At 33.0% G+C, this 72,089-nt stretch overlaps 4 protein-coding genes across 15 annotated transcripts in view; 3 read left to right on the forward strand and 1 right to left on the reverse strand.

The window, feature by feature from the left end:
* Positions 1 to 24,231: 24,231 nt before the first annotated feature.
* On the forward strand, positions 24,232 to 33,900 carry LOC18595483 (uncharacterized). 10 transcript variants are annotated; one of them, XM_088807686.1, is made up of 9 exons: positions 24,232 to 24,266; positions 25,077 to 26,556; positions 28,779 to 28,859; positions 30,134 to 30,199; positions 30,347 to 30,418; positions 30,916 to 30,999; positions 31,668 to 32,087; positions 32,574 to 32,780; positions 33,399 to 33,900. In XM_088807686.1, exons 2-9 carry the CDS (start codon positions 25,086 to 25,088, stop codon positions 33,416 to 33,418), a joined length of 2,421 nt encoding a protein of 806 aa, XP_088663812.1. In that variant the 5' UTR covers positions 24,232 to 24,266; positions 25,077 to 25,085; the 3' UTR covers positions 33,419 to 33,900. The 10 variants fall into 10 exon arrangements, with proteins under 10 accessions (XP_088663812.1, XP_017978006.2, XP_017977996.2 ...); XM_018122511.2 differs by lacking the exon at positions 24,232 to 24,266 and having other exon boundaries at positions 24,289 to 26,556; positions 31,668 to 31,883; positions 31,965 to 32,087; XM_018122517.2 differs by lacking the exons at positions 24,232 to 24,266; positions 33,399 to 33,900 and having other exon boundaries at positions 24,284 to 26,556; positions 31,668 to 31,883; positions 32,000 to 32,087; positions 32,574 to 32,713.
* A 1,342-nt stretch (positions 33,901 to 35,242) lies between these two features.
* Positions 35,243 to 38,416, forward strand: LOC18595484 (Snf1 kinase interactor-like protein). Of its 2 annotated transcripts, none has more exons than XM_088807624.1 (3): positions 35,243 to 35,658; positions 37,463 to 37,729; positions 37,984 to 38,416. In XM_088807624.1, exons 1-3 carry the CDS (start codon positions 35,587 to 35,589, stop codon positions 38,185 to 38,187), a joined length of 543 nt encoding a protein of 180 aa, XP_088663750.1. In that variant the 5' UTR covers positions 35,243 to 35,586; the 3' UTR covers positions 38,188 to 38,416. The 2 variants fall into 2 exon arrangements, with proteins under 2 accessions (XP_088663750.1, XP_017979354.2); XM_018123865.2 differs by having other exon boundaries at positions 35,246 to 35,658; positions 37,401 to 37,729.
* A 4,531-nt stretch (positions 38,417 to 42,947) lies between these two features.
* Positions 42,948 to 47,836, reverse strand: LOC18595485 (uncharacterized). The gene is made up of 6 exons (XM_007023454.3): positions 47,622 to 47,836; positions 47,075 to 47,335; positions 46,798 to 46,971; positions 46,580 to 46,686; positions 46,060 to 46,385; positions 42,948 to 43,798 (listed from the first exon to the last, which is right to left on the reverse strand). Exons 1-6 carry the CDS (start codon positions 47,736 to 47,738, stop codon positions 43,203 to 43,205), a joined length of 1,581 nt encoding a protein of 526 aa, XP_007023516.3. The 5' UTR covers positions 47,739 to 47,836; the 3' UTR covers positions 42,948 to 43,202.
* Positions 47,837 to 69,562: 21,726 nt separating this feature from the next.
* LOC18595489 (putative protein phosphatase 2C 6) overlaps positions 69,563 to 72,089 on the forward strand; it is a 7,637-nt gene continuing 5,110 nt past the window's right edge. The window contains exons 1-2 of one of the 2 annotated variants that reach the window (XM_018123710.2): positions 69,563 to 69,955; positions 70,079 to 70,139. The gene's annotated coding sequence lies outside the window, so the exon portion shown is untranslated. The remainder of the gene's footprint in view (positions 69,956 to 70,078; positions 70,140 to 72,089) is intronic. The other variant, XM_018123709.2, reaches the window with a different exon arrangement.

Here is a 72,089-nt window from a genome sequence, read left to right on the forward strand (position 1 = left end):
TGACATGAAGTAAAGAGAATTTCAAACAATTAAGACTAAACAAAGGAGGAGATTTAACTTTTGGTGACAATTCAAAAGGTCTTATTGAAGGAGTCGGTACTATTATGAAAACAAAGAAGATTAAGATCAAGTTCAAGAGTTAAACAAACAACCTGATGACATTACAGACGAAAAAGAATCTACATATCTAAGAGAAATAAGATATATAGATCAAAGTAAAATTATTGGAGATCCTCAACAAAGGGTAAGGACTCGAAGCTCAAATAAAAATGTATGTGATTATGTTGCTTTTATTTCTCACATTGAACCAAAAACTATAGATAAGGCAAGAAAATGATTATTAGATTCTGGCTATGCAAGAAAAATTAAACCAATTTGAAAGAATCCAAGTATGGGAATTAGTTCCTAGATCTAGTAATTATTCTATTGTGGGAACAAAATGGGTGTTTAGAAATAAAATGGATGAAAATGGGAACATAATTAGAAATAAAACTAGATTAATGGCCAAAGGATATAGCCAAGAAGAAGGTATAGATTTTGATGAAACTTATGCACCAGTTGCTAGACTAGAGGCTATCAAGATGTTATTATCTTTTCTATGTTACATGGATTTTAAACTATTTCTAATGGATATTAAAAGTGCATAATTAAATGAACTAACAAATGAATAGGTATATGTAAAACAATCCCCTGGTTTTGAAAGTTTGGACTGAATAACTTAAGATCATATGAAACTCCAATGAGCACAAAAACTAAGCTTGATCAAAATGAGCAAGGTAAGACCACTAACCAGAAACTTTATAGATCAATGATTGGCTTATTGCTATATTTGACTATTAACAGACCATACATTAGTTTTAATGCAGGACTGTGTGCTAGATTTTAGTCATTGCCTAAAAGTCACATGTAAAAGTTGTCTAGAGAATATTTAGATATTTGAGTGATACACCAAATTTAGATATATGGTACCCCAAAAGCTCAAGCTTTGATCTTCATGCCTATTCATATGTTGATTTTGGTGTCTGTAAGATAGATAGAAAAAGCACTTTAAGAACTTGTCAATTTTTAAAAAGAATTATGGTTTCATGGTTTTCTAAGAACCAAAACAGTGTAGCACAATCAACAACAAAAGCTAAATATGTAGCTGCTGCTAGTTGTGCACAGATTCTTTGAATAAAGCAACAATTAGAAGACTAAAGAATAAGTTTTAACTAGATACCTATAAAATGTGATGGCACTAGTGCAATAAATTTGACTAGAAATCCTATTCATCATTCTAAAACCAAAAACATAGAATTAAGATATCATTTATTAGGGATCATGAGCAAAAAGAAGATATAGTTTTAGAATATGTAGGAACACAAGATCAATTAGTAGATATTTTTACTAAGCCTCTAGATACAGAATAATTTTGTAGGATTAGAGTTGAACTAGGACTAATGAACATGCCCTGATATTTATTTCTTTATCACACACTTAATGGTATATTGATTTTCTTGTTATTTTCATTTGATCTTTATATTGAACTTATGCTAATATGATTGTTGATAACTCTATGATATAAAGTTTATTTAGGCTTAATTTTGATAGTAATTTAGCTTAGTTCTTGTAGTAATGCATAGAAATTAGTAAGTTTTATTTAATTATTTTAAATTAGTTATTTTAGGTGAGTCAATCTAATCTTAGTTAATTTTATGCTTAATTTGATGTTAATGTAGTTTAGATAGGATGTTATTGATTTATTTATGCTTTTGTAGGTGTTTGATGAAACAAGAATTTTAGTGAAAGAAGGAGAGCAATTTTAAGATGCAAACTTCCACTGCATATACTTCGGGTTTTTACTCATAACTTTCTTTAAATAGCTCCAAATGAAGCTATTCTTAGACCATTGGAAAGATAAGAGAAAAAGATACAACTTTTATGTTTACCACTTTTCGCAGTTCGACATGGAATATGGTCAAAAATCTTGTTGAAGTTGACGCACTGTAGTAGTCCTAGAGCAATTATGATTTTTGTTAATTAATTGGGCAAGGCTATGACCCACATAGTCTGATGAGGAAATCCTAGATGGAATTGACTTCTTTCTTTACCCAACTTCACCTAACTTCAAAGTCTATAAAAACAACCTTTAAGAGGACAGAAAGGAGATAACAAAACACCAGATTGACAGTTGAGAGTTAATTCACAAAGTTATTGAAGCTGAGAAGAATTTGAAGGATTCAATCAGATTTGGAGATCAAGAATACAATTCTTAGGTTTTTCTATCTTTTTGTTATTTTCTTATTTTTCTTAGTTTGATTTGAATGTTTAAATTTTATTTGATAATGATGTGTGACTTGATGGGGAACTAAGTTTTTAATCTAAGATTATGATTGAACTCAATATGTAGTCAGAATTATTTCTCTCTTTTACTTATGTTTCATAGATTTAAGTTGTTTATTTTATTCTGCTCTTAATGCTTCTAGTTGACTGGCCACCAATTAGATTGAATTGGAAACCTAGGTTAAACCTTGATGAAAGAGATTTAGGCAGACCTTGAATAGAATAGTGTATGATCGAATATACTTAGTTGATTAGGTGATTTGATTTGTATATAAAGTAAACATACATATAGGGTAGCCATACCTGGCCAAAATTAAAGCACAAACTTAATGAATCTTTCTTCAATATAATTTGCATAAACATATAGTAAATTAATTGGGAGAGGTATATTTATGATAAACTCAACAAAGACTTGTAAATAATTTAGGACTCTAGGTTAACAACTTAGTCCATTAAACTGAGTTGAGAGAGAGAGAGAGAGAGACAATATTTAGATGAAGTATTGAGGGATATCATAATCTTAGGTCTGGTAGTTACTCGAATTTAATAAAGTAAATTTGCTAATAGATTTTAGATTAGTTTTATTTTTAGCTTATTAGTTTATTAGTTTTAATTATATTTTTAATTGTTTGGATAAGATTAGGGTGTTTCAATTTTAATACTTAATAAAAAGAGTTAAAATAATTCTCTGCGGAAACGATACTTTACTCATCATTATATTATCTTTGCGATACGTATACTTGCGTGGGTAGAAAATTGAACAACAAATGTATTGCACATGATCTTGTGTATATGATTTTACTTAATAAAATATCTTTTTTGATGATATTCCTCTATGTTCGTTGATGATTGATTGAACTTACTTGCTATGACTAGTTTTTGTGATTTTTCCTTAAATGTTATTTAATCATTATACTTAACTTGTACTATTAATGCTCTATTTTTCTATAAGTTTTTCCTCCCATTTTTCTTATACTCTATTTTCTATTCCTTTTTTATATAACAAAAAGAGGAGAAATATTGTAAGTAAATTTGCATATCTTAACTTTTCATTTATCATGGCTGGATTTTTAAAATTGATTTCTAAAGTGCTATCAAACTTAAATGTAGATCTTTTTGAAAAGCACAAATTCAATGAGAGCTTTACTTGAGAAAAATGTTTTGAAATCTTGAGCATATTTTTAGGAGTTTTCTTAATAAGCAAATTTAACTCTCCAAGAAACTTGGTGGCCAAGAAAGAAAACGTACAACAAGACAAAAGTGAAGCGGCAAAAATCAAGCTTAAATTCAAATTTTGGTGCTAAACCATTGTGGAAAACCAACACATTGAGGCAAAAGAATCAATTTTCCAAGATTGAAAAGATGTCACCATTGAACCTAGTTGTAAAACAAATGACACCTAAAAATAAAAAAAGAATCGATTCTCCAAAGATAGAAAGCTACAAACTTTACGAAGAATCGACATCTTAACAGTAAAGAATTAATTATACAAATGCAATGGAATTTTGCAAGCTTGCTGGAACGGACAAGAAATTATTCAAATTTCACTCCAATGTGCAGAAAATCACAAAGGCTATCTTTGAGCAAGGATTTTGGAGAGATTTTGAATGAGTTTGAATCATCTTTGAAGAAGAAAAGAGCAAAAAAACAAAAGAAAAAGCTGTGAGCAGAAAGTTTCTATCTTTGAGCAAGAGTAGAGCCTAAAGATCACATTTTTTATTCTTCGACTGATCCTTTTTAGGCTAAAACTTTCTTTGATCATCCATATCTTTGAGAAAGCTTTCACCTTTCTGATCCTAAACTTCTTTATTAACCTTTCTCAAGGTTTTGAGTTGGTAATTTATTAGAATCCGCTATTATATTGGTTATACCTCCAAGTAAAAGATAGAGAGGTTTTGCTTGATCCTTTAAAAGGCTACTTCTTGTGCAAAGGTTATGCTTGAACTTGAAAAAGATAATGTCTTGACAGAGGTTATGCCTGGTCTTGCAAAAGGCACATTGTAGAGGTTACGCCTGATCCTGCAAAATGCATGTTGTAAAAGTTACGCTTGACCTTATTGAAAAGGCAAACTGATAGTGGATTCAAACTCTTAGTGCTGTCAAGGGAGAGGATGTAGGCATTGGAAGGCCAAACCTTTATAAAAATCCTGTAGAATAATCCTACAAAATACTTTTTATTTTTCTATTCTTTACTCACTCATTTTATACTCTGTTTTAGTGTTTCATTTTTTTATATTTTTACTTCATCTTCAAAGATTTTCGAAAAAGAGAGAATTTTTATTTAGTAACCAATTCACCTCCCTTTTGGTAGTTTTTACTTTAAGCTTATATTTCTAACAAACAAGTATCGATACCTTATTCAAAAACTATATATTTTCTACATTTTCAGCAACCAAAACCATTTAAAATAATTTCAGCTCAAAATCGAAACTTACTTACACATATTTCAATACAAAATACTCGTGCTTCCAAATCTAGAAATCCAATTTCAATTTAAAAATCATCACATCAATTGAAAACATAATAAAATTATAGACTTTCATTTCAAAACACAACATCATTTAGTGGAGCATGCTTAAGAAGTGCTAGCATTAGCCCGAGGGATTTCCAACCCAAAGTATGGTGCCATCCCCCCTACCTAGGGCCATATTGTTAAATAAAGAAGCTTGTAACACAATAACCAAGAAGGGGGATCAATTAGTTTTCAACTAAAAATTTCACCATTCTTTCAAAACCAGTTAAAGATCAAAGCTTTAAGCACTAAACTAGATGAACATTCAATATGAGCGCAAAGAAAGATAAATGAAGCAAGTAAAGTTGAAAAGGAAAAGAGAAAAGAACTTAGACATGATTTTTATAATGGTTTGGCCTTGCAATGCCTACATCTTCTCCCTTGATATTACAAAAAGTTTGAATCCACTAAAACGTTACCTTTCTCAACTAGGTTCAGGCATAACCTTTATAGCTAAATGCCTTTAAGGATCAAGAATAACCTATCAACAAGTCACTACCTTTTTAAGGTTAAGGCACAACTTATCTACCTTTTCCAATGGAGGTATAATCAATCGTACATTTTCAAGGCTTAAGTATAACTTATGTACCTTTTCAAAAAGGTATAACCTATCGACAGTGGATTACAAGAATGTGTGCCTCTAAATAGGCTCATCAACAAATTTAGAGTACAAGAGAGTGAAGTAAAGATCAGGGATTATAAGTTTGAAACCGATGCTCTATTTTGAAAGGATTTTGTAGAGTGAGAAAGGTATAAACTTGAGAATGGAAGCTTTTCTCTCCTCTTTGAAGTGAAGATCTTCTCTCTTTTCTTTCTTGGTTCTCTCCTTTTTTTTGGAATGATGTTTTTAGAGGTATTTATAGGCTTTTGCAAAATCTGCCTATTAGAGAGAAAAGGAATTCAAAAATTTGAATGTTAGGGCCAGTTGAGTCAAATCTATCTGTCTTCAGAAATCGATCATTGCCTATTTGAAAAGTCGATTCTTTTGGACCTTGGGACATTCTGTTTCCAAGGAATCAACCTTTCCATTCTTCACAAGTCGATTCTTGCTGCTTTAATTTTGAACTTGATGCTTTATATTTTCCAAGAATCGATCATTGCTCCATTGAGTAGTTGATTCTTCTTTTCCTATTTCAGGTATGGAACATTCTATTTTGCAAGAATCAATCATTCCCATTCTCATAAGTCGATTCTTCTTGTCTTTTGAGCACCATTTTGATATTTCAAAATCAGACTTTCCCATTCAAAATTTATCCTTTTCCCTCCTTTTAGCTTCTTCAACTAGTTTCCCATCTTTCTTCATTTTGGCTTAAGGAATCAATCATTGTAAGCTTGAGAAGTTGATTCTTTCTATTCAGCACCTCTTCCTTGTGCTTCTTTTTCCAAAGAATCGGTGGTTCCTTTTTGACAAGTCAATTCCTTCTTGTTACAAAGAAAAGATTATTTGCTTTTCATTTTATGAGAATTGAGACTTCACTTTTCAAAAATCGATTCTTTTCTACTGGAACTTGTTTTTAAAGCACTTAAATGACTTTATCTTTCACAAATAGCTTTAAAACATTTAGGGAAATGTTCTTTCATTTCAAAGACATTTCTTTTAGGTTTCAAAGCACATTTAGATCATTGAATTTTATCATTTCAAAACTAGAGTTAATTTCAAAGCTAACATATATACATGGTCTAATGCATATAGCCACTGACCTCAATATGAGTCATGCGCTATCCTCCACCACACATGGCTAGCACCATTTCCCTTTTTGCTAGCTAGGACAACTATATTGACCATTTTACATTTACATAAAGCCATGTCCCAAATCATGTACTCATTTCACATTGTCACCAATGGACATTTCACTTGAGCCATGATGCTCAATCCCATAACAACGGTTTACATAGCATTTTGAAATATGTAATCATCCATACTTAATAAATTCCATTCACAACAATTGGACATCAATGTCAAAAGCTTGTTCTCATGCATATTTGACATGTTCAATAATAAACATACTGAAAAACATTATATTGAAACACTCCATATATTTTCATCAAAATTATTTAAATGCAAGTCCACTCACCACACAATTGTCACCTTTTCAAGTCTAAGTGCCAAATTACCAAGGGACAAATCAAGGGGATCTTGGTGTTTCAAAGAGACCTAAAACAATCAAATAAATATAATCAATTTCTCAAAATTCCACAAACCTAATTTCCACCCGCAATTGCTCTCAACATAGCATACCCATCCTCTCACACCTAAGTTTAGGTCATAATCTTTCTCCAAACCATAATTCATAGCAGAATTTACTCAATCTTCAACTTGAACTTACCTTGGTGATCTTACCTCTAGAAAATCAATTGAAAAAGCCTAACACCTAAAAGAAAAATGAAATTCTTTTAGAGAGAGAAATTAATTTGAAAAACCCATTGATAGAAGGGTTCAAAAAGTTGAAAACTCACCTTAAACAGATTAAAAGATTGGGTTAAAGTGAAATTAGGCAATTTGTGAGGAGAATCAGTAAAGGGGAAGAAGATAGTTGAGATTGGGTGAGAGAGAAAGAAATGGGGCTACCAACCCAAGGGCCACCTTTTTATACTCTACACCATTAGTATCAATACCTATAAGTCAGATATCGATACTTTGAACACAAAATGTTTTCCCAAGTGTCACAGCCCAAATCTCGGGCCATGACTGGCGTAAGGGTCCAATAGGCATAGCCCACTAGGCCCAAGCAAGCCTTTCTATATGAATCTGTACATTAGTCCATCAATCATCCATATTTCGTTAAGATCTATAATTCATAATGTTCAAATGATAAATTCTTCAAAAACAATTCATAAAACCCAAGTATATACTCATAATGGCCTCATTAATCAAAACATACATAGATAGTTTGCCAAATAAATCTTAGTAATTCACATCAAGCATACATGTACACATACAAAGACCCTTGACTGCCAGCGGAGTGACTCTGGGCGTGGGTACTATCATTGAGTGTCATGGTAAACCTACCAAAAGATGAATATGAGGAAGCACCCCAACTTAGGATCAAACTACCTTCGAACCTAAAAACTAAAACTTGAAGTTGAAATGAATGAGTATAAACCCAGTGAGTGAACATAGGAAGGGAACAAGCAAACGATACGAAAGGGTTTTTGGAAACACAATGCACTTGTGTTAAAACAATGCAATTTGTATATCATAAGCAAACTCGATGCCATGTTGTCTTTTAACTCATTTTAAAACATTTAGGAATTTCAACTTTCAACATTCAGTGCAATCACATCTCATTTTCCAAACATCTCTACCCTACAGGACAGGTGCACATGAGTATAAGAATTCATGTATGTATATTATGTATATATATATATGGACATTTTCAATCATACATCAAATACATCGAGGCCATTCCCAAACTAGTCAACATGGCTCAATACATACAACCACCATCCTCAACTCAGCTCATGTGCACTCCCACACCGCACATAGCTAATATCCTCATGTGCACTCCCACACCGCACATGGCAAATATCATGTGCACTCCCACACCGCACATGGCATATATCATCATGTGCACTCCCACACCACACATGACATATATCATCAGCTTGTGCACTCCCACATTGAACACCACCATCATCGTCATGTGCATTCCCACACCGCACACGCACAGTTATAGTTATTATTCAATATTACCTTTCAAGCATAGCACACATAACAACATATGACAATAATCTTTGCATAATAATACATTCCACAAAGTTCATTATTTTATTGGTCATACACATGGTTGCAAGTCCAACATTCAAAAAAAATAATATCAATTGCTATGCCATTAGTTTAAAACATCACAAAATTTCCAATGCATCACGCGCCACAATTCAATTGATAATTCAACATAATATTTCAAACATTTGATTCGTCACATTTCACGTTTAACAACATAGAAATATCACTCGTGAAAGACTTGTTCCCGTTCAAGATTTTTAAAAGAGTCAACCAAGAATATTTAAATATTTTATTCAAACACATGCACATTTGTTCAAAACGTTTTAAATGCAAGTTCACTCACCCATTTTTTTTATCAACTTCAAACCTCGACTAGTGCTCCAAGTGGAAACGTGGGGTCTCGTTGGAACCTATCACACACAATTAGCATCACAACCAACCTAATTCACATGAATATTGTAACGACCCTTTCCCGGTTGCTACCGGTGTTTGAGACCTCAGGGGAAGACCCGCCAAGTCCCGAACAAACCTTACTTGAAATGTCTATTAGATCACTACATATAATCACCATCCCATACTAATAATTAAGATAGTATCCTTTCATAACATGAATGGGAAACATAAACATGCTAATCAATTCAAGCTTTAATCCATTTAGTCATAAATTTATACATTAAAATCCGCAATCTCTAATTATTTACTTATACCGTTATCAATAGTTGTTTACAACTCAATGAACAAAGAGCTACAACTTGACCTTTAACAGCGGAGCGACTCGATAGGAAATGTTAAGAGATGCTTTTACCTATCTGTAGTGGACTGAACACGTCGATGATTACACGTTAAGCCAATCCTGATCGGCAAAAGGGGAAATAAGGGGGTGTGAGTCTCACAGACTCAATGATCATCGGCTCCGTGAGTAGGGCGTAGATGAGAAACAAGCAAATAGCAGATCAGTTGAATATAAAAATGCAGGATTATAAAAACAATTTATTTCAAACGGGGGTTTATGCCTTATATGAAATATTGAGAATTTCCAATACATTATAATCGTTCAAGTAATAATTCAACCAAGGTAGATGAAAATTTCCACTCCAAGACAGATCCATCACCTTATTCAAGTTAATCATTTGAAATATTAATTTAAAACAATTTTACATAAAAGAATTCCATCGTCGAAATCAATTGACATTTTACTCCAATCTTACTCCAATCAAATCAATAAATTCAGGCAAGCTCCCATGAAATCGAATGTTAATCAAATTTATATGTAAATCACAAATCGCCTCGTACTTGAGGAATTAAAATTCATTTCACCATAAGAATAGAGGAGTTGCGAAAAATCATTTAATTCCGTTTTCACCATGCAAAGAGATATGAGTTTGAAAACCCAAGGAAATTTTAGTCTTGAGTTAGAAATCAAATAAAATCCGTGGTCCCGCTACCACGTAATAACATCCAGGAGCCTCGCTCCACCGAATCCCACATGCCATGGCAGTCTCAACGATGTTGGCCGACATCGAAGAATCAAGCAGTCGCAACCGCGTAATCATCGGTGGCCTAGCCACGCATACATATATCACAAGCCGTGGTCCCCGCCATGCTTAACTGCCCGTCGGTGACCCAAAGGTTCTCTAGCTAAAGCTCACTTGTGTACGAGGGTCACACTTAACCGATGTGACATCCGACCTACTCTCGACGCTCTCGGTTTATCAAAAATATTTTAGAAATCACATTACGTCCTTGAAAATTCATGTCAAAATTATTTCCAAAGCATCCAACATTGGGTATTATAAAATATATCATTTTCTCAAAATAAAATTTATGCATGAATTTCAAAACAATAATTTGCATGGTGAATAAGCAATATAGTCATGAATGCACACTGCACAAATATAAGGCACAGATTTTGATGTAAAATAGTGTGAAGGGCTTGTTTCTCGATTTTCAAAACACTTCACATATAATTTATACATATATATTCAAAACAATTTCTGAAAATAATTTGCTTTCACAATTCTTTAAAATTTCTACCAGCACATACTATCCACAATTTTTGCACTTAACGTAAAATATACTTACATGTATATATATATATATACGAAAATTTTAAAATTGACACCCCCTACTCACCTCACAATAGCGGGATATTACATCGCAATTTCTACTTGTCGGTCACTCGTCACTTGCTCTGGCATGCTACTATAGTGCACTATCTTTACTTTGGACTTCCTATCAATAATCAAAACTTAATATATTTAGTGCATCAATTTCACTTCTATTTCTCATCCTATCATGAAGCCATATTCCACTAACTCACATCTTAATACATTTTTTACTAAAATTACTTATATCCTTTGCTCACGTATTTCTTTAGATTATAAACTCCAACAACTTATTTATGATATTAAGCGCCCACTTTAACCTTGCTCAGTAACTTTCGCCCAAATTCGTCTTAATATTTTTATAATATTAACCATATTCACGGTAACCACAATCATTTCAAATCTACTCGATTATTTTCCAATTTCCATCCACATTATTCCCCTTATTTCTTCCAATTAATATACCATGCAATTTAACACTTTCAGCTAATTTATATAAATAAATTCCTCCGTCAACAATAATTCTTCACAACGAATTATTTCAAAATTTCTTAACTACACTTAAGCACTATTCATCAATATTATATTTTTTTCTTTACTTTAGTTCTATGAGACATCATAAAAGAATTTTTAAATATTGTACTAAAGCAATTTAAATTTAATTCATATCACTAATAACCAAAGTTTAACTAAACAAGTGGGCTAGCCCTAAATAATCCAACTTTATAACAAGCCCAATAAAGAGCAAGGAAATTTTTACCTATTTGGGCTAGGTTGGCCCAAGCCCAAGTCTCCACCTTTCTTCTTTTTTGGGCCTACCCTTCCTTCTTGCCATTGGGCCTCCTTTCTTGTTGCTATTGGGCCCTTCTCATGGGCTCTTTCCATTTTTTTTCCTTATTGAGCTATGCCCACTATTTTTTTTCATTATTTTTGGTCGGCAGCACCTTTTTTTTTCTTCTTTTTATTTCTTCCTCCTCCCTTCCTGCATCGCACCTTTCTTTCTCTCTTTTTCCTCTCCTTCAACCGACCTTCTTTCTCCCTCTTTCTTCTCCTCCAATCGACCTTCTTTCTCTCTTTTTCTTTCCTTTCTTCTTTTTTTTTCTCTCCTTCTCCTTCCTTTCCTTTTCTCCTTTATTCTTTCTCTCATTCTCCTTCCTTTCCTTTCTCCTTTATTCTTTCTCTTCTTCTCCTTCCTTTCCTTTCTCCTTTCTTCTTTCTTTTTCTTTCTTTCTCCTCAGCTTGGCAGATTTTCTTTCCCTCTTTTCCAACCAGCAACACCAATTCTTTCTTCTTTCTCTTTCTTTCAACTCTTTTTTTCTTCTCTCTCTCTTTCACTTTTTCCTTTATTTTCCTTCTTGTTTTTTTTTTGGCAGACTTTTTTTGTCTCTCTCAAGGTCTTAACTTTTCCAGACCACTTTCTTCCTCCTTCTTCTTTATCTTTCTTCTTTGACTGGCCCTTTACCATTTTTTTTTCTTCCTTCCCTTTGTTCCACATGGCCAGCCCCCACTTCATTCTTCTCCTTCTTTTATTTTTGCATTCAACCGGCCCCTACCTTTCCTTCCATCATACGGGGCATTACAAATATAAATCCAAATGCTATTTCCATAATTAAACTTTACCAATTCTTCCTAACTAGTTTTCAATTACCATTTGACTACTCAACCTAATACTAACTCCACCATTTTCATTACACTCCATTTATTACTTCCATTTTCTAGCACTATATCATCCTTATAATTCATAACTCCACACTTAATTAATTCCCTTAGTGACATCTTACACCAACACAATGCACTTTACTAATTTAGTCATCCACACCACTAGTTAAACCATGAATTACCATAATTATTAATCATTTCTCCCTCCAACAATCACAACCCATCAAAACAACCTCTAATTCCAGTTTCAAATATCAATTTACTTGTAAATTAACAAAGCCTACATTCTACTCATTAGCTAGTCATTTATTTTCACTACTTTAGTCACACTAGTAATAAATACTCACCTTTTCACCACAATATAATCCATCAACAATAAAACAACCCACAAATCTAATTATTAACCATCATTAACAAACTTAGAAATTAACCCTAACCCATTACTCACCTTGGTGGACTTGTAGTTAATTTTTCTTAGTGAGGATTAAAATGGAAAATATTCCTTCAAGAGTTTTCAAGCTAGTTGAAGAGTTTCTCTCTCTAAAAATGTTCAGCTAGTGAGAGAAAGTGTAGAGGAAAAACTTTTTGAGGGTTTTTGAGGTGAAAAAGTGAAAGAGCATGAAAAATCCAATGAAAAAGTCTACAAAAACACTATATTTGGAGTTAATATGAGAAAGTTATGGAGGTTTCAAGGATGGCCTCCATGGAAGATGGAAAGTTTAAAATGGGGAAGAGAAATGGGAGGAAGAAGGAGAAAGTGCTGGAAGGTGCTGGAAATTGAGATATTTATACCTAGGATTGACAAATGTTTCAATTATTTATGAAAATGCCATTAACAAGTTTTCTTTGTCTTTTTTTTCTTTTATTTTTTTTTTGTGTAATCTTTTTACTCTTTTAACATTGAGAAAAGGTTCACAATAGATTAGAGGTACTCGAGTTTGTGAAAACTTAAAAATTTAGACTCGAGATGTAAAATTACCATTTTAACTCTAAGGTGAAAATCTCTCTTATCTTTTTTTTTATTTATATAAAAATAATTTATTGAATCCCGAATATAAAATATTTGCTAAGACTCATCAAGAAGAAGATGAAAATTACCCTCGGTCCACATCACCACTATTATGCTACTTTACGTGTATATTAAAATTTGGAGTATCACACCAAGGCATTCTAATACCAACCCAAGGGCCACCTTTTTACACTCTACACCGTAAGTATCAATACCTATAAGTCAAATATCAATACTTTGAACACAAAATGTTTTCGCAAGGCATTCTAAAAACTAAGTATGATACCTATAAGTAAGATATCGATACTTTGAACACAAAATGTTTTCCCAAGGCATTCTAAACACTAAGTATTAATACTTCCTTTTGAGGTACCAATACTTTTCACACAGAATTGTTCCCAAGACATTCTGGTCACTAAGTATCGATACCTTTCTCTTGGGTATCAATACTTTTGCAACAGAACACATTTTCCTTGCCAAAATTCATCCTTTTTGGTTCTAGCTTTCTTCCTTTATTCCAATCAACTTAAGATCGTTTAAAATACAAGTTTTCCAACAAAACTTCACTAATTATTTCAAAACAAAGATTCTTCTAAACTCACCAAGGAAGTTTACAATTCTACCTCTATATAAGAATCAAAGAGTAATGCAGGTATCATTCTAGTTTAATTGAAAGCAAAGGAAAATTAGAATCTTCACAAATATTTTACACCTTTGAAGCCATATATGATACTAGGAATGAGTTAACATGCAATTGCACTTAAACCGTATTATTATTTTAATTATTTTACTAAAAATAATGTTATTTAAAAGTTATTCAATTGTAATTAAAATTATATTTATATTATTAATTCTAATAATTATTTTTTATAGAGGTGACTTTTTTAAGTTTTAAAATTTATCATTTTTTTTGAAGATTTTTTTTTGCCTGACATGATAATGATTCTATTAATTAAATAAATTTATTTTTAAATAATAATAAAATGATATAATTGAAATTCAATCAAAAATAAAAAGCAAAATGTAATAGTGTCTTTACAAAAGTTTCATAGCTTTTAAACCACATCTACATCTATGATCTATATTTGTGTCTATAATATATATATATATATATATATATATATATATATATATATATATTTGATGGAAAATTCGTTGATTGAAAAAATCGAATCCTTTTACTGGTTATATTTTTCAATTATCATTGTAAATATTTTTTTATCAAATTCTGAATTTAATCTCTAAACTTTTTCAAATTGCTAGATTTAATCATTCTACTATAATCCATACAAATCAGGTTCCTACATTTTTAAAATTTATTACTAATGCAAGCTCAATAGTTAACCACGTTAAATTTCCTCTATTCAAATTGTTAACATGGCGTTGACCAATCTTACTTAATGTTGACCATATTTACTTGATGTTGACTGAGGTCAATGTGAAATTTTTAAAGATTTTAAAAATTAGGTCAAATTTTGAATTTAGCTCCTTTACTTTATCACAATATTGAATTTAGTCCTTTTACTATAATTCGTATAAATAGAGTTCAGGTACTTTCAAATTTTATTATTGTCAATCTAATCATTAATTAATAGTATCAAGTTTTTTTTATTAAAGGTTTTGATGTGGTACTAACATGATACTGGTTAGTACTAATGTAGAATTTTTGTGGATTTTAAAAATTAAAAAGATATGATGCAACTTTTAAGGCACGTGACATTTGATTATTACACACATGATTAACAATCCAAAATACACACTAAACCCTAAACTAATTAAAATTAATCAACCAACAAAGAAAGAAATAAGAGTTTAAAAAAAGGGTTACTAGTTAACCAAACTATTTAGGATTAAAGAGTAGCAAATTAAAAGAGAGAAACTCCAAATAAATGTTAGAATTGATACATATTCAACTAGGCGAGTGATTTTAACTAAGTGATGTTAGCATGGTCAACACCATCAACTTGGTAAATGGCAGGTTAGTAATTTTAACGATTGGACTACCAGCAAAAGATTTACAGCCAAAGATTAGAGGGTCTAGCGCCTACCAGCCGCAATTCCGTGAGGTTAAGGGAGAGGGGGAAAGTGTTGAAAGTTGAAAGCGTTTTCCAGTTTTTTTTTTTTTGGAGTAGTTTAACTTCTGTCCCTTTACTTTACTCAAAATATTGGATTTAGCATGCTAGGAAGGGATTAAAGGGTCTGATGCTTTTTTGATGCCACAGTAGCCAAAGATTTGCAGCCAATAGACAATGACGGCCTGAAAAAAATGGATTCTCAAAACCAACTCCTAATTTCCCCCCGCGCACTAAAAATGTCATTTTTGAGTGTAACTGCTAGAGATAAGCCACCAATAATCCCAGCAAATTGAGAACCATTCTGGAATAAAGATCGGCTAGTTGTCTCCTTTTTTATGATGAAATAGTTGTCCTTGCACAACCCTTCACGTATTCCATGGTAGGCAAGTTCACGCAGATCCCAAAGATGCAAGAGATTCGGGATACCTTCATAGGCATCGGGCCTGTTGGTGCGTACGAGATAGGGTGGCTTGACTATAAGCACATTTTGATATGGCTCTCCAATGAGCATGATCTCAATCGAATCTGGTTAAAACAAGTTTGGTTTATCTCAAACCAAAAGATACGAGTTTTTAAATGGACTATGGACTTTTAATCGGAGAAGGAATCTTCTTTGGATATCATTCCCAAACCTCCGAGCGCATCTATATGAGAAGTCAGCACTCCTTGTGATTGCCAAAATAGTGGGGCGACCCTTGATGGTGGATGAAGCCACGGCAAATAGAACGCGTCCCAACATGGCGAAGGTATGCGTAGATTAGCACTGCCAAAAACCTCCGTTAGATCAGGTGTGGATCGTGACTCATGACAGACAAACCGAAAAAGTCACGGGTGGCTTCATGCAAAAAGTTGAGTTTGCAAGATTGCCTTAGTATTGCACCTGCCATGTGGGGCATAGCGAATCAACATGCCTTGTAATGGGACACCATCCGAAAAAGAAACTACAGTCTACGAGAATTAAAAAGCAGTGGAAAGGGAATGAGAATGGATGTGAGAAGCGGAAAGAAGGAGATCTGATGCCTAAAGAGGGAAACGAGATAGATCAGACTCTGGTCATATCACCGAAACAGAGCACAATGTGGCAAGTGATAAGCAGGCGGGGTACGAGGGGAACAAAGGATCCTCGAGGTGTGGAAATTAGCCCAAATAATCATGGGGAAGCATAGGTACAATTATCTAACCATTTTGAAGCTGTTGGTTGATGGAGGAAGAAGATCATGTACAATAAAGGCGAACAGAAAGGGTGAATAATACCACTCTCACCTTAAAAAATGTTTCTAGCACACCAGCAAAGATTCGGCCAAGGCAAACGGTTTTAGGGTTTGCAATAGGTGAGAAAGGCGATCTTGGGAGTACAGATCCATTAGTTGTGAAGGACACAAGTGTTGCAGTTAATTTGCCAGCTTCTGGTAAGTCGTGGGATTCAAGAACAACCCACACACAAGACCGGGGGGGTCAGGAGATTACTGGGCAGCAGGATGGAAAGATTAAGGATGGGTTTGCTACGTTAAAAGCGGTTGAAAATGACTCAGCTCCATTGCTTTCCGTGCCTGTTTCTAACCATGCATGGATCATAGACAGCGATGAGATAGGCCGGACTGCCTCTGCTAGTGTGGAAAATGTAGGTGATCACAATTATATCCAATGGGCGGTTGAAAATGCATGTAATGTTACGGATAGAAAAGACAAAAAGAAAAAAAAATTGACAGTCTGAATAGTTGAAGGGTCTCGATGATAAGCCTCCCATGCCAATAAAAAGTACTCTATCGGTAGTGCCTAAGGTAGTAACCTCCCATGCTACAAGCCCAAGCGAGGATATAGTTGAAAGAAGTGATGAGAATATCCCAATAATGCATGGGCAAGAAACATACGGTTTTACTCCCTACCATGCAGCCCATGCAGGGAGTGAAGGCTAATCGACGTGGCTACCACAACAAGAGGATCTCGGGCATCAAACACATAATGGCCTAGACAGGGCAGAACGAGTTCAAGTAGGAGACAATAGTAAGGATTTTCATCATGAGGACCTAGCTTTAGGTTCAGATAACCAATCTTTTGAGTACCACCCCAAGACGGCCAGAAAAAGAAATTTAGATAATGAAGTGTCTTATAACCCAACAGATGATGTTTCCTTGGAAAAAGACAATAACTCTTTAACAGACGGATGTGAAAAATCTGTCTTCAGGCACTTTAGTACAAAAACATACCCATGATCAGTACATTAATTTGGAATGTTAGGGGGGTTGCTAGTAAGCTAATCCAAAGAAGAATAAAAAAAGTTAAAGTTGATGCATCAAATTAAAATCCTGGCTATTTTAGAACTAATGGTCCAAGGTTCTAAACTTGAGTTTTTTAGAAGAAAGCTTGGCTTTGAAGCTGCGGCTAGTAACTCCTCACAGAAGATTTAGCTTTTCTGGACACATGATGTTTTCTGCACAATAAGGTTTGATCATCCTCAATGTCTTCATGCTCAGTTTTCTTTGTTGTGGCTTTCTTTTTCTTTTCAAACTTCTTTAATCTATGCTAAGTGCATTAGACTAGAAAGGCAAGACTTATGAGCTTTTTTGAGAAATATAACTGTTGGAATACATGAACTGTGGCTGGCATGAGGGGACTTCAACGTTATTCTTAATAGAGAAGAAAGATTTTTGGGCGTAGAACCGCATGCTGGCTCAATGGAGGATTTTGCACTAACTCTTCTTGACTGTGGTTTGTTAGATATAGGATTTGAAGGGAATAGATTCACTTGGACTAATTCTCGCATGTTCTAGAGGTTTGACAAAGTAGTTTGCAACATGCAATGGGGTGCGCACTTTGCTAATACGAGAGTCCAACACTTAAATCGAGATGGCTTCGATCACTGCCCATTATTAATTTTCAGCACAGAGTCTTCGATTAAATGGCCCCTCCTCTTTTCGTTTTCTCCATGCTTGGTTAAAGCATCATGATTTTATGAGCTTTGTTGACAGGAATTGGAATAAGCTAATACAAGGCACCAGGTTGATGATCTTTTGGCTCAAGCAGCAATGTTTAAAAAAGGCTTTGAAAGTCTAGAACAAACTATTTTTGGTGATATTTTTAGCAATGTCAAGGCAGTTGAACAACATGCTATGGAGTGTGAAGAATTATTCCAACAAGAACAATCTCCTTCTAATTGAGAGCAACTTAATTTGTCATATGCAAAGCTCAACCATTTGCTTAGTATAGAAGAATCATATTAGCAACAAAAATCTGGTGTTCATTGGTTAGTAGAGGAAGAACGCAACACAAAGTTCTTTCATATGCGGATGCAGAAAAAAAGGATGAAAAACTCCATTTTCAGGACCAAAACTAGTGATGGTACTATACTAGACAATCAAGAGCATATCAAGTTGTCCGTTGTAGAATATTTCACCAACTTGCTGAAGGCTGAAGCTACGAATTTTACTAGGTTCAATGCTGATTTAATTCCTCAATTGATATTTGATAATGATAACCAAGCATTTTGTGCAAATCTTACGATGGCAAAGTGAGAGAAGCGATTTTTGCCATTTGAAAATGACAACGCGATAGGCCCCGATGGCTTTTCCTTATTGTTCTATTAGCAATGCTAGAATATAATAGCAAAGGATCTATTGACAGCCATGCATGAATTTTTCACAGGAACTACACTTTCGATGGGGGTAACTTCCACAACTTTAGTTCTTTTAGCAAAAGAACCAGATGCAGATTCTTGGAGTGATTTTCGTCCCATTAGTTTATGTACTGTTTTGAACAAAATAATTACTAAATTATTGGTGAACCAGTTAGCTAAAGTATTACCCTCATTAATATCGGATAACCAAAGTGGCTTTGTGAGTGGCAGATTAATCAATGATAACATTCTCTTAGCCCAAGAATTAGCTGGTAAAATTGATAACAAAGCTAGAGGTGGCAACGTAATTTTGAAGTTGGATATGATGAAGGCATATGACAAATTAAATTGGGATTTTTTGTATTTAATCTTAGAGAAATTTGGTTTCTACTCTCAGTGGATTGACATGATTAAAAAGTGTATTTCCAACTGTTGGTTTTCACTCTTAATTAATGGTCATTTGGTTGGCTACTTCAAATTAGAGAGAAGACTACGACAAAGTGATTCTATTTTGCCTTTATTATTTATACTGGCTGCGAATACTTATCTAGAGGAATTAATTCAATATTTGCCCAATATATTTCTCTGCGTTATTATTTGGGCTGTTCTTTGAATATTAGTCACCTAGCTTTTGCAGATGATATTATGATTTTTACTAATGAAAGCAAATCAGCTTTGGAGAAAGTTCTTGGCTTTTTACAGGAATATGAGTAGGTTTCTGGACAAAAAATAAACCATTAGAAAAGTTGCTTCATAACTGCTTCTGTAATGGCCAGTTCCAAAAAACAAATTATTTCTCAAACCACAAGCTTCCATCATAAGACATTGCTAGTTACATATTTGGGAGCCCCTATTTACAAAGTTTTTTACTCTCTCATCTTTAAAATTCGAGAGCAGATTACTAGTTGGGAAAATAAAGTTCTTTTGCCTAGTGGCCGCATCACACTGATACGAAGTATTCTCACCTCTATGCCAATATACCTACTACAAGTCTTTAAGCCTCCGGTGAGCGTTACTAAAAAAATAAACAAACTTTTTAACAGTTTTTTATGGGGAGATTCCTTGGACAGAAAACGCATACATTGGGCATCATGGAATAAAATTAACTTCCCATGCTCAGAAGGTGGACTAGACATCCGCAGTTGGCAAAAGACTTTCGACGCTTTTATTGGAAAACTCTGATGGCGACTTCAGACATATAGCAGCTTGTGGATACAATACATGAAAGCCAAGTATTGCACTGGGAAAATTCCTTAGACAATCTCTCCTAAACTTCATGATTGTGCAACCTGGAAATGGATGCTAATTGGTATAAACATATTTGGATAGCAAATACGATGGAGGATCGGTAAGGGCGAACTTCTTCTATTGGTACACTCTTTTCCTTCATATTTGCTTTCCATGACAAAAGTTAATTACTTTTTCAATCTTAATATGTGGGATGTGGATAAATTGAAAGTTGTATTACCTGATTCTATTATTGATGAGATTTTGAAGATTCCTATCAGTAGCAATAAGGTGGACATGGCTTATTGGGCCCTTTCTCCGAATGGTGATTTTAATACTAAAAGTGCTTGGGAACTATCTCGCCAAAGATAGCCTACTTGTGTACTAGGCAAGCTAATCTGGCACAAGAGCATACCACTTACGGTTTCATTCTTTTTATGGTGATTAATGCATAATTCGATTCCTGTGGAGTTACGAATGAAATCAAAAGGTTTTCAATTAACTTCTTAGTGCCTTTATTGTCAGTCAGAGGAGTCTATCATACATGTTATTTGGGGAGGTACAATTGCACAACAGGTTTGGAATTATTTTACAAAACTCTTTCAAATCTATGTTCATAATCCTCAAAATATGTTACAAATCCTTCTCTCTTGGTATTATTTTGGAGATTTCATTAAACCAAGTCATATTCGGATTTTATTAACTTTACTAATCATGTGGTTTCTTTGGGTTGAGCAAAATGATGCTAAACATAGGGAACTTAAAATGTATCTAGATAAAGTGATTTGGCAAATTATGAGGATGCTAAGGCAACTTTTTCAGGGTAACTTATTAAGTAAATGGCAATGGAAAGGAGACATTGACACTACAGCACACCGGGGATTTCGGTTTTGACAGAAAAGATGTGGCCCACCAAAAATTATCTATTGGAATCGACCATTGATAAGTGAATTTAAGCTAAATGTTGATGGTAGCTCCAAGGATTCATTTCAAAATGCTGCAGGGGGAGGGGTTCTTAAAGACAATTCAGGAACTATAATTTTTGGTTTTTTGGAAAATTTTGGTCCATAGAATTCATTACAGGCGGAATTAATGACACTTTTTAGAGGCCTACAATTATGCATCGAATATAATGTGTCACGAGTTTGGATAGAGATGCGTAGATTGTAGTACAAATAATACAAAATAAGCATAAAAGCTCTTACAAAATTCGTTATTTGTTAGAGTCTATTAGAAAATGTTTGTAGGTCATGTCTTTTTGCATATCACATATTCATAGGGAAGGAAATCAAGCTACTGACTTTTGTCGAATTGCGATCATACTCATCAAAATCTCCAAGTCTTCTCACAAGCACATGGTGAGCTCCGAGGCATCTTGCGATTAGACAAAACAAATTTACCTTATGTTAGATTTAAATAAATGTAAAGGAGTAGTACTCCTAATTTATTTTTGCTATCTCTATTTTGTTAATTATTTAGAATCTTGTAACATAGAAGCGTTTCAATTTTATGGTTGCATCCATAAATATGCACGTAAAATGAAACATTCCACTTTAGATTCTTATTTAAATTCTTCTCAAACTCATGTAATTATGACGATCCGGTATATGTCCCCCTCCTTATTGTATCTTTATTTTTAATTAATAAAACTCAAACAGGGTAGTCAGGCCCTGCGGGAATTTTCAGCATTAAAAAAATATATATATCCAATTTGTAAATTAAACTCTAATTGCGTCAAATGACTTTTATTAAAAATATATTTATATTATAAATATCAATAAAATTTGTCCAATTTAAAAGTAAGATTTCTAATTGCAATAAATGACTTTCACTAAATATATTTTTCTTAATTCTAATAATATTGAATAATTTATAGATTACTATTATAAAATTTCAATTATTTATACTTCAAACTTTACACTTTAAAAACACTTATATTTATCCATAATTTATATTTTTTAAAGCAAAGTATTCACATGCAATGCATGTGGCAACAAATACTAGGATAGTATATAAACAGACATAAAAATAAATAGGTATTGTGGAAATTACTTTATAGTTACAAATTAACAGAATTAAATTTGATTTTTTTAAGTAAAAGGGCAATTCAATTTTCACACACACGTATGTGTATAACTAAGTTATAAGTTACTTAGTTGTCAAAATTAGAATTTATTATAAAGGATCTTAAAAGTTACTGTGACTTAATAATTTTTCACTATATTTTTGGTGAGAAATTTTCAAGTTAGTAATAATGACACCTTATTTAAGTTGGTGATGTGGGGTTTTGAGTCCTGGAAATGTTACTTTTACTACAATAAATTTTTTTATTATTTACTTGTTTCTTTTTTTTTTTCTTTGTTAAAATGAATAGAAAGCGAAAAGGGAATATAAAATGAATAATTAACAATAAAACGGGACTTAAAATTAAAAAGCTATATAATTTAAAAATAAAAAAAAATTAGTAGAAGAAAACTGACTAATTACTTGCCTAACTAAAACCCATATTAAGATATATTTATGTTTTTTTTTTATTTGTGTCAACAATTATTGGTCATTCCAATAGCTTTTCTTACAAAAAATTGAACAAACATAATGGATTACATTTTCAAAGTTCAAAGTTGTTAAAATATATTTTACTTCAAAAGCAGGAACTTTAGTCCATGAAAATTAACTCACGTAATTCTAAATTAATAGGTATAATACTTTTAAAATCTTTAAACTATTGAAAAAAATTTATGTAAATTTTTATTCTTCCATTATATTCGGTCGAGTGTATGTATTTATATTTTATGTCATATAGGCCTTTATAATTGACAATTGACTAATTGTCATTAGTGAAAAAAGTCACTTGTTATTTTATCTCTACATAGCATTGACATATACTACGAAAATACTGTGTGATCATGTCATAATACCACATCAACATACAATACCACCATTCACAATAACATATTAACATGTCACATTAGCATCGTATGATATAAAATGACATGTAGTATTTTAACTAACAGTAGTTAATCAATTATAAATTATAAGAGTTTATTTAGTTCAAAATAAAAATACTATGACTTGATTAAACACAATAAAAATATAACTTATTTCAATTTTTCTAAATAATTTAAGAATTTTTTTAAATATTGTGCCTAACTAATATTATAATACATCTCATGAATTTTTAATCTATATTCACATCATAATATTGATCGTCACAAAATATTCTTTTTTTAAAAAGAAAAAAAAAAGGAAAGACTCTATTCTTATACTAAAAGTTATGGAGAATGAGAACAAAAATGAAAAGTAAACAAAAAATTAATAGAGTTGTATCTCCAAGTCTCCATCTTATAAGCAATGGTGTCATCCACCATTGCCAAAAGGCTACCCCCAATATCATATTCCCATTCAACATGAAAAAATAAACAAAGCTCAAAGATGCTTTTTCTTGTTCCCTTTCTCTCTCCAACAAGGGAAAATCTAAAATTAAACTTGCTTTTTCCCCATTTTTCTTTTAATATTTAACTCATCCAAATTCCCACCGTCAATTGGAGAGTGGAGACCTAGTCTGCCACTCCAAATTAGAATAACGGGCACCAAGCTAAGGCGAGCACAGCCGAGCCGGTTTCACACCATTCTGAGGAATTTTAAAGGCGGGAAAATCTACCTGAGGCGCAAGCGAGTTCAGCTACATCTACGCCTAGTACTGTTTCGCGTTCTTACGACGTCTGATCATGCCACGTATTCATATTCACTAATTTCTAATGGAAAAGCTCATGATTTTCGGATACAATAACGAAAATGCCACAAGTCTCGCACCACCTGTCGTTTGTCGATTGGATGTTGGAGTCGGTGCTCAACACTAACAGAGTGATGGGAAAGCGGGCCCCAGAAAAGGGAACGTGGCAAGTAGAGATAATACACGTGGGGCCCACACCGAACCCTTTAAAAACCTGTAAAAGAGCCTAAAGCGCCAAAACCACCCACAACCACTCTCTCTGTATTTCTCTCTCAGCTTTACCGGTAAGAGTCCTTCGAGTTTAAGGCTGCCAATTCTCTCGCATCAATTTCCTCTCTATTTTCATAAATTTATTATTTTCCTATTTATAATTCATTCTTATTTTATCTTAATTTTTTTCTTTAATTTTGTGTTTATTGATCGAATACAAAATTATGTCATTTTTTTTACGATTTTAATTTTCTTTTTAAAAGTTTACTCTCACTATATAAATCTTTAATAAATTTCATGCTGGAATCAACTTATTTTCTTTCAAATTTTCTGTGTGTTTTTAGTCGTTTTTCTCTCTGAATTGTGCATACTGAATTTTAATTGTGCGTGTGTGTGTATTTTTGTTTTTTTTTTCTTTCTAATTTGAGATTGGGTTTTGTGGTGTTTGGGTTGCTGATACCAAAATTTTGAATAAAAGAATTGTTCAAATTTATCATAATTTGTTAAATCCCTTAGTATCAAGATTTATGGCTGAGTGTTTGTGTTTATAGAAATTAGACTTTCCTTAAATGATTTTTAAGGTTTTTATAGGTTCAGATTTTCGAAAATTTAATCAATAGTTATACTTAATTGGTTTTCTAATTACATTTTCAAGGCTTATGTTAGGGACTTTTTTTCTATTATTATTTTGTTTTGTGGTTGTTTCTGCCTAGTTTGTTTTACCATTTGATTTTTTTGTTGAAGAGATAAAAATTCTGCTATATCAGATTATCAGTTAGCTTTTATGTTTGTCTTAGATGAATTTAGAAATAAGAGTAGCAAATTTAGTTAACAAGAAAGGACACTTGTAGTAGCCACTTATGTCTTACCTAAATTCGAAACAGACTACAAATATGGGACATGGAAAGTCGAACAATGTAGATAAGATACCCACCTTCAGTCCCCAATTACAAAACACTGAAGAAATTGGATTCCAAAGTTTGAGTAATGAAGCGGTCTGCTTTGATGGGCTAACTGGTGTTGAAACTGTTGATGCACCCTTAAATGAGTTATCACACTTTCCTTCTTCTCATTTGGGAGACATGTCATTAAAGGGTATTGATTGGATGATTCATGGCTCCCAACTTGACAGCTATCAAAATTTCATGGTTCACCCTCATGTTATGAACGGGACTGGATATGTGCCTTCCCAATATTCAACTCTTGAAAATATAGCCTCTAATACTGGAGGTTTACAAATGGGCATGCAAGGTGCCAAAGTGTACAATAGTAAGCCCCAATCAATTGGAAACTTCATGAGTTGTGGAAGCAGGGCACCTTTGTTATGTGGTGCTCAAGATGGTAGGGAAATGGGGAGTAATAACAATTTGGTGGACTGTGTGGTTCAATCTGATTACCCAGAAACACTAGATGGGAGTTTTCTGACTCTAGGAGTTGGAGTTAATACAGAGTCCAGGTCAAAAGCTAATGCTTTGAGCAGAGATTTCATTGGTAAAATAGATGGGGCTATAAAAATGCAGTTAAATCCATCCCATGTGCAAAGTGGTTATGAAAGTTCATTCTCTCCTGATTTTAGAATGGCAGTTGCTCTATCTGATAATCAAACCTATGCTGGTGGATTTTCTAGCATAGAAGAGAACGCAGTTGGATTATCCTCTCTAAAGCATAATTTAGATGGACTTCACAGCATAGTGCAGAATGCAGGTGAATCATCCAATGTGAGTGCATTTGCTGGTACAGTGCAGAATGCAGGTGAATCATCTAATGTGAGTGCATTTGCTGGTCCAGTGCAGAATGTAGACAGTTGCTCCCTTTCTGAATATCATCTTGGAGTTTCTGATAGTACTAGCTCCAACTTTAGTTTAAGTCCATCGCAAATGTTACCAATGCCCCAAAGCCACGTTTCACATCCTCTTCTTACACCAGATGATCAGAAATTTTGTACTGGATTTGCAAATATTGATCCATTTCATGGTCTTTCTGGTGTATCTCCAAACATAGTGCATATTAGCAGCCAATCTGGACTGCCTCCTAATCAAAGCTTTCTTGGTCTTCCTGGTGTATCTCCAATAGTGCATGGTAGTAGCCAATTTGGACTGCCTCCTAATGAAGGGTTTCATAGTCTTTGTTGTGAATCACAAATAGTGCATAGTAGCAGGCAATCTGGACTGCCTGTTCAAGCACAGCACAGAATGGCTCCCTGGCCTTCATTGTCTTCTTACATGACAAGCAAATATGCTACATTGGCCTCTGATCAGCTACAAAAATGCAATATGGGAAGTATACCTTGCTTCCAGTGGGGTACATCTGTGGCTTCTCCTGTTCTTGGAAACATTGAAAGCACCAGCAACCAGTATCAGTCAGGTGAGTTATAAATATTTCAACAGCCCATTTCGTGTATAAAAACTGAGCACAATACTTCACTAGATCCACTAATATTTGAATTTAACTTAACTTTTCACTAAAAAATAAAAAAGAAAATCATATCATAACTACAGAGAACTTAGTACATCAATACTTTAAGTAGCTGGAATCTTTACTGTTAGTTTTTGTTTACTTTATAATTATAATCTTTTATCATATTCTCAAACTACTTGTTATATTTTCCACATTTCCTAATTATTTTATCCAGTGATGCACAAATTCAAGGCTAAATTTTGTATCTTTGCCGTTAGCAGCATCTATTTTTTGTTTAGATGAAATTGCTTTAGGATCTCTGTCAAATCCAATTTGATTTCTCTGATGCTACCTTTCTATTTTATAATTTGCTAAAACTGTTTTCATAGTTCTACTTTATTAAATTCAAAGATAAATACCATATACCAGGTGAACTTGCATAATTGAGAGTGGTGAGAGTCTTTTTCTATGTAAGATCAAAATATGATTTTCCATAATGAAGATATAGCAACTTACTATTCTTTACATGGGAAATTATAGAAATAAGAGTGAGAAGTCCATTTGTATCAGATTTCTCAGTCAACTTATCTTTTATAGCTGGAAATATACCTGTTTTTGTCAATCTATGCTGTGAGCTAATTTAAGGAGCAATAAATCCTGATTGCTGATGTGAACAATAAGGTGTTTGTATAAAAGGAACACCTCCGAATTCTAATAATACTGTGGGTTTTTTCATGTACAATAGCAGGGGCACCTTTTATGTAACATTATGTTGACCGTATGGAAGCCATTGAGTCACAGATGAGCTTATAATGACATGACAAAAGCTAGAGTGTATGTAGTCTTATGACCATCATTTTAAGGCATGACTACTTGGTTGAAGTAAAATAGTAATATTAAGAGCTCTTCTACATGCTATTCGTAATTCAGGGAAGCACACATATAACATGAATGTAGAGCTGTTAAATTGTAGTTTTCTGAAGGAAGAAGGAACAACAAACTGTGATTATTTTGACATGGGAATAGGAAACTGCTGAAAGCATGATGGGGATATTAGCTCCTGTAGTTGTGCTTGGGAAAGAACATTTTTAATAGGACAGCTGAAGATTAATACAAGTGTAACAAATTCAAAATTAAATGAATAAAATGTAAAGTCATAGAATTGTGAAAAATGTTCCATCAAAATTACATAGGTTTTTTTTTATAAATTAACTTTCAAGCACTAAAAGTGATAAATTGACTTAATGGTCTTGAGGAAACAGGCTTAATTGGAGTAGTAAAACAAGAGTAAGGTCTAGTTGGTAGTATGATTCTCTAATGCACATGAGGACAAAAATCTAACAGCGCGTTTGAAGATTTGAAGGTTAAAGAGAGTAAAGTAGACCAGTGGAAGAGAATTACTCTCCTTTACCTTGCTTTGGAATGGAGAGGAGTAAAAGCAGAGAGCATACATGCCATTACCACTAAACCTGCATTTTGGAAATCATTATGAAATTAAATGTGAAAGGTAGAGGGATCACGCTGACATCATTAAATTGGAATACCCTACCATCAAATACCTTGGATTTGAGAGAATCTAAAGAGCGCATTTTCTCTGAGAATCTTTGGTTATTTTCTCTGCTCCAAATCCTGTGCCTTCCCTATTGACTTGGATTCTTAAAGTAGGGTAGAATAAAACATTTACTTCCTTTTAATCTATCCTCCTGTACTCCCAAGTAGGATGGAACCTAATGCTGGATGCTGTATAATCAAATTTTACCAACAGGGGCAAGAAAGGTGTTGTTAGGCTGATAATTATGGGTTGGACCAACAATAGTCAGCACAACATTTTCTTTGAACAATGTGAATCTTTTACAAATTGACAGAATTCAGAAGATGTTCAATGATATGATTCAATGCTTTCTTGAGATCCTAGACTTTAAAAGGTTAACTTAGAACATGCCCTTCATTCTAGGAGTACCCCATTTAGTTCATGTTCATATGCAGCATTATAAGAAATACTAATTGTTAAAAAGGTAGTTGCAGGTGCTTTTGGGAAAAATGAAAATTAGCTGATAGTTCATTCTCAGTTGTTAGTCCTTGGCAATGAATATCTGTCTGCATTGGTTACAGAAATTTGTGGAATTAAATATTTTTCCTCACAGCTTCCTTTAGTATTTAACCTTTTTGAATTTTGATTGAATTTGAAGCTGTATGGCAACATTATCCAGCTCACCACGGTGGTGCTAATCAAACTGTGGAAAATGCCCCATTTTCAAAGAGGATAGAAGGTGTTTCCATTTAGTTCTTGCTTACAGTACCTCACTAAGTTATTTCTGTCAAAATTTAAATGACATCGCCTTGCTGTTTCTGCTTGTGTGCTTTGACAGATGCTAATCTAGTCATATTTGTGAGTGGATTTTTTTGTGGCCACCCGCTCAATGATATGGTTTAGTTATTTTCATGTTAGGAAGACTTATTACCTTGGAAAAGCAAAACCTGCTCTATCAATGATTAGCTGTTTAACCTTATGGAGTTTCACATTGGCTTTCATTGTTGTTTAAATATAAGGCTACATATTTCTGTTATTTCTATTTTTTAAAAACCAAAAGAACAGCTCTAAGAGGACTGCATAGCTGATACTTTTTTATGAGTACTTTTCATTCTTGCACCTGAGGGGTTACTGCAGGTTCTGGCAAGATCTGATTAGTTAAGTTCTATTCAGTTATTAGCAACTAGTCCTAATGGTTATACTGCTCTAATTTCCAAAGATGAAAAACTTTGTCACCAGGGTTTCAATGGTTCTTTTGTCTTTATAAACTCCTTATCTAGTTCCTTTTTCTAAAAAATAAATAAATAAATAAATAAACAAGAACTACTTGTACCTTTTACATCATGTTTTAGGTTGTTCAAGATTGCTTTTGAAGATCAAAAACTAACATCATGTTGGGTATTTGGTCCTTATTGCTTTTCTACTTTCTTTGTGCATTGTTGTTTTGGCTTCAATGTTAATTAACTAGGATCAGCAATTCGTAGTCTGGCAATTTTTGGAATTCTCTAGACTTACTGATTGTTAAGAGTTTTCTGAACTAAGTGAGGACAGCTGAATTGAGGTAACTCTTGTATGCTTGTGGATTTGAAAAATATTGGTAACCTTTGGAAAATGACATTGGCTTGCAACTAATTTAGGAAATTAAACTCCATATACTAGTATCAATATTATCTTTGGCAATTTGTTTCTCAATTGAACTTAGAGATTGTCTATAGTTTGCTGAGAGGATGGTGGTGGAAAATCAGAAATTATGATTGAAGAGAATGTTCTTAAATTTTTCTTTTCTTTCAATTTCTGAAAATGTGAAATCCTTAAATTGGATGCAAAGATAACGTACAGAGGGGAGAGGACAGATACTATAATTGTGAACAGCTACAAATAACAGAGATCACATTTTTTTTTTTCGTATTTGTATGTACAATGTTTCTAGCTATTAAATCTGTTGGTCCTTTCTTGTTTTGTTACACCAGGATATTCTCTAACTACATATTCTCCTTTTTTTACATCCTTTAGATTGTCTGACTCAAATAAACTTTTTCCCTTTTGGGACTGCTGCTTTCACGAGGTCAAATCATGTTGGTAATTTTGACCTGAGTCTCAAATGCCTTAGTTTGGAATTTTGGCTATTGGACAGTGTTTTTAGTTGTTTGATTACAAAAAAAAAAAAAAACATCTTTTGTTCCAGTTCTATAGTTTCTATGCTGAACACTTGCACTTCCCCTGCAGATCAGCTTTTTGCCTGTGATGGAGGTGCTTCTCAAGTTTCCACCACCATTCCATTTTCCAAGAATTCTGGTAGTGGTACTCTTGATGCTTCTACATTAGCGTTACAATTTGAATTTGCATAGATTCTCCTTTACCAATGGACCAAGGCCTTGTTCACAGAGTACAATAATTTTAATAACTAAACTTTTGTATTTCTTCTTTACCTTTTTCCCAAGAGACATTTTCTGGCAACTAAAGCTGCTTTTTATTTGTTTTTTGTTATTTTCTCTAACTAGATATTCTTCACCCCTTCTCATGGCCTTAAGATCTATTTTGACTTCATCAATTCTTTCTGCCTTGTTACTGTTGCTTTTTCATAAGTTCAGGTCATGTCGCTTACTTGTTTTATAAACTTCTTAGTCCATTACACCCTCAAAAAGGAATTTCATGCTATTTGGAAGTCTTTCTAGTTGTATGATTATTGTTTTGTTTTTCTGGCCAAATATGATTAGTGTTTATTATTGTAATAAGTCTATGTATTTTTGCTCTAGAGCATCCTTGCTGAAACTGTGACTGTACATCCTTTGCAGATAAGCTTTCTGCTAGTGATGGAACTGCTGCTGAAGTTGTTAGCATTACTCCATCTTTTAAGAATATTGGGGTTCAACCATCAAGTACGGGCACTCATCATGCTGCTCCATTAGCATTCATATTTAAAATGAATGATTCATCAGCCTTGTCATGAGAATGAAGTTGATGAGGCTAAAGATACTGATTTGGTTGCATGGTCGATTTGGACTAGATCTCGTAATACTTATTTGACTGGATAAAATCCTCAACTGTTTTAGGACTTAGATAGCATAAGACTGAAATGGTTAAATGCATTGATCACTTTGGAAGTTTCACAAGATTAAAATGTCATGATCAAGATCCTGTTATTAAAAAAAAAAAAAAAAGGAGGAATGGTTTTCTTGTCTTTTTTTTCCTGGCAACACATTAATTATTGTCTAAAACTGTGATGATAATATTTGGGTATATTTGAACTGATTTACACAGAAATTCACAATTTGATGATGTAATATTGGTTAAATGTGAATGGGGAACTTGTCCAAGAAAACTTAGGCTGGTTCAGGCCATCGACCAAGTCATTTTTTTTATTGATCAGGATGTGCTTGTAATAGCTCTTCATGACTGCTTGCATCTTGGTCAATCTCAAAATAGTACTCCTCAGGCTTCCAATAATCTGCATGTTTCGGCTTATACATCTGGTAATTAATAAAATGTTTGGAAGAATGACTGAATATAAACTTTATTTGACTGCTAACACATTTACTTTTACCAGGTACAGGTCAAGTAATTTCATTTTCAAGGGAAAGTGGACCTGCTAACCTTCTTGCTGGACCATCTCGCAAGAGGAAAGCAGCCCAATCCCCTCCAGCTACTCCTCAGGTTCAAATAAAGAAGACTAGATCAGCAAAGCCTTCCATTCGTTCATCTACCTTATACAGGGCCCGAGATGCTCCTTTTGTTTCTCCTCTCCCACCAGTAGTATCCCAAGGTGCACCTGTTCCATCACTAACTCAATCCACATCTACTGTTCCACCTGTAAAACTGACTGCTCGTCCTCTCCCACCTTTAGCTTATAAAGGTCCTTCTCTCCCATCATTGTCCCAGGTCACTCCTGCTTATGCGCCACTGACATGGACTGCTCCTGTCCCTCCCTCAGCTAGGATGTCTCATCCTCCCCGTATAAAATGGCAAGGTATTTCATGGCTCTTGTTTTTATTTGATTTCATGTGCTAGCATCTTAGTTCATTTCCAAAAGGTTCCTTCCCAGTCATGTTTAATGTACAAAACTTTCACTATATATTGACTTACTAAACCACGTTTTCCTTATATAAATATTGTTTCTTCAATTTACTCTACTTAATGTAACTTCATGCTTTTGTTCATCTTTGTTTAATGTTGTAATATCAAGAACCTGCTTGGTCTCAACACAACGATTTGCCTCATCCTGTGCTCTATTTCATCCGCATACCATGCTAATTTAAACATCTGATAGGCTGACCACACCGGACAAACATCTGGCATATTTTGGCTCACCACTGGTTGATTTTGCTTGCAAACATGATTTAATGGCACCATGTGTTCACTATGGTTTCTGCTATGGATAATGATGTTAACAACGATACGATATGATGAAAACTTGTACAGTACAAGAAGTAATAATTAGGAGCTTTCTTTGCAGATCCAGAACTTCTTCAACTAAGTGGACATAATTGTTTGTTGTGCAAGAGGGATCTTTCATACGCACCAGAAGGCCCTGTTTTCCAGCCAGCTCTTCCACCTCCTGTTGCTGTTTTGTCATGTGGTCACTGCTTTCACGATCTCTGCTTGGAGCGAATCACCCCTAAAGATGAAGCTGATAACCCACCTTGCATTCCTTGTGTGATCAGTGAGAGCTAACTTATGCTCAATCATTTACTTAGTGCATTAACCTCTCTTAATCTCTAAGTTTTGGCAATATCTGTTAGAATTGTAGGAAAATGAAATAGCATTTGTCAAGAAAGGGCCAGTACTTAAAAATTTTCATGGAAATTGTACATAGCAGGTTACAACAATTGATTCAATAGACTGCATAGCTCCTGGTCATTTTGAAGTGTATATAAAAGGTGTCATCTCGTCATTAACAAAGCATTTCCATTTCGCATTGGTTGAGAAATTAACCATTTCAATGGCTGAAATTGCCTCCATTGTGTCTCTCATGTATCCTTTTCTCTCTTTTCGTTAAATCAGTGGCTTTTTAAGCTTCTCTGCTATGATTCTTTTCAGTGAAATAAAGATGCATTCATCATGTAACTTGCTCCATTAATGGAAGCGGCAGGTTAAGTCATAGGTTGTTGTCTGTCCCTGTAACCATAACTCACTGCATTATGTATATATATATATATATATATATATAGGAACACCTCGGGAAATGCCTAAATTTTGCTCTTGTTCTTGCTATCCAGCTTACTGTGAACCTAACGTAAGTCCAAACTACAGCTGAAGCTCTTTCTGCTATTTTTTACAGTGGCTTTTCTTCAGCTCTAGGCCTGACCTGTATAACTTCTCCTCGGAGGCATGCTCTGATCCCTTTCTTGGGATACAGGCAGCAAAGTTACTTTGTCCAAATCAAAGCTGCAAATGGACCAGGCTCGACCCATTTTTTGTTAAACCTTCTCCTGGTCCAACTAAAAGGCTCAGAATGGGTCCAAAGTCCAAGAAATGAACAAAAGCTGGCTACAGCAAATGAGTGATTGGACCCACCTCATCTCCTTGGCCTTCCATACCAAAATTCCCAAGCAACCCTAACCAGTAAAAATAAAAAAGTCCATGTTTTTCCCCTTTTCATCTTGAGCTCCAAAGGCAGAAAGAAAACAGAGTGAATAAAACCATTCAAGTCATTGTCAAAATGTATCAGTTCAGGTAAGCTTATCACTTGAAATGAATAGCTGGTGAGCCATAAACTGAATTATTTCTCCCCTTTTATTCTGTTTATTTTCGTTTTATTGTCAATGATTTGGTTTTTTATGCTTTCCCAATCTCATTTTCCTTTATTTCTAAACATTTTAATTAACATTTCCTTTGATTGATAATATTTTATAAATAATAATTTTTAAAAGATCGATAGTAAATGTATCAATTAAACAAAAATTAAATTAAAGGAAAAAAATATTGCATGAGAGGATGGTGATATTCATATTCTTATTGAATAACTCTAAATTGCCGATAGCTATAATATTTTAAAAAAATTTTAAATTATTTTAAAAAACGTAAATTAGTTTTTAGTTTTTGAATCTTGTATTTTTAATTTGAGTTTAATAGATTTTTATAATTAATAGTTGATTAATTATCATTAGTCTAAATGTTATTTATCATTTCTTATACTCATGTGTCTCTTGTCATTTCTTATGTCCATGTAGCATTGAAGAGTATCATCATATTACATCAGCATGTTATGCAATCATTTATTATGACATGTTAACATCATATGATATAAAATGACATAATATTTTAATTAATTATATTTAATTAACAGTTAATCATAAAAACTTATTTGAATCAAATAAAATTATAAAAATTCAATTAAACATGATAATGAACCAACGTTTGTTCAAATTTTTTTAAAAAAAATTAAATTTTTTGAAGTATTAATCTCAATATTTGTCGTGTGTTGGATCATGATCAATCATGAGGTAAAAAGAAACTATGAGCACCAAATTCCTTGAACAACTTTAAAAGGGGCAAGTATTTTTAATTAAAAGATGGAACCTTTGCTTTGAATGTTTAACCAAAAGTTTCAACTTTATTAGATTGGACAAGAGATTGGTTGACCTGAGCATTTCGATTCAATTGAGGCCTATACGTGTATATATATCATTTTTTTAATCCTTGGATTCCAAGTACATGGAGATTATAACTACAAGAAAAAAGATATTTAATTCTGACAAGAGGCCCAAACTTCCAAGAATACTGTTCTCTTCGTAAAATTAAAAAAAAAAATGCTGATTCCACCAAGGGATATTCTTCCACGGTGACAAGCTAATCATTCATAAATTATTTTTCTTTTACTCTTTATTTTATTTACTTATCTTTTAATTATTTCAAAATAATATTTCGTTTGAAAAATAAAATAAAATAAAATCGGAAAGTAATATTTGGACAAAACAACACAATAATTGAGAGCAAATAGATATGGTTGCGACATAAACAAAACAATGAAGATACAAGGACAATTTGGCACCCCAGAAATTTAATTTAAGTAATTAAAATATTTAAATAAAAAAAAGGGGGAAATTGCTTGACAATAAAAGCAGAGGGGTGGAAAGAAAAGGACAAGGGCCCATACAGAAGGCAAAGAGACAACTGTTTTGACGTAAAATCGGTCACCCAAATTCCAAATCTTAACCGTTGAAAAACCCTTGATGATGGTCCCTCTTCTTCCTTGTGATTACCCACAATTTATCTTCTTCTCCTTCCTCTCCCCTTTCTAGTTAAAACCGCATCTGAATCCCAACAACAAAAGCAAAAAGCTCAAACCAAAACTCAACTCGTAGAGAAACAAGGACATACTTTTTTTTCATTTGTTCTTTTCGTTCTTTAGGGAGTTTTGGGTGTTCCAGGTTTGAAAAGAAAGAATAAGTGGATACCTCTCTATATATTTTGATTTGTTTATAATTATTTGTTTTCGTCAATGGAGAAAGAGAACAAGAAGGTAGATGCAGCAGCTTTGGAAGGGTTTTCTCCTGTCACTACAACTAGGATTTTCTGGAAATCCAGGAAGAGATCAGGTAGTGTCAGTTCTTTGTTTTCACTTTCTCTGCTTGGTTTCTATGGAAATGAAGTAAGCAAAAGAAATGGAAAAGCTATGAACATGTTTAATTCACTCCCTTTCTATGGCTTTTTTTTTGTCTTGCGTGATTTGACCAAACACCCTTCAACCCATCACTCATGTCTTAAAATTCATTCATCTCCTTGGTGTGAAAATTATACTATCAATTAAGGAAGGGAAGGATAGTCGACCCAGTTTCTATTTGATCCTCATTTCGATTTAAGCCATTATCTTTTCTTTGTTTCTTCAAGTTTTTGTTTGAGTGATTAGTTAAGGATAACATATTATGGACCATATTGTTTATGACTTGTAGCAAGTGGTTACTTTGCTGCTACGTTAATTTACCTGGTTTGGTTAAAAGCTGATTGGTTGGCTTACCTCTCTGTCTCTCATTAGTATATCTTTTTCTTCTACCATATATTTATCATTTCATTTTCCTGTCTATTCTGTTCATTTTGATTTTTCTTGTTGATAGTCTTAACCAGCACGTTTTCCCTGCCTTTTTGTTGATATGTCTGGATTGGCTTTGACTTTGGACAGCTGCCCACCATATTTTTTTATTGCTTAATCATCCAGCTAATCATCTTTAACTATTCCCAATTTTAAATCATATCAGTTGGTTTGCTACCAAAAAAAGACTTAAGAAAATAAGCAAATACAACTACCTCTTACAATTTCTTTCACTCTAGATTTTAACTAGACCTATCCGTTGGCATGAGTCTCACAACATGATGCTGTAAAAGGGTATTACCACAGTAGTCATTGATTTTAATGATAGGCATCAATTGAGCTCCCTTCATGGTGGCATCCTTTCAATGGGTTTAGTAAAACAGAGAACAGTAAGATTCTTGTACCCAACAGTCACACCTAATTGGCTCAGGTCTCCTTTTCTAAGTTTGTTTTTGAATAAGTTGGAAAAGGATTTTGGAACTTGATCTTTTTTTTTCTTTTGAAGGAGAGACAATGTTACTAAATCAAAATGATATTTTGTCCTTAATTAATATAAAAGCTTTTTCTTGGTTTGAAAATGGGTTGAAATGAGAGACATTTTCATGTCAAATCTGTTCATGATGGAAATGGGAGACTTCCCACCAAACTTGTCATCATTCTAATCATTTGCCAGCACATGATGATTTATTCATTTGTTTTTTTTTTTTGTCCCAAAAATAATTTTTGCTTTTACGTTCACTTCTGATAATTTTGCAACTTTTTTTTCTTCTTTCTCTTTTGTTTGTCATCTTTGCAACTTTCAGTCAGACCATAAAAGGAATATAGTTAAAGAATAAAAAGAAATCGTCTATTCATTGGTTCTTTACTTGAAATAATTGCACTTAGTTGAAAAGTTATGGTTTAAATTTAAGGATGAAGGATAGAGTCACACAATGTGGAGAGTAGGGAGTAGGGACATGTGGGATGGATGTTCTACCGTCAATATTACAGACTCCCTTTCTTAGGAGATCTCAACTCAAGTGGTACCTAACTTTTCGGTGGGATAACACAGGCATCTTCAATATGCTCTTAAAAATTGTTCCTTGTCATAAAATCTAGCTACAAACCTCACGATGAAGGCACAATTGCTAAGTAGAGGACCTAATGTACAACAGTATATAAATTTACAACATTGCGAGTATGTTTTTGTTTAGCAACATTAAGTTACCGTAAAGAAGCTTGGAACTAGAATATTTAACTTCTTTCCGACAGCTAGCGGGAGGAATTTAGACAAGGTAACAGAAGAGACTGCTAATATGACACCCACCAAACAGGAAGAAGAAACTCCAGATCAAGAGAATGCCCCAGATCCAACAACAGCTTCTGAACTTTCTGAGCGCCGGAAGGCTCTCTTTGAACCACTGGAACCCATAAAAAATCTCAATGGCCAGCGCCCATCAGCTGAATCTTTACTTCCCCCACCAGACTTTGATGCTGCAATCTATCCCAAGGGCTGGCTGATTGGAAAGAAGAGGAAGCTGGTAAATGTTGATGTTGTTGAGAGCATGAGGAGGATTGCAGTCCAGGAAATGAACAGAAAGGTTGCTTCCTAGACTTAACATCTCTTCTACAAAACACTAGCTTAAGTTCATGTACGTATCTTATCAGCCAGAGGCTTAATAAATCAAGATGCTATACATTTTATCCACAATTAGTAAATGACACATTGCATCTTGAGTTATTGGGTCTGCAACTGACCTGATAACGAAGATGTATAGAATAAGATCACTGTGCACGCATATAGGCACAAATTGCAGGGACGGTGCAAGGTAACAGCAAAGGGTTAATTTTGTAGGACCGGGAAATTGATGGCCTAAATGAGCAGTTGGAAGAAGATGCCCGATGCCTAGAACATCTGCAACTTCAGCTTTTACAAGAGAAAAGTAAAAGGTCAGACGTAGAGAGAGAAAATGCAATGCTTCAAGAACAGATATCCATGCTGATGAACATGTTGCAGGAGAACGAAAGCATGGGAGACGAAGGTCCAGATGAAGCTTAAAGAAAAAAAAAATTCATTTGTAGTTTGTTTATTCTTTTGTAGAGTTGTTTGAAAAGAGTAAGAAGGCAGGAATACATGCAAATATATACACATTTGGGAGAAAATAGGTCTAGTGATTGTAGTTTGTTTGGCCTGGTGAGTAGCTTTCTTATGCTTATTATTGCTTGTAAGTTGTAAGTGAGTCTCAAATCTTATGCCAAATTTATCTAAATAAATTGTTTTTATGTTAGTTCTTCTCACCTTAAAATGCTTTGTGTGCAGCAGCTTGTGCACGCCAAACCTATTTGTGCCTTACCTATCAAATTAAACTTTTAGGTAAAGATCATTATCCATAGTAAACCTTCCTTTTTTCATTATTACTAGAGTATGCCTGTGTGATATACGTAAATTAATGTTTATTGAAATATATCTATACATCAATAATCATATGGTGCTCACTTTACGTAAGCATTTATGAAGTTATTTGTCAACTATATAGAAAAGGTCAAAAGTTGCATAATTGTTTAAGTGATAAGCTGTTTAAGAGTTGTGAATGTAGATTGCAATATACAACTTAAGAACACATAAAATACATGATAAGTGACTTTACTCGATGATTTTAATGACCCTAACATTTGATCTCTATGGAACTTCTTTCTCATTAGTGACAATAAGCATTCCATCTTCTATAAAACCCTAGATCTGATAAGTCCTTACATTCTCAGACAACTTGAACTTGCTCATGAAGTAGTGAATGATTATTGATGTGGAAGCAAAGCAAAAAATAAAAATTATAATTAATTGTAAATTAGTATTTGGATAGCTTTTACCTGCATCACACTTGATTATATGTTAAGTATTAGACAATTAAGCTTGAAAGTAAAAAAACAAATAACAGAGTTGACTATTTTTTGTTATGAATGTCGAATGCAGATTGAAAAATGGGTCTTAAGAATTAGCAAAATTTTATTTGACTTGCCAAGAGAGATAACTTAATAACAAAATCTCAACAGTTATAAGCAACAGGAAACTCAAGTTGCAAAAATAATGGATGGAAATTGAGATTTAACAATGTAAATTAATTACGGTAATGAAATAGAAAAACATAACAAAACTTCTACAAAGGAAGCAGAAATGTCATAGAAGCTGTATATCATACTAAAAAGATAAAGGTACCAACATAAATACTATAAAAACTATAAACCATGATAAGCTGCCACACATTAATTTTTTTGTAAGTTCATTTAGTTTATAAATCCCATAAAAAAATTCCATGAAGCTGAATACTATGCTAAAAACACACAATTTAGTAAAATTATCATAAAAATTGCATGACACAGTAAAAAAACAAAATACTTTCATAATTTAATAAAAATCTCAAAAGGGCTTCAACAGTTTCAATCAATAGAAAACTAAATTTTTTCTTTTGTAAGTTCATTTAGTATGATTGTCATAGAAGTTGCAAACTATGCTTAAAACACAGTATTTCAACGAAAATATACAAAAAATTGCACCTCATACTAAAAAAGCAAAAATACGTTTATAAAGTAAAAAATCAAATAATAGATATATTTCCAATAAAAATAACATAAAATGTACGAACCACACTAAAAAAAAAAAAATACCCTCACAATTTTATAAAACTTCCAGAAAGATGTCGATAGTAATAAGCAATAACAAACTCAAATTTCAGAGATGATGGAAGAAAACATAGGTTTAGAAAGTTAGATAAGATATCACAGTATAAACTAATTGTGACAATGAAATTAAAAAAAATAACAAAACTATTACAAACAAAGCAAAAATGTCATAGAAGTAGCACAATAAGCTAAAAAGGTAGTGATACCAACAAAAATATCATAAAAACTGTAAATTAGCATAAAAAGATAGGGATGACTACTATATTTTGTAAAAATTGTAAAAATACACTTATCTATTACTTTCTTAAATAGTTAAAAGTAACTACAACAAAAATGTTATATAAGTTTATATATAAACAATACTACAAAAATAATAATGATAAACATGTAAATAAAGATAATTGAAAATAAGAAATAAAAAGAACCATAAGCTTCTATGATACATGTGAGATAAGATACAAAATAAAGCAACACAAATCAATCACATTCCAACAAATTAATCCAAAAACCACATCAACTTATAAAATAGATAAATTCATGTATAAAAAAAATCAATAACAATGGATAATTACTGTCAATAACAATGGGTAATCACCACGAAAATAAAGAAAATTTTTTTCTTTATTTGTATGGCAATTTTTCTTAAGAAAGAAAAAGTCAAAATTGTAAATATAATTAGTAAAAAAATAAAAACATTAAGAGAACGAATAACAAAAAATTAAAAGAGATAAAACTAAACAAAGGATTTAATCTCACAATGAGCAAAGATACAAGTAGATCATTGTCTTCAATAAAAAAGTATAACCACAAACCTAATGAAATAAGATAAAAAGAAAGAAAATTTAGAAACTTAAATAAAAGGCTTTCGATTTTTGTATGGAAGCAATAACATTATAAAAATAAAAATAATAAAGAACCCAAATAATAAAAGCTTGAATAAACAGAAAATCCTGAAATTAAGAAATAAAATACCTGAAATAATTATGCTTGGAAACCATCTTAAACCTATAAAAATCAAGATTGTATAAAAAAAAAAAGCAACATTAATCAATAACATTTCAACAAATTAATCCAAAAACCACATCAACTTATAAAACAGAAAAATTTATGCATAAAAAAATCAATAACAATGGGTAATCACCATGAAGATTAAAGAATTTTCTTCTTGACTTGTATGGCTACATCTCTGAAAAAAAGGTCAAAATTATGAATATAATCAATAAAGAAATTAAAACATTAAGAGAAAGAAAAACAAAAAATAAAAAAGAGAGAAAAACTAAACTCAATCTCACAATGAGTAAAGGTTCAAGTAAATTGTTATCTACAATAGAGAAGTATAACCACATACTTAATTAAATGATATAAAAAGAAAGAAAAGTTTAAAACCTTACTTGAAAAGTTTCTGATTTTTGTATGTAAGTAATAACATTATAAAAATAAAGGTAATAAAGAATCCAAATAATAAAAGCTTGAATAAACAAATCAAATGAGATAAAAAGAAAAGAAAGTAGAAACTTACACCAAAGGTTTAAGAGTTTTGTATAGAAGCAACAACATTATTAAAAAACATAATAAAAACCCAAATAATAAAAACTGGATAAACAGAAAATTATGGAATTAATTGTTCAATTAATTGAAATTAAATAAATAATTAAAAAGTAAAACAATGGGCAAGGAAATAAGACGAAGAAAGGAGAAAAATAAAAGAGAAGTAAATTTATCTCTATCTAATTTGTTCAATCAATTAAAATAATTACAAATTTGAATTTATATTTGTATTTCTTCTCTCGATCCTTAGCTCTCTCTCATGCTTGATTTCTCCCTTCTCCTCTTTCCTCACCCCATTCTCTTATTCTTTCTCCATAGTCTTCCTCTAACCAAGGGACTCCAATGAAAGAAAATTTTGGAACCACGGCATTTGGAAAACACGGAAATGCCATGGCTTTCCAAAAATCAAAAACCCTTGAAAAACTTCAGAGTAAAAGCGTGTCCCAAGGGTTCAATCGTTCATGCCACGTGGTCAGCAATTAACTCTTCAATTGTCCCTTCCTCCTCGAGATAACTCTTAATCTATGCAGATATTGGACTAATTTAGCGAAAGAGATTCACAACACTAGGTTTTGATCCTTTAAATTAGAAAGGGTTACGACCATTGGGTTTATAACTTTTATTTTAGGGCAAGAAAACGTACATAGAACCCGAAAGGACTCCACACATGCCGTGATTCAAACTCAAGTTGGCTTGAATATGGGATAACAATCAGTTAAATTGGTGAAAAAATGCTATTAATCAACTTAACTGGCCTCTCCACATATTTTAATCAAACCAACTAATTTTTAATATCAACCAAATTAACCTATAATCAATTTAATTTGATTTTAATCCATTTAACCAAAATTTTTTTTGAAAAAATAAATTTTATTGAATTTTAACTAAACGAGGGAAATCAAAAATTTTTGAATGCACTCAAACCTATTTTTCAAGCTCATTTTTCTTGTTTTCATTTAAATGGTGCACAATTGAACCCATGCTCTCTAACCAAATATCAAAATTAACTTAATCAAATGCACTCAAACCCATGCTTTATAAAATTAATTTAACTTATTTAAATGGTGCACAATTCAAATTTGAAACATAAAAAAATTAAATATAAATACTAAGTGATAAAAAAATTTAAAAAATATATAGGTAAGTCAAAAAGTACTTAATTTGAAAAATAAATGTACAACATATGAAAGAGAAATAATAACTATTAAAGTGACTGAACTTCATGTAAATATGATGTTTTTGCTTTAATGTGTTTTGGTTTTAACTATATACTAATATTTAATATCTGAATATTTGATTTGTTAATTGATGCATAATTTTCCTACTTAAAAAAAAAAGAAGTTAGAATCCCTCTTTCTCAAGCTCAAAAAACAAAAAACCATATATTAATATTTAAAAAATTATTTTGGTTTTATCCCATTATTTGAATAACAAATTTAATTTTGAGATTTAACTGTTATAGTATAAAACTTTATAATTAATTATTTATTTATAAATTTATTTAGTCATGCTTGGGACTTGGGAGCCTTCAGCATTTTCCCTTCTACAGCAGAATTGAGCTATTGTTTTTGTACAGCAAGTCTATCATCAATGTAAAAAGAAGCAACCATTTTTCCTCCCAAAGTGAAGCACTAAAATTACTTAATCCTGACTAGGAATACAACATATTTACAAACATGGCCAGGAGACTTCCATTAATATTTACAAAAACTCCAAACACAGGTTCATATATGACCATGGATTCTTCAGCAGTTCTAATTGCAGAATCCTCAAGCTTTACAAGTTCAGTTAGCAACCTGAAAGCATTTTTTTTACGCTTGTAGAAGAAAAAGGCTTTAGGTTTTATCCTTATCTAGCTTGAATATCAGAATCTTCCATGATGTTGAACAAAAACTGCGGCAGTGAAGCAATCCTAGGAAGATTAAGAAGAAGATCCCCTACTGAGTCCTTCCTTGACATGGCCTGTGGACGCTTGGAGTTAGAAACATCATTGGATTCATCCATTGATACAGGAAAACTCTCTGCTGTCTTACTCTCACGTGCTGCTGCAGAGACTGAGCTGCCTTCAACATTTTTACCATGATCATGCACATCGACAGCAACATCCTTTTTGGTTGGAAAATCTGGTGCCACAGCAGAATCCTTCTGCAGAAGACAGCAAAGAGAATTGACCCTAGCCATGAGACACTGTTCATCAGAGGCTGATGCATGCAGTGAGTCATTGAGCAAGTATTGAGTAATCTCCTCCAAAATGTCTTGGCCCTGCAGGTCATCATTGGAAGATGTCATCTGTTCAGAAATGCAATTTCCAATATGATTTACTAGATCACTCATCGACATGGATGCATGAAGTCCAGAAAATCTAATCTGATCCCATTGACGGAGCAACTTTCCTTCATTGGCAGTATTGCCTCTGATTTCTTCAATTGCATTGGTATCCATTACTGTAGAGAAAAAGACAAGTTACAATGCAATGTTAGATAGTGCCTACCACACTGCTACAAACTCCATATGAACAACATATACAATCTTAAGGACTACTAAATTATAATGAAACATGACAAGTAAATTCTGGATGGACAATTAAAAATCACTTTAACAACACCACAATGGGATTACATTCACTGTTATTTTTCTTTTCTAATAACATGATTAATGCATGTTCTTATATACATGATACTTTTCAAAAGTTAAACTGATCCTTTTAGTGTTGATGCTAGCAATATTTTTTTGAGTTGACCATCTACATTTATGTGATTTATGTGATTTTCTCAAATTATTTTAGATTATACACCATTCTACATTTGTACTAATATAATACTCACTGTTTTCCTACTTTAATAATATTAATTTCATCTGCATCTCATCATTATAACTGGGATGAATTTCTGTTTTGTCATAAAGTTCAGCAAATACTTTCGAGTTATTTGTAGATATGAGAAATGAAGAGTTCTTGTTATCAAAAATTGGCATGTGAAGCACAGGCAATCCAACTGCAAAAGTTGATACCTTTAAAGCAGCTATAATTACGTTTTGGAGGCAGGGGAACCCTTTGACTCATGGCTTCAAACAGAACGTAGCATAACATTATCTCATAGCTTTCTTGAATATAATGTACTATTCTAGAACTTAAAGCATCAGAAAGTATTTTCAGTGGCTAGCCATTGAGGGTTTTCAGCTTAGGGTCGCAAACATCAAAACATGATGTATTTGATGACCAAGATACACCATGTTGAAGCATTTTTATATTTCCTTATCCATGTGCCCTTGGCGCATCTTTTGTGGATAAGGTACGCATAGCAGCCAAAAACAGGAGTCAGCAGCTTTGGATATTTACTAACAAATAACTAACTCAAAGAAGCAATAGCTACAGTAAGCATCTATTGGATACCAATAGTCTCAAATACCATATACTTTTTAAACATGCATCAGTATGAAAATAAAAGTTTACTTTTAGCCTTGGATTTTGTCTAAAAATTGTTAGATACCCCTGGAACCTGTTTAATAAATGTCGGACATTAGGATGGGAACATAACTAACATTAAAGTGAACAATGAAGTTGAAACAAGAACATAAGAAAAGTGTTAGCAAGAATTCAAATTGTTTTGATGTGAATGATGCTTTTATCTTTTCAATTTATAGCCAAGTATTAAATGTTACAACTGCAGAACTTTTAACAATCAACGATGATGCAGGATTATTCATGCATTTCTGCCTATTTGTGAGTTTTTTAAGTAAAACACTCAGACTTTATCTTAACTGTTTTTTAAAGTTTTCAGTATTGGCTTAATTATGTCCTTAATCCAACTTGTTCTTCCTTCCTTCCACATCTAATAAAATGAGATAAAAGTCTTAGTCATCCTATTTCCGGCAAGATTAAAACTAGAGTAAATGACATAGCTTAAAATGAGCAAGGAAAACTGCTGAGAATGCACTTCTTCATTGACAGACCCCCATCTAACAAACAAACCAGAATCCATTCCTTATGCTAATTATAAAACAAATTACAGGTTGTTTTAGAGTCCATCAGATGTAAACAGGGACTCCATGTCTCCATGTTCAGTATAGCATCCATCAAGGACAGAAAGGTATTATCAATCAAGTGGTAGATAGGCTTCAAATAGTAGACCATGGAAAGATAATTCTTATGCTATGATAATGTTTAGGCATATTGACTTCAAACAAAAGATAGCTTGACCATATTCCAAATGACTGATTATTAGCAGTAATAATTGCTGTGTAACACTTATAAGAAGGTCCCTTGTCAATGATATTCACATTCTTGATGTTGTTAAAAGTAACAAGACTGCATGATATATACTTCAATTTACTCATCAATCAGAGCTTTTCTGAAAATAGAGATAATTTTGAAGGCAAGCCTATATAAAAGCACTTTTAATGTTCTTTTTTTGTTTGGGAAGCAGTGGTTTACCCACAGTGTGCAATCACCTAATTGATCCAGAATTTTGCCATTACTAATAACTGAGTCAAGCTCTGAATCATCACTACTGGGAATTAGTTAGATCTCATCATTCATTTGAACAATATATATCTATATTGAGACAAAGGTAACCATCCTTCCTTGTTAAAGACTCCATTCAATACTGCCAAATATGATGAAAATGTAGGAATGATCTTGTCATTGTATCAAAACTTCAACTAGAATGATGTCACATGTACCAATATTCTCGGTTCATTATTTTACCTGAGCTAGGTGATGGAGTTCCCTGGCAAAAATGTTCAGCAGCTCTACCACTGAAATCTTGCTCTTTTTTGCAGGAAGAAGATTGACCAGCTGCTGGCGATGATGTATCCTGCAATCCAAAGATAGTAGGTCCCTCTTCACCTTCTAACTCAACCTTATGGCCAGCTTCATTTGAATCTTTGAAACCAGATATCTTGGGTTCAAAATATGGTGATTCTAACAAAGTTTCTCGCTGTTTACTTAGGAAGTTGAGACGAGGATCACATTGAATAAGTTTCTCAAAATGCTTTCCCAAAAGGCCCTGTGGGCACTGTAGGAAATGTTGCCTGTGACAAATAAAGAATGCATCATCATTACCGGACAATACTTATATGATACAATGTTTAAAAATGTAGTCAAGGCTCATATGATCAACTAAAGCAATGGTACTCAAATTTAGTTGCATCACCAACACAACATGAGAATAAATTCACTTCAACAACCTGCTGCTGCTAGAAACTACAAAGCGCAACAATAGTACCTGTGTATGCTTGCTTGTCCACCAGTAAAATCTGATGTTGCTTGCCATAGAGTATGCTTCCTAGGTTGTGGATTTGTCTCCCTAAAGAAAAGGGGCTGTCTTGCCAACTGTAGCAAACAACAAATTCCTCTAAAATCAGTATTACCATCAGAATATTGAAAATTATAAGAAGATAATAGTTAAGGAAGAACAACTGCTTAAGGCATAAGTTAAATTACCGCTACATCTAAGGTCCCCGGTCCATCTTCAGGATAATTTGCCTTGATAGCTACAATATCAGACCACTGAATTTCAACCTTGTTCTTGAGTCCACCATCAAGCACTTCCCATACAAGCTTGTGCTTAGCAAAGTAGCATTTTGCTACCAAATCCCCTTCATATCTTGACTTATACTGCAGTCCAACAAAATCTCAATCAATTCAAACTCAACAGGAAAAACAATTCATAGTCCTTATGAAAACACAAAAAATCCAAAGAAATAAAAAAAAAGAATACCTCCCAAGAACCGATTCGCAACACGGAAGCAGGAAAATTTGAGGCCTTGAGCTTGTCCTGACCGCAGGAAACTGAAGTTCCCTTGCTATCTTTCTTCTTAAGAGCTGTTAATTTATTGGCATTTTGTTGTGAAAGTTTCATTTGAATCAAGTCCAAAAAAGATGGACTCTTTTTCAGACGCAAGCCAAGTGGACTAGGCTCGTCAAGTGGATTATATAATGATGGTGGGATTGGAAAATCCCCACTTTCAATATTACCCTCCTGTTCCAACAAGCAAATCCATACAATAATTTAACAAACAAATTAAAGAAATCAGAAGCAATACAATGAAAAGAAAAATTGTGAAACTTAATAGCTAAATTAAAAAAAAAAACAAGAAGAAGAAAATTCCAAAAGAGTGAAGGTTCTTTGAGCTTAAACCCAGGATAGAAACAAACCCAAAGATGAATAATCCCAACAAAGAAACCTTAAAAAAATGAAAAAACAAAAACCCATTTAGTTAATATGTTCAAAAAATACATATAAAATATGTATAGAAAAGTTATACCTGTAAAGAAGGGTCAAGTTTTGATCTTTTGTGAAGAGGAGCCAATCCATCTTCCAGCGCTTCTTCCACTTCCAGTTTCACACCTACCCTTTTTCCTGAACTCATCAATTGCACCATTTGATCAAAGCTTTCTTTCTTTTATTCTCTTCTTTTGAGGATTTTTTTTGCTTTGCTTCTTCAATACTCTGCAGAGTCTGAACAAAAAACAGGATCTTTTTTTAAAACAGCAATGGCTGGCTGGCGGCGTGGTCTTACTCCTTGCACGTGCCAAGTAGAATCGCCACGTGTTCTTCAGAAACACAGCTGGACGAAGATCTTTTAAATGACGAAAATGACCCTTGTTTTCGTCTAGTGAGGGTTTTACTAGGGGTTGGTTTCGTCATTTCGAACGCAGATGGGAGTGGACGGCGACGTCAGCTGTTTGGAGGGTTGCGGCCGTGTGTGGATTGAGTCACGTGAGGGCACGTGCTGTAGGTTTGAATGGATAAAATGTGGGGCCCAAGGGTTCGTGAACGTTCCTGAGTGGGACTAGTGTCTTTTGTCCGTATTCCTTTTTAGAGGAAGAGCCAGCGATTGGGTAAGCGCGACACGTGGAGGAATCTGAAGGGGTTGCAGGGACACGTCGGATTGTAAAATGGGATTCCGCGTAAGCTTTTTAACGGATAATGTTTTCAATTTGGATTTGTCATCCTTTGAGTTGACCCAATATCTTTCCTAGTCAGTTCTCCTTTACAATTGTCATTAACCTCCCCCTCCCTTTCTCTTTGAAGTTCGAACATGCTTTGGAATATAATAATTCTTGCATCTTATCACTCTCTTCTAATTGAATTAAATTTAGACAAACATAATAACAAAGTAACTCTTTATTTTAATAGTTTTAAATTGAACTATATATTTTGATGAGGGAATGAGATTCCCACCTTTCCTTGCTCTATGTATATTGAATTCAAATATTTTATGTGCAAGTTTTAGATTAAGTTATTAGATTCTTATCATATTGGGGAATACCCTTTCCATTCTTCTTGTATGCCTACTTAGGATAAACATATTTTAACTTACTAAGTATTAAAAATCTATATCTCTAATCATGATATGGTTTCAACAATTTTAAATGAAAAGATTAAAGAGCAAAAATAATTAAAGAGATGAGATAACATTACGATTAAGTTAACAACATTGAAACGAAGTACCGATACTTCATTCATAAAACCCTAGATTTTGGACAATTTCTAGCCTATTCAAGCCACAATGTTCATCATATCATCCATATTCATTATCCCCTACCATACTTTTTTTAATACATACATAAATAACACAATTTGTATATGAAATCACATTACATTTCAATTCTATTACATTGCATCATCATCATAGCAACTAATAATTCATATATTGTGCAACCATACTTAGAAAACATGGGTGTCCCCCCATGACATGATAACAATGGACTAAAGCCCCTTTGCCTATACTCCTTTGCCATATACTACAACAACAGCTTAATGGACTAGGGCCTTTCGTTTGCACCCCTTATGCCATCTTAACAACAATCATTTGATGGACTAAGCCATATGTCTACACCCTTTATGTCATCTCATAATAGTAACTTGATGGTCTAGGCCCTTCGTCTACACCTTTTTTGCCATCAAAACATATGACAATTTGATGGAATAGGGCCTTTCGTCTACTATTGTTGATTTTGTACATTATATGTATCAAACAAGTAATATAGGGGCACAAGTGTATTGTATCCCACGAGAAATTATGCCTAAATTCTTGCTAAGTACTAAAATTATGGCACCCTAATCTTATTGAAACAAACCAAAATTTTAAAGTTAATTAAAGATTAAATTTAATTAACAATGCTAACCTAAGAATAAAGACTTAAAATTACTAGAAAATCAGTTGATTGAAAGCCTAGGATCATAGTATCCCTCAATAAATCATTTGGAATTAACCTTTCTCTTTACACATAAATCAATGGGTTGAATTTCTAACCTAGAGGCTAAATTTATCTACAAGTCTCTATCAAGATTCTTGTACAAATACCTCTCATAATTAACTCACTATATGTCTATGAGAATCGATTAAGGAAGGTTCATTAAGCTCATGCTCTAAATTTGGCTACATGTGGTACTTAATAATATTTCTATCCCAAATACTAATCAAATCACCTAGTCTCTACGTGAAATGAACACATGCTATTCAAATCTTGGTCTATTCTAAACTCCATTTGTCAAGTTACATTTAGAGACCCAAATCAATCTAATTGTTGACCAGTCAATTAGAAGCAATAAGCATATATTTGAAACAAAACAAGTTAATACCCATTAATAATAAGTAAAAGAGAGACAAAATATCCAAATCACATGTTGAGATCAACCACAATCCTAGAAAAAGCAATTTAGTTCATAGTTTCTATAGCAAACATCAACATCTCAAAAAAGTAAACAATTTTTATGGCCAAAGAAAGAGAGAAAGACAAATCTAGTGAAATACACGAATTCTAACTTCTTTTGAAAGCTCATTTTTACTTGATTTCTTCTACTTTCTTCATTGGTAAAATGTCTCTTTTTCCTTTGAAAAGTTGCTCTGTAGAACCCCTAAAACGTTGCTAAAAAAACTATGAAAAAGTAGAAAATAAATTCCACGTGCTAACACCACGACGTTGGGTGGTTGGAGCCACGACGACAACTTCTTGGGTTGTTCTATGGTGGGTCTTGGAATTATGGCACTGCAGCCTTGGGTGGCTGGTGCCATTGTGCCCTGCTTGCTGATCCTTGTTTGAGAAGAGGGGGCATCCCAGTGCCGCAGCCACGGCCATTCAAGTTTGCAGCACCATGCTCTCTGATGCTGACCCTATTACAGAACCTTTTCTTGCAACGTAATTTTCTCCTATTTTAAGGCTAATCTGGGCAAAATGGAAAACATGAAAGTTGTCGTTCTGCCTCTTATCTTTCCATTGGCCTAAAAATCATGTTGATTAGACTTCTGTAGCATGAGTTATTGTTGAAATACCACAGCATATTTAAGAGACACCTTAGCCATACCTGCACTTTTCTTCACCACTTGACTTCTTTTGCTTTGAAGGACCTTCAAGACATAGGAACTAAATCAGTCATAGCTAAAAATGGACATTTTTAGCACAGAAATGAACCAAAATAAATTGAATTAACTTAACTCAACATGTTTTAACTAATTAAAGAAAAACAATGAAAATTACCTAATACTCAATGATCTAGCTATTTTAACACCCAAAATGTGGCTAGATAAGTCGATATAATAGAGTTATCAACTACATTCTTTTATGTCATCCTTTCACACATCATCAACATAGCATATATAACACCTGATATCATCATACTCAATTCATTACATACATATTTATTTTTATACTTAATCATTCACGTATGTAGTATTCACATATATTACACACATCATGTCCATATCATCATCATAAGAGCAGTTATTCAACCATCCACATTTTGATCAATATAACTATGCATCAATTTCATATCAACTATGCCATCAAGGATCATTTTGAAGAGAAAACCTTTGAAAGGCTTGTTCGCCCTTGTTCAAAATTAATATATAGTATTCATATTTAACTATGATAAATATATTGAAAACTTCTTTGAAAACATTGAAAACAATTTTAAAACTTTTCACATTTATAAGATTTTACCTGATTATCGTGTAAGGCACAAATTTGATAAACATGCTCAACTTTATATAAATGAAAATACTTAAAACATTGTGCTTACCCACCTTGAGTACTCATCAATGTCAAATGTGCAATTCCTCAACATTCGCTTACTCCAAATTGTTTCTTGGAGTTCCAACAATTCCTAAGACATCAACCAATCAATATAAACTCAACTCAAATTATGAATCCCAAAATATGAAGCTAGGCTATTCCTTTTACCTTAGTGAGCTTGTACAGTAAGAAAACCAAGTTAGGTAGTAAACCCTTAGAGATAAAAACTTGAATTAGTAGAGAGAGTGGAAATTAGAGTTTGAAAGCCAAAATTTAAAATAGTTAAAAAGTAGAAAGCTCACCTTGCTATGTTCGAAATCAAAAACCAACTTTATATCTTCAAGAGTGAGAGTTCAAAAGAGAGAAAGATAAGAGAAAAGCTAAGAATTATTGTGAATAGCTAAGAAAGGTAGAATAAGGTCGATGAAGTTTAGAAAAGACCTAAAGAGGATATTTTAAGGTACAAAAATATTGTTTTACCCATTTTATTTTGGTGAAAACGACTACAAGTATGAATATTTACGGTAGAAGTATCTATACTTTTGTTCTAAGTTTTAGGTATTGATACTTGTTCTTCAAGTATCAATGCTTATTCTTTAAAATCTTTTTAAAAGTTTTTTGGATAACAAGTTTTGATACTTGTTCTTTAGGTATCAATACTTTTGTCCCAAAATGTAAAAATTAACTTGAAAAATGTCTATTTTGATTCTTCTCCCTTCATAATTACCAAATCAACTTCGTACTTAAAACACAACATTTTTCAGAGGTAAAAACTCAAGATATGTGTTCAAAACAAAAAATTTACAAGCTCATCTAAGGTTTTACCATTCCAACCTCTAATGAAAAGTTAAGGTTTCATAAAGGTAAAGAAGAAGATTGAATAATAATTTCTAATGCACAATTGCTTTAGTACCTTGGCAATTAAAGGTATATAGTTGTAATAATGTAAGATTGCTTAGTAAAGATAGTATACTTAGCGGAGAAGTGGTGAGCACTTAAAAAATGTAAAGCTAAAATCATATAAAAAAATTCTTTGTACAATTTCAACAAATCTAGATAATTCTTTATTATAACGACCTAACCCACAGCCATTATTAGTGCAGGCGCCTAATGGGCACTCCCATAAAACCCAAGCAAGCCTCCAAAAAGCTTTTAACTATACATAAGTGATCCAATCTGAAAATAGAAAATGAAACAAAATTCTCTGATGTCTCTATTGTAATCACTAGGTGCTAATTATATACAAGAAAACTTATCTAAATTAGGTCCTGAAATATGGTAAATTACCAGAAATTAGGAAAAAAGAAATCAGGAAATAATCTAGCAAATGAGGAAAATAGAGAAACGAAATAATATCCTTAAACTAGCTCTTACAAATCTGGAATATAGTCAATAAAATAAATTGATGAGTTCTCAACACAATCATTAAACCATAACCTTGGCAGATTTATATAATCACTTAAAACATTTACAATAGTTTCCAAAGTTTATAGAGCCCACATAAGACATATCAGAGCTTGACAATGCTTACATAACTCATGCCTTGGCACATAACATATGGTACTACTTGTGCACTTAACATCTTAAAACCTTAACAGTACTAAGAGTATTTATCATAAACAGATAATTTAAATTAGCCATATATTGGCTATAATTGAGGGTCTCAACCCTTACACAACCAACTAAACATAACTATACACATGAAATACTTGGACCAGCGGAGCGACACGGACAATGGAGTGCTATGAGATGCCAAAATACCTAACTATGAAAAACCAACAACTCACTCCTCATCATAGGCCTTAGTGTCTTATAAACCTGCACATGGCAATGGTTAATTGGGGTGAGTCTTTCATAACTTAGTGAGAGGATGAAGATGGGAAACAAGTGAGAAAGGTTGGAATTTTTGTATCTAAAACCAAGAACTTTAAAATACATCAATAAGAGAAAAGTAGAGCATTGACACTATGCATTAAACCATAACATGCTTTAATTCTAAGAGCTTTTAAACACATGGCATGTGTAATTTACAATTGACCAATATCAAATAGGCATGCTTTAAACCACATTAAGAAACAATGTAATACCCCAATATAGTAGGTCGAATAATTGCAAAGCTAAATAGCTTATTATGGCATTGAATCAAATAAATACAATTAGAGGTCTGCTTATTTTGCAAAACACATTTCCACAACCTCCGAAACATTTTAGAACATTTTTAATTTAAAGAGATATGCATTCTTAACCATGCACTTTTAAATTTAAGAAAAAGAACGAGTTTGCTTAATGTTAAACATTATACTTTTTTCACCCTTTTTAAAACCATTTCCAATATTTAATACCAATCAAAATGGTATGTAACCCAGTCATGGCATTTTCAAGATGTAATATACCTTATAAAGTATGTCATGTATAATAACTTGCTAGTAATGAAAAAAAAAAGAATTTGCCATGGCTCTTATAAACAAATTTGAGAATCAAGTAGTATCTTTCAAATCGAATGCATAGAAAAAATCTCAGTTTCAAGTAGATCTAATATAGCCCTTAAGCTCTCTCTCTCTCTATCTATCTTATGTCAATAACAGCAGCATTTACTCGTGGGACTTCCCATGCCACCAAATATCAAGTTGGGGCTTTAAATCCTCTTTTACTTACTCATGGGACTCCCCACGTCACTAAATATCAAATCAGGACTTCAAGTCCCCCTTTACCTACTCATGAGACTCCTTATGCCATTAAATGTCAAGTCGAAGCTTCAAGTCCCCTTTTTTATACTCAATTATCAATCAATAAGCAACTATAACTTTGTGCACAAAGACCACACAAATCTAGTGTGGTAACAAGTCCTACCTGAGTTAGATTTACGAAAAAGTAAGGTCCTTAAATCAAGGGGTGTTCTAATATGGTTCAAAAACCAATATTTAAATCCAACTGCATTTCCAAAGCATGCCATATAATTTATAATCATTACGATTGCAAAGCATTTAAAATAGAAATGAGCATATGTCAAGTTTAATAAATGGTGCCATACAAACATACGTGGCAAGAAGCTCATAAATATTTATTGTGCTCTTAAAACAGATTGTAAAAACATGTAAAATTATGTTAAATCCCACAATCCAAAACACATGCCATGGTATTAATAGTTAAAATAAAGCTATGCACATGCCAATGCTCATTGTAATAATAGTTTTGCACAATGCATCATGTTCCTTTCATAATTCTAATTCAACAGCTCATGCTTCTCATAATCACATTAATGCTATTTGCTTATTCAAGCCAATTTCACAATTTAGAACCTATTTCAACTACCAGCTCATATTTCCCAAATGCACATTTAAAATAATTTGAATTTCAGACCAGTAATGGACAAAAAGCATGTATTTCATAATCAATAGAATAAATTCAGGGGTCAGCTTAGCACAACTCTAATAATAAGTGCTCTTTTGGCATAATTTGAGGTTCAACATGTAAAGGGCTTCTTTCCTATCTTTGAAAATCACTTTACATATACACGCATGCATGTGTGTGTATATTATTCTTCCAAAACCATTTTAAAAGCATGATTATTTAAATCTCCAATTCAGCATTCAAAACATGCTAGCACAAATTTGCTAACGTGACCTCAATGGGCATTAATGTTTTGATACTTTTAGTCATTGTATGCGAAGAGCCGAAAATTAGAAAATTGTTCCTTTTGATATAGAAATTGAAAAGACTTTTTGAAGACTTCAGAGAAAAAATCAATAAGTTTTTACTCCAAGTAAAACCATGGTTGATCAACAAGGGGAAAAGACCAAATCTTTGAGGGAATATGCTATTCCACTAGTACAAGGTCTCCAGTCTAGTATCCAACGACCGACCATTCAAGTCAACAACTTTAAAATTAAACTAGCAATCATTTAGATGATTTAGACTTCTGTTCAGTTTGGAGGTTTGTCTAATGATGATCCTAATACTCATATTATGAATTTCTTGGAAATTTGTGACACATTCAAGGCTAAGGGTGTTACTGATGATGCTAAAAGATTAAAGCTTTTTTTTTTCATTGAGAGACAAAGCAAAGAGTTGGTTAAATTCACTTTTAGCTAGTTCCATTAATACTTAGGATGATTTAGCCTAGAAATTTTTAGCAAAATTCTTTCCACTTGCCAAGATAGCAAAGATGTAGAATGTTATCACCTCTTTCATGTAATTTGATTCTAGTCACAATATGAGGCTTGGGAGAAGTACAAGGATTTGTTAAGAAGGTGTCCTCACCATGGGTTACCTAAGTGGTTGCAGGTTCAGACTTTTTATAATAGTTTGCGTGCACCTATTAGAACTACCATTAATGTTGCAACTGGAGGTGCACTTATGAGTAAATCTATTGATGAGGTTTATGATTTGCTTAAGAAGATGGCTTCTAGTGACTATAAGTAGCCATTGAAAGATAAGGTACAAGAAAAATTGTTATAGTTCATGAATTAGATGCAATTAATGCTTTGACTACACAATTGGCTTCTCTCACAAAAAAAAATTTGATAAATTAAGTGTTAATGTTGTTTAGAGTCCCTTTGTGACTTGTGAATTTTGTGGAAAAAGGTTATTTCAATGACAATTGTCCCATCTATTCTGAATCTTGTCAATTTGTTGGAAATAGGCAACAGAATAGTAATCCCTATTCCAACACTTATAATCCTAATTGAAGGAATCATCCTAATTTCTCATGGAGGAGCAACCAAGGGTCTTTATCAATATCTAGCCAATCTTGCCTCCTCGATTTCCACCTAAAGCTCCTATGCTGGAGAAAAAAACCTTCAATGGAGGATATGTTCATGCAATTCATGACAAAAGACTGATGCATTCATGACAATGAATGATACTTTCATGGCAAAGACTGATGTCGTCATTTAAAGTCAAGCAGCATCAATAAAAAATCTTGAGACACAAGTGTGCTAAGTTGCTAGTGCTCTTAATAACAGACCTCAGGTACCTTACCTAGTGACAATGAGCCTAACCTAAGAAAATAAGGTAAGGAACATTGTAAGGCAATCGCTCTCCACAATGGAAAAGAGATAAGTGTTAAGAATTTAAATTCTAAAATTTTAATTCAATCTAATGAGAAAGAAATTGAAAAAGATGCTAAAAAAAAATTATGGTTAAAAAATTTACTAAAAATTCAAAAAAAGAAAATCACAATTAAAAACTGCTGCCACACCTCTACCACCTTTTTCTCAAAGATTTCAAAAAGAAAAACTTGACAAACAATTCCAAAGATTTATTGATGTGTTTAAAAAGTTATATATTAATATTCCTTTTACTGAAGCTCTAAAACAAATACCAAGATATGTTAAATTCTTGAAAGACATCTTGTCTAAAAAGAAGAAATTAGGTCGGTTTGAAACTATTGCACTTACTGAGGAGTGTAGTGCCATTATTTTGAATAAGTTTTCATCAAAGCTTAAAGATCCAGGTAGTTTTATTATTCATTACACTATTGGTTCTCTTTGTTTTGCTAAAGCTTTATATGATTTGGGTATAAGTATAAATTTGATATCGTTGTCTATTTATAAAAAATTAGGTTTGGAAGAGAATAAGTCAGCTTATGTGACTTTACAACTTGCTTATCGATCCCTCACCTATCCTTATGACATTACGAAAGATGTTTTGATGAAAGTTGAGAAGTTTATTTTTCAATAGATTTTATTATACTTGACATGGAAAAAGGTTATGAAATATCAATCATTCTTAGGAGACCATTCTTGAGAACTGCGAGAGCTCTAATTAATGTGAAAAAAGGTGAGCTTACCTTAAGGGTTTAAGATCAAAAGGTAAAATTTAATATTTTTAGAGCTTTATAATTTTCTAATGAACATGATGAGTGTTTCTCAATTAATGTGGTGGATAACATTACTAATAATGCATTTATTGAGAATTATTTTGAGATCCACTTGAAGCATCTTTGATTTCTTCTTGCGATATTGTTGATGAAAAAGTTATTGAATATGCTAATCATCTGGATGCAATATCATGTCTCCCAAAATCCCAATTTGAGTCTTTGGAATTATTAATTACAACTTCACCAATCAAGCCTTCCATTGAAGAATCTCCTTCACTTGAGCTCAAACCATTGCCTAATCCTTTAAGGTAGTTTTTTTGGAAAATTCTTTTACACTACTAGTAATTGTTTCTTATTTTCTTACTAATGAGCAGGAAAATAAACTCCTTCGCGTTTTAAGAGAATACAAGAAAGCAATTGGGTGGACCATTGCAGGCATCAAAGGAATTAGTCCATCAATTTGCATGCACAAAATTCTTTTCGAAGAAAATCACAAGGCAACCATTAAGCATCAATGGAGGTTGAACCCTATCATGAAAGAGGAGATAAAGAAAGAAATTATTAAGTGGCTAGATGCAAGTATTATCTATCGTATTTTTTTATAGTTCATGGTGGGTCTAGCCCAATGTGTCTTAAAGAAAGGTGTCCAAAGAAAAGAGGTATGATTGTAGTTTTTAACTTGTAGTTTTTAATGAAAATAATGAGTTCATTCCTACTAGAATTGTGACTAGTTGGAAGGTATGTATAGGCTATAGAAAATTAAACAAAGCCACAAGAAAAGATCACTTTCCACTCTTTTTTATTGATTAGATGCTTGATAGACTAACAGGTAAAGATTTTTATTGCTTTTTAGATGGTTAGTCTAGTTATAATCAAATTGCCATTGCTCCTGAAGACCAAGAAAAAAACCACCTCTACTTGTCCTTATGGGACTTTTGCTATGGTTTGCTAATTTTGTGAACTATCTTGTGAGTAAACTCTTCTCTCTTGAATTTAATTCTCAACAAAAGAAGAAATTCTTGAGTAATGTTAAATTCTACATGTGGGATGAGCCTTTTCTTTACGAGCATTATGGAGATCAAATCATTAGAAAGTCTATTCTTAAAGAAGAATTTGAAAATATTCTTCATCACTACCATTCATCTGATTATGGAGGACATTATGGAGAAAAAAACTACTGCAAAGGTTCTACAATAAGGTTTTTATTGGCCTTTTCTTTTCAAAGATGCTCATAATTTTGGAGAAAGTTGTGATAGATGTCAAAGAGTGTGCAATATATCTAAGAGACATGAAATGGGTTGAAGCTGTTGCCTTGCCAAGGAATGAGTCTAAGGTAGTAATAAACTTGTTAAAAAGAACATTTCATACGTTTTGGGATACCTAGAGTTGTAGTTAATGATGAAGGGTCTCACTTTTGCAATACAAATTTTAAGGCACTCATTGCCAAATATGGGGTCAAGCACAAAATAGCTATTGCTTATCATCCTTAAACGAGTGTTCAAGAGGAAATTTCAAACAAAGAAATCAAAAAAATTTTAGAGAAGATTGTTTGTCCCTCTAGAAAAGATTGGTTGAAAAAATTGGATGATGTTTTATGGGCTTATAAGATTGCATATAAAACTTTGATTGGGATGTCTTCTTATATATTGGTGTTTGAAAAAGCTTGTCATCTTCCACTCGAGCTTGATCACAAGGCATATTGGGTAGTTAAAAAGTTGAATTTCGACCTTCAAGCAGTTGGAGATAAGTGTCTTTTATAACTTAATGAGATAGATGAATTTTGTCTTGAAACATATGAAAATGCATGAATTTACAAGGGAAAGACGAAAATATGACATAATTAGAAAATCATAAAGAGAAGCTTTAAGCCTTGCCAACATGTTCTCCTATATAATTCTCGTTTCGACATCAATGTCGTCATGGTGATCACAGTTTTTGGCTTGATGCTCACTGTCACCATTGTGGGTCCGATCATCAAGCACTTCTTCATTCTACCCATGCTTATCTTCATCTTCATCATGTTGTAGACAATGAAGTTAGATAATAGCACAACCCTACACAATTAGTGAAATAAGGAAAAACCCCTAAACCCTAAATATGTTAACAGAAAAAAATACCCTAAACCTTAAATCATAAATAATCAACCATAAACACATAAATCCTAAACCCCCAAAAAAGACAAAAACAATAAATTTTTACATTTAAATTAATGCTCTCCAGAATCTGACCAATAATCTGATCTTCCAATGAATGAACTACCTTTTTGTGAGACCTTGATTTTAGAGACCCGTAAAGGGAAGTATACGCGATATCCTTGATCAGGGGTAATTTCATCATTTCCTTAGTAATCCCATAAAAGTAAGATTTTTAAACAATATTATGGCCTAAGTAGGCATCAGGCATAAATGGATGGTGAAATTAGGGGTAAAATGGAAAGAAAACTAAAATTTTGATGATTTTCACGGTAGGGGCAAAATGGTCATTTTTCACCTCGAGTTAAAATTTTAAGTTTTCATGAACCTGAGTATGTCTAGACAATTATGGACCTTATCCTAGTGTCAAAAGAACAAAAAGATTGCATAAAAGATTGGAGGAGAGTAAGTTAATTGATGGAGGGGCAATTTGGTAATTTCAAGGGAGTGGATAAGTTTGGCTATAAAATATCTTGAATTTCCAGCAGCTTGTCTTCTTCTCCTTCTTCCCTCTCACATTTCTTTAAAACCTCTGTGGAAGCTTGATATGGAGCTTGCATGATTTTTTCTCTCTAGCTCTAGTTTTCATACTTTTGAGCCCTTTTGACTAGAACCCTTATATTCTTTCAATCTCTCACTTCAAAACCCTTGATAAATCTTATTTCTATACTTTCTCTCACTAGTTGGGCATTCTAGAGAGAGAAAGAGAGAATTATCCCATTGATTTAGAAGCTATTGGAAGAGAATTTGACTACAAAGGAGCCCTAGGGTAAGTGATGAACTAAGCTTGATTTTTAGCTGTGGATAATGACTATTAATTTAGATTATGAGCTGTTTTACTGTTGAGGATGTTCATTCACTTTTTAGTGATTAAGATAGTGAACATAGATAGCCATTTAATGTGACAATTGAAAACTATCTAAGAGATAGCTTTTAGGGTTCATAGTATGTGAATTGACCAATTGCTTATGCTAATGTGATCCTAGGTTCTAATGAAGTCCCATCCTTCCAATTGGATCATTAGGGGAAATAGAGTCAACTAAAGGCTCAACAATAAATCGGTGAGTGGACTTGCATTTCAAACTTGTTTTGGGGAATGTGAATGATTTTATCTAACTTAACTTTAAAATGTGCCTTGGGAACAAGCCTTTGGTGAAGTGATTTTCTATTGTGGAAATGTGCTATGTGTTATCAAAATATGACAGTATGCATGATATGCATTGGGTGCTTCTTTGTATGTTGATGTGGACTCGGTTATGTGCGAGTAGGAGTGCACATAAGCCGTTGCTGACCCGACTATGTGTGAGTGGGAGTGCACATAAGCTGTTGCTGACCCGGCTATGTGCTAGTGGGAGTGCGCATAAGTCGTTGCATATGAGATGTTGACGATGGAAGGGTGTATTTGATGATTGATATCTATATATATATACATATATGGTATATGGTTGTAATGCAAAAATATGAGCATTTGATCTGTTGAAATTTGAGAGTTTGCATGTGTTACATGTTATTTTTGTTATTTAGCAGGATGGCTTTGTTTTAAGGGAAAAGGGAACCTTTTTCTTGATGTTTTGATTCTCGCTACAGTGAGATTCATTCTCGCTGCAGTGAGAAACTCTCGGGTTTTGAAAGGGTAGGCTGGCTGAAAACTCGCTGCAGCGAGAATCCATTTTCGTTGCAGCGAGGAAGGTACAATAGCTTCTCGCTGTAGCAAAAAAATTCTGTTTTATGACCAAAATCTCGCTAAATTGAGATTCAATCTCACTGTAGCGAAAAACCTTTTGTTTTTCACCTCATTTTGATCAATTGTTGCCCTATTTTCCACTTCTTTGCTACCATATTTGAGCATGGATTTCCAACATTAAGGAATAAGTGAATTAAGCTTAATATGAGGAGGTTTGGTGAGAAACCCTCGGTCAGTTAAGAAACCCTCGGTTAGATGATAATTTAAATCAAGTGTTGCTGCAGAAAAAATTCATTCTTCCGCTGCAGTGAGGACCCGTCATTTATTGACTTGATTCGCGTGAATGCTATTAAAGTTTCCACTCTCCAAATCCTTTGATGAACATGGATTTTTTTTTCAAATAAGTGATTTTTCTCATGTGGGGTTTACATGAGCGGTTTAATAAAGTCAAAAAATAAATTACATTGTTTTGAAAAAGAATGCATCATGATTTCGTTAAACATTCCTTATGGTATGCTTGTTCCCTTTCTTGTTCACTCACTGGGTTTATACTCACCGTTTTCAACTTCGTGTTTTCAGATCATGAGGCAGCAGGTAATTAGGATTAGGTGTCCTTGTAGACTTGTATCCATCTTTTGGTAGGTGTCTCGACATTCAGTAGCTGTACATTCGTCCGAGTCCCTCCGCTGGAAGTTGAGTATTATTTTGTTGTGTATAGACGAACCTAATGTAAATTGTTAAGATACATGTTGTAGACAATGTAAATACACTTGTTTGTTATGCCAGTATGAGATGGCAATGTGTAGTAGTATTTTGATTCTAAGTTATGAAATGTGACTTAGCAGTTTATGATGGAATGATAAATATGTCAGATTAATAGGCTTGCTTGGGCTTTGTGGATTACGTCCATTAGGCCCATGCACCGATCATGGCTCGGAATTTGGGTCGTGACACTTTCGCAATTAATGCATTACATTCTCCATTGACTTCATTACCTTGATTTGAAGGCAATCTCGACTCTGCCTCTGCATAACTTAACACAAGTTATGAAATCTGAGTTCATCGTCATTAATTGTCTTCCCCTTGCTCAATTATGATAAGAGTAATTAATGTGTCAGTAGTTAGTCAAACAAGGAATTGGACAATTAAAAATTAGGAATTCTACATATTAACCAATGAGTCGGAACCAATGTTTGTTTCAGAATGACTTTTCCTCATATGCATTTGAAGACTAGAACTAAGAAGTGGAGGAGATGGACGTGCATGCGACTGAACTTCATGCTAGGAAAGAAAAGATTGACTAACAATGAAATGCTCGACGACTTCGGACATCAATTGAGGGCATGGCTTATTGTCATTTGCACGTGCGATGGTGTGCCACCACTTAACGGGGCCAAATGCTCTTTTCTCTTTTAACACTCTCCTCCTCAGTCTTTGTTCAATACCTTAGTCAATTCGATCCTCCATATGTCCTATTGGCACATATTGTGCTCTCAAATAAAAAGACCACTATCTTTGACCAATATTCTTGTATTGCCTCCTCTTGTGTGGGCTCTAACATTTCGTGTGCCCACAATTGCAAAATATGTACCTTACTATTAGCATTTGGAAGATAGTATATAGATGAACAGTCTATATGTGTAAGTTTGCACTCACTTTCTAACTTGACTCCAACAATTGCACCGCCTTGTAGAACTCCTACGACTTCTGATTGTACTTCCATTTGTACATACGTTGATAGACGTTGTCATTGGGATGATTGAGAGCAATTAAATTTTAGAACGTTGAAATAACCTCTATTGCCCAAAATTGCAACTCAATTGTAAATATTATAATCATTTAACTAATACTTCACATGCTACCCTAAAATATGTTACATATAAAAGTAAAAGGTAAAATTTTAAAAAATTACTATGCAGTACTTGGATCACCTAAGGAAAACCATACAAGTTATAATGTAGATGATCTTACTTATCGGAGGTTTCAGGAGGCATTTCGATCAATAAGTAGTCCTCAGTCAACCTCCATACATAGTGACCCCAAGGGAAGGCATTTCAAGCGTTAATGTCCTCAACCAAAGCCAACAGCCAAAGCATCATCCATCTTTAGTAGCTTTGTCCAAATAAAATATTATTCACCATCAAGACGAGTTCCATCTTCATTGTTTGTCCTAGTTGCTCAAAGTTGCCTACGTATCAAGCAACTCTTACATATTCAAATTAGGACAACTATTCTAGTATCATGCGTGAATACCTCCAAAGACGACCTCATACGGTCAAAGGAATATATCCAGCAATGGATCAAATTTCAGTCCTGTAACAAGGTAGAACTCTTGCTTAGAGAACCATGCCTTCGTCTTCCTAATTGCAAACCACAACTCATGCTTCTGAGATTCGGGTTCATTGATTTGATGAACTATGATGTTCTGCATCAGACCAGCACAGAAATAGCCCTATGGATGGATGTCCAACAGCATACCCAATCACGTACGCTTCATTTCATCGTACTCCCCTTTATCTAAGAGTGTCTTGATGATGTAATACAACTACGACCACTTATAGCAGGTGATCATTCTGACGTTGAAGGCCCAATTCTCCCTTGCCACAACAAAAGATGATTTAAGGTTATCGTACTCTCTAAACTCCATCTGTAAAACATATCATCTATATAGTGTAAGCTATACGCCATAAACATTAAATCCATTCGAAGCAATAGACCAAGTTTAAATAATACAGTGTTGATACATGCTAGGCAGAGTACTTAAAATGTTTTTACGCACCTAAAAAAATGTCAGTTGTATGATGTAGTTCTTTCAAAAAAATTGGCAAAAGGAATGGGAATGAAGGTACACTGAACTAAGCCAAACAAATTAAGAAGAAATGATGAAAAATATATAATATGTAACTGCATAATTTCCTAAACCTATACATTTCCTCAAGCAACAGAATCATGAGAAAACCCACTCAAAAAAAAAATAGCCATTCACTGACTCACTTCTTCACACAGTTTAGAATCTATTACTGTAATAGTAAACTTCTCTAAGAACTTGGTCTTAAATGTTGGTGCGTAGGGGAATGAGGAAATATGAATTACTCAAAGCATCTCTACACTCTGCTCTTAGTTGACCCTTGTGTTTGTTAATGAGTAATAAAAAAAGATGACGTGTTGAATCCTACATCATTTATATACATGGATGGGAATTTAAAACGGTTTCAGTAAGGCCATTTTTGTCCCAAATCCCTTTTTATTAGTTGCAATGGTAAAATTTATGGCATGTCACATAATTTCACTATGGCGTGTTAGACAAGATTTTTCATCATGACGTCTAAAGACCATACTTTGATGTGTCCAAATAATTTCACCTTTTCTCGTAACATCAAGCTTATTCCTAGATGGCATGTAACAGCTTTGTTTCAACACACTTCAAAGAATTTTATTAGTTAACCTTAGCGTGTAAAAACCAACTTTTCTTACCCCTCGCGTCTTCTAATCCACTTCATCTCATAAGATCCATATTCCCTTTTTTTTTGTCGCATAGCTATCAAATTAGACAGGCCTTATGGTGACACAATCGCTGAGGCTACTACAAACGTCCTTCAATCTTGAATGACTATTGCTTCAATGTCTTCTTCACCCCCTCATCCCTAAATTCAAGAACTTTTCTTTATCATTTTCTTTTTCCCTCACAAAACGCCATTACATTTGTCCCTTTGTTTTCAAGTTAAGTATGATTATCCAAAATGGCGTTTACCAGCATTGATCACTTGTAACATTCTTGTTTCATCGTCCAATTAAGATACATTTCTTCCAATGTAACTTATTGATTTGTTAATTTCCTATTTATGACTTCTATACAATTTGCATTTTGACCAATTTGTTCCCCAGAATGCATTAATCGACACTGTTATCACAATCCATGGATACTACTCAAATGTTGGTAATCATCATGCCAAATTTCTCACTTACATGACACACCAACCTTATATATATTGTCAATTACGCACCAACCTTCTATATTTTGTTAGTTACACGTGTGGCCTATATATTTGGTTAGTTAGCCAGCTATGCGTAAATATACCTTGTTATTACACCACATTCTTAACACCATTCTAGATAAAAGTATCCCTAATTATGTAGCTAATATAATGATTCATTTACAGTCAAAATAAGCTTAATAACTAGGAAGAAGAAAGAGCAACATGCTTTTACCCTAAACAAAAGCCTAAATATTCGATAAACATATAATTTCTCTTTGTTTTGCACTAAACTATACCCTGAAGTAAAACTTCAAGCTCAATAGCTTACACTATGCAAAATAATTAAACATATATATCTATGAGGCCTAAATTAAAAGTTTTAGAACTATTACAGTATGGGATATATGTACTAACTATATTTCCAAACTCTTGCATCAACAAAAAAGAGTTAGTGAACTTACCCACATTAACTCATCATTGAACTCAAGTGTTCGAATATTAGTCATTACATTAAACAAATTACTTTCACCATTAACGATTAACCCATCTCCGAATTCGATTGGCCATCAAGGCCAACAAGATAAAATGTTGGTCGAATTTCACTATGATTATATAAATTCCATCTACTTAGGCAAGTTTGAAAATATTTAACTCCATAAGACTTTCAGATTGACGATTATATCGAATCAACAACTTTTCATGCATATGCCATCGCAACAAAAGGCTTCGAACTGAATCATCATTAAAAAAGTCTACACTGCCATTATCTATAGTCTTCACACTTGGAAATGATACGTCATTGGGGATGCTCATAACAATACTAATATAAACATTTAGTTTTGATTTCAGGACTGTCTTATTTCTAAAGAGACTAAGACGCAAGAAACCTTCACAATCCTCTTTTATGGACATCTGTAAATAAAGTTGTTCCACACTTCTTGTAATACAAGACATATAATATACCCAATAAGTCGATAACCTTTAAGATCAAGTATAATTAATAATAGAAATAGAAACTAACAGACTATGAAAAATTCCACCTACTTGACAAAGCGGAGGTGCGAACTACATTTATTGTGGGAAGCAATGACAGTATTTCACACAGCATTGATTTCGGTACAAAAATGAGTCTATCGATGCTGTTGTTGCCTTTATGCCACTAGCCGATGGTTTTCATGTGCTCGGCTCAATTGCCCATTTGGGGATTTTGATTTTCACTTTTTTTGAATGAAACTCATCTGGTTGAAATGATCATAGAGGGTTCAACTCCCTTTTTTTTTTCAAATCAATTTCGACTGTAAGCTCGACTTAAACACCATAATTTCAAAATTCTATACCTAGGGTTTCACATTGCCTTTTCGTCAATTTTTTTAAGAAACAAGTGTTCTCGATTAGGGAAAAATGATGTCTTCTTTTTATAAAAAACACATTAGACAAACTTCACTCGGTGCCCACTCCCTACAACAAACTAAATTGCATGCAAAGAGTTAAGATAATTCTAAGCTTTGCTTTGTGGTTTGTCTTCAAGATGATCCCTTAACGTCTTTAAAACTACAGAACAAGTTAAATTTTAGTACATCTTAGTTCAACTTATTACAAGCCATGCAAACATATTCTCGCTTGCTACACGCCAACCTAATGATATTCGGTTAAAACATGCCATGCATTAGAATGAAGTTGCTACACAGCTCGTATAATCGCTAAATCCAGTTAGTCTTCAATTACTGACAAGAGACATGAAGATTAATCCTTGGACTTTTTTTCCATTTTGGCTTGTTTCTCCTAGTTACTTTATACTAATTCTCCATTGCACTAGTTCATTGATTCTACGCAGCATGATTTTGTTTAGGAAATTGGCTCATAACTAACCTTTGGGAGTATCTTGTTCCTCTTTTTCCTCCTTATTTTTTAAAGTTACCATAGCAGTAGGGATATCTGCTTTCACCTCTTCCTCTATTGGGCTCACCATGATCGATTCCTCCATTTATTTCACCTCAACGTTCTCATACTCTCTGAAATCCATCTGCATCAGAATCCAGTCCTGCACATGTAAGCTGCACGCACTGACCAGTTAACCAAAAAAGCTCTACGACATTTACAAAAATATTTCTTTTGTTACACGTATTGTATAATTTCTATTTTGTTACATGACTTGACTAATTTATATTTTGTTACACGTCATACCTTTAATCCAATTTTTGTTACACGCGATTTCTAAACTTCATAACATTCTAAATGTAATACATTTAATAATACATTGTTACACGTAATACCTTAAGGATATCTGCTTTCACCTCTTCCTCCATTGGACTCACCACGACCGATTCCTCTATTTATTTCACGTCAACATTCTCGTACTTTCTAAAATCCATCTGCATCAGAATATAGTCCTGCACATGTAAGCTACACACACTGAACGGTTAACCAGAGAAGCTCCACGACATTTACAAACATATTTCTTTTGTTAAATGCTTTGTATAATCTTTATTTTGTTACACGCACTTTATAATTTCTGTTTTGTTACATGCCCTATATAATCTTTATTTTGTTACATGCCTTAAGTAACTTCTATTTTCTTACACGCCTTGACTAATTTCCATTTTCTTACATGCCATAACTTTAATTCAATTTTTGTTACATGCTATTTTTAAATTTCATAACATTCTGAACATAATACATTTAATAATACGCTATTACACGCAATGCCTCAAATTTGTAAGTTTTAACATGCCTTATTCATGCAATTTGTGAAATCATCGATTTGTTACACGCCATGCCCATTTTCTCTGTATATGCTACAACATTCGACACAAATGGCCATGGCGTCTAATATATTTGACAATTTCCACAACTTCAAACAACACCAATGCCATTTAACAACAAAACCCTACACCACATTCTCAACCAATATGACATTCAAATCACTAAACCCACTCAAAACCCAAAACAAAATTTGACATTACCTAACTTACCCTATGTTGCCAACTTCTGCCCTATCACTGCTAAGTTTACTCTTAACTTGTTCAAACACTTCCATATCTTTCAGAATAAGTGAAACAATCATTTAATATTCCTACATTGTTATATACCTATTGTTTCTGTTTATGACAATGTCTAATAAATTAGAGAAAATCATTGTTATATCCTACAAACAAAAGAAGATTTTACTTTTAACAAATTGTCCTTTACCAAATTTTGGCCATATCTATTTTTTTCATTTATTTATGTGTGTATGACAATACGCGTGATTGAGAAGGTTTAATTTAAGAGTATTGTTGTCCAAATATCTTATCGCTTGGCTAAAAACAATCAAAATTATAAGGAGGGTTATTTTTGAAAACACTTTATATTTGAGGACTAAAAAAAATTATCTTTATATAATATTCATACATGTTCTAGATTTTAACTTCTTAAAATAATATAAGCCCATATTTTTAAATATTTCACTATGCTTTCTAAGGTAATATGTTTGTATTAGAATGTAATGCAATATTGAAATTGAATAATATCTATAATGAATTTTTTGGTTATATTAAAAAGTTTAACCATAATTTGATTACATATGTTAAAGTATTTTTAATTCTAAGTGGAATTAAGGAGGCATATAAATATAGAACATTTCTCCTAAAAATGAGACTCACAAGTTAATATAAAGAGACATTGATAAAAGAAAATAATAATTAAAAATGATAGCAACCACTTTTTTCTTTTAAAAGAAAAGGCTAAAGTTGTCAAAAAACAATTTGAATTACTTTGAAGAGTTCAACTAAATAGAATGATGATTGTCTTTGGAGTTGATTTTTATTCTTTTCGTCTCTTATATTGTGTCTAATTTTGATTTTGCACAAAATTTAAAAAGTTTTAAATTAAATTTTGAATTTCTTTGATTATAAATTTTCTTTCTTAAATAACCCTTATAATGAAAAAAAGAAAAAATTAAATAATTATAGTTAAGAAAATAAGAAAAAGTTAAAGATATTTTTCTTAGTTTTCAAAAAGTATTAAATTGAAACAATTAAAAATATGCAAACTAGACAACATTTACGAGATAAAAGAGTTGAAAATTTTAAAGGCTAAAAGATCTGATTTGAAACTGATCTAATAGATATGAATACAAATACAATCCCAACAGAGGGTGGATTAATTGTTATAATCAAATACAACTAAGTTTTAGGTTCCGGAATTTATTTTTTTGTTAGGTATTTTATATTATTATGAACATCGGCTCCCTATAAATTTCAAATTAATAACAATACCCTTTTATTACATTTTATGGCATTTAGTTATAATGATTTTATTTGGGAAAATAATTTAATTTGTAATAAAAAATATATATCTATGTGTTTTTAAATCAAAAGTAATGAGTAATCAAATAAATAGTATATAAGTTAAATATTTAAGGGGAAGCGATCTGCACGAAGTAAGATAATGAAATTGAGTAATGAAACCACCCCAATTACCTTCATTAATACGTTGGTGGAGAGAGACATGATGGTGTTTCATCAGGTACAAATACTAGTACTGGTAACTAGTAATTTTGGGGACGGACAGAGTGAGCATCTTCGCGCACAACAAGACAGTCGCTACCTGCGGGTGAAGGAGCAGCCCTCCACTCACTCCCGAACATTTCAACCCACCTCTTTCCATCTATCTTTTCAGACCAGTTGACAATTAAATTAAATTTATATATATATATATATATATATATATATATATATATATTGATAAAAATCCCAACGCCAAACTTCTCCGCTCTTCCCAAAACCCTAAACGTGATTCTGCCATCAATTCCTCCTCTCCGAATTTCTCTTGCTTTCTTAAGCTTTTGAATCAACCTCAGTCCATCGGCAGACTGGACCTCGAGCTTTGATGCCGTCAAACCTTTCTTTCTCGTACCTCGAACAAGGTATTTCATTTTTCTTTTTTTTTCTCTCTTTTTAATTCTTTCAAAGACGTTATCTGTTTTGTTCGCTAAGAAAAGACGAAAATGTTTGTTGGATTTCCTAATCTTGACTTTTGGAATTTCAAGTTAAACGAGAATCGGAGTCCTAAACTCTGTGAAGCTCTGCTGCTGCAGTTAGTTTCTCAAGGTAATTAATTCTTTCTCTTCTTCTTCTTCTATTTTCTGTTTCCTGGTTGCGTTTTTAGCTATTTTTAAATGATTAAGAAAATTTGAAGATTCTCAATTTTTAGAGTTATTTAATAATATAGGAATTCTGTTTATTTTGTTTACAGTAATTTAATTGATTTATATGATAATAGAACTAACTAAGAAATCATATGCATGAACGCCGTCCAAAAAAGACAGTACAACTTTACAGAATGTATGAGTCATGATCCTTTAGCTTCTTAAATGATGTAGGTGATGTAGGTACCCAATGAATGCAGTTAATTGCTTTATCTGACTAGTTGGTTAGCTAGTCATGGCTCATTTATGTCACGCGGGGGTGGGGGGTGGTGAGGATTTGAAAACAGGAACTCACATTATGGGTTGAGCATTTTTCTTTGTATGATTTCTGTTGATCCAATGCTTAAAATAGGAGTCAATTTGAGTACACCATACTGAAGGAATCAGCTCACATTTTTAAAAGTGTCCTGTTTTCCTAAAGTTTTCTTTTCCTTTTTTTTTTTTTTTGGGGGGGGGGGGGGGGGGTGTGGTGAGGTGGGGCTTGGCTGTACCACCCAGCTGAGCACCTGGAAAAACCAATAAAGAAAGAAATTCAATGAATTCTTTCCCCGGAAACTTGTGCATTGAAAGATCTTTAATTTGAGACTTCTACACTAAAAATATTCTTTTTAAATGAGTAATCACAAAATATACAAAACACTAGTTATGTTCCGACTTCCAACATATTACACAGGCCAATTTTAGCTATCAACATTTTAAAATTTCTAATTGAATGTAGAAATTGCTGAATGCTATAGTACACTGAGCACATAAAATTTGAAGCTTTGATTCATAATATTTTGAACCATCATCCTTTGTTAATCATATTAAATCGAATGTTATATCAATAGAGTTAATAAGTTTTAATTAGCAGTTCTGATGCGATTTTCTTTATCTTGTTTTTGGAACAAAAAAGTGTTTATGACTTCACATTTAGAAATATTAATACATAAATTGTAAGAGCATAGTCGATATTGGAACAAAAAAGTCATATTTAGGTTGAACTGTTTTGCTTTTGTCTTGAATGGAAGTGATGTTAATTGACAACGTAGTGAGGGCACAGAATAGATGAGTTTATACTTCCTTCTTCTTCTTCTTCTTCTTTTCCGGAAAGCCCTAGCTGCATTTATAAATGTAGCCCAATTGAAAAGTATCGTTTGTTTTTAAGAATTAAATATACATAGCACCTTCATGCTTTTCAAGCCCCTTTCCAATCATGGGATCCGGGTTTGGTAAAAGGACTCTGTAAGATGTTAAAACTTCACAACACTTGGCATTCTTTTTTTTTTTTTTTTTTTGTAAAAGACAAGAATAAAATATACTAAATGAAAAGAATATTAATACACATTGTTCATAAAAATTAAAATTTATTTACAATAATATTTGGAATGTAATTGGATTATGAGTTCTTATTCATTACTTGAGGAATCAATCATTTAATTAACTTTAATAGAAAATAGGAGAAGATGCATATTAAGCTAAAGTAAGCAAAGTGCAAGACGTTTATTAATGTTTCAAATTTGAAATCCAACAAACTTGATTGAACTGTATAACACTCAAATTTGAAAGAAACTCTCAATGTGATTTCCAAGAACATATGTTGCCTAAAATATAGATTATTAAAAAAATTTATCATTGATGCTTTGCTTTAAAGACATAGGTGGTGACTGATAATTAAAGGTACCAAAAGACCATTCATAGATATAAAAATCAAATAGATCAATTCGAATGCAAATGATAATCCTAAATCATGATTAAGTTTCCACAATGAAAAGATTACCGTTAAAATTTAATGATGATAAAGTTATAACACAAATTTATAATTAAAACATTAAACGAATAAGCATTTAGGGTCTGTTTGTTCTAACATAAA

Source organism: Theobroma cacao, chromosome 6 (assembly GCF_053813885.1).
Source record: "Theobroma cacao isolate CCN51 chromosome 6, ASM5381388v1, whole genome shotgun sequence".
Lineage (NCBI taxonomy): Eukaryota > Viridiplantae > Streptophyta > Magnoliopsida > Malvales > Malvaceae > Theobroma > Theobroma cacao.

Coding starts and splice junctions, on each gene's coding strand:
- LOC18595483 (XM_018122507.2), top strand. CDS start 25,053: ATGTCTTACCTAAATTCGAAACAGACTACAAATATGGGACATGGAAAG. Junction 31,000..31,667: donor TATTGGGGTTCAACCATCAA/GTACGGGCACTC, acceptor TACTTTTACCAG/GTACAGGTCAAGTAATTTCA. Junction 32,088..32,573: donor TCCCCGTATAAAATGGCAAG/GTATTTCATGGC, acceptor CTTTCTTTGCAG/ATCCAGAACTTCTTCAACTA.
- LOC18595484 (XM_018123865.2), top strand. CDS start 35,562: ATGGAGAAAGAGAACAAGAAGGTAGATGCAGCAGCTTTGGAAGGGTTT. Junction 35,659..37,400: donor GAAATCCAGGAAGAGATCAG/GTAGTGTCAGTT, acceptor TCTTTCCGACAG/CTAGCGGGAGGAATTTAGAC. Junction 37,730..37,983: donor TCCAGGAAATGAACAGAAAG/GTTGCTTCCTAG, acceptor TTAATTTTGTAG/GACCGGGAAATTGATGGCCT.
- LOC18595485 (XM_007023454.3), bottom strand. CDS start 47,738: ATGGTGCAATTGATGAGTTCAGGAAAAAGGGTAGGTGTGAAACTGGAA. Junction 46,972..47,074: donor TGCGAATCGGTTCTTGGGAG/GTATTCTTTTTT, acceptor GTTGGACTGCAG/TATAAGTCAAGATATGAAGG. Junction 46,687..46,797: donor CGGGGACCTTAGATGTAGCG/GTAATTTAACTT, acceptor TGTTTGCTACAG/TTGGCAAGACAGCCCCTTTT.